At 38.4% G+C, this 72,089-nt stretch overlaps 1 long non-coding RNA gene across 1 annotated transcript; it reads right to left on the bottom strand.

The window, feature by feature from the left end:
• Positions 1-16,049: 16,049 nt before the first annotated feature.
• LOC126852308 (uncharacterized) lies at positions 16,050-63,604 on the bottom strand. The gene is made up of 2 exons (XR_007687811.1): positions 63,115-63,604; positions 16,050-17,066 (listed from the first exon to the last, which is right to left on the bottom strand). It is a non-coding gene; the product is annotated as an uncharacterized LOC126852308 (long non-coding RNA).
• Between the last annotated feature and the right edge of the window lie 8,485 nt (positions 63,605-72,089).

Raw genomic sequence — 72,089 nt, 5'->3', positions numbered from 1 at the left:
CAATACAGTTATCTCTTTCGCGACGAATTTTTTGTTAACGATAAAACCCTGGAGATCGGCAAAAATCGGTATGTCCATCGTCATCGCGAGTTGAAGTTAGAATGTTCGATTCTCTAGATTTCCTCTTTTTAAGCATTTTATTCTCCCTCCATATTTTTTTATTTATCGCTATACTAGATTATTCTACATGATTCTGCACACGACGTTAAGCGGATTATACTCTACTCGATCGTGAATAATGAGACAGTAAGCTCTGGTGTTAGAGGGAACGTTCTCCTTGCAGTCGAATTCTATACGAACGTCCACGGTGACGCTTTTGATGGATTCATTCTATCGAGAACAGTTGATGACTTCTATCGGACCGAACGTTTTAAATTTGGCTAGATTAAAGAGCGCTTCGTCTTTATCGCATTCGTAGTACGTTTTTCAAAATTTCGAGTACATATCGTACAGTACAACGATTTTATTTTTTTCAAAATTCAGATTCATATCATCGTAGGCATAAAAATCTAAATTAAGATACAGTTTGACGTTGATTAATTTACAGTTTTCGTCAGGGAAGGATCTTAAAGCAGAACGTTCTTCCTTCCACATTGCAGCGCGAAGGTAACGTATCGCGGTTTCTCGAGCTGCGTCGCCGCTTTGATCGCTCACGAGTGTTTGGTCGTGATTTGCAGAAGCGGAAACTCGTAGAGATCCCAGGAACAAAAAGCGACGCTCAGATATCTTCCGCTATCTAATGTGCGCAATAACACTAATTTATTAACATCGTTTAACACTACGTGAGGCATTCGCCATTGTCTGTTTAATAGAACGATCTTAGGTTCGTGTGATTCGCGCGATACGAGACAATTGTGATCGTTGCGCGCTCGTATCAAGATAAGTTCGTGTCGCGCGTTAATCACGACGCGCTTGTAATCCTCGCAGAAACCTAGCAACACGCTGAGAGGTACGCAAAAGTTAAAATCGTCGATCGCGTGACTCTTCGCCGCTAAGTCCCATCCGGCGTTCTGCAATATATTGCCTCTTTCGACCGTCAACGACGCGTAATTCTTGATCGTGCTCGTTATTCCGACGTTTCTGCTTCGATCGATCTCCACCCCATCGAGCTCGTAGCGAATTTCCTCGAACATAAACGCGGTGCAATTGTTCACCAGTCTCGTCGAGCTTTCGCCCTCCGCGCCCGATGGTTTCTTCGACTTGAGTCTGCTCTCGATGTAGAGGAAACTCTCGCAAGGTAACGTGTACAGATCCTGTTGTTGTATAGGAATTCGTATCTCATCGCTATTTCCAAATGTGGTATTAGCGTAAGGATTGTACGTGTGAGTTTCGATCTTCACGATGCGATCGTCGAAGATCGGTTTTCCGGCGATACTCAAGATGTCGCTCATTTTCACTTTCACGCATAAGCCGTTTTCGGAACGACGAAACCCAGGGAGCGCAGAAAAGTCGCGTTAGCCACGATTAATCTTCCGCTTCTCTTTTCCTTCCTTCTCTTCGCGTCTAGGGACGACGCTACGGTGACGATGGGCGCGCTTCTCGCGTTCGACTCGTTCACGACGAACATCGCGCGCGTCCGTCTATCTTCTTCGTCGCGCGTGCAGATGAATCGTTATCTCCTCACCTCGAAAATCGATCGACTTTCCGTTCTGGTCCACGACGCGCACGGTTATATCGGTTATTTCGCACGATGTTCGGGAGGTAAATGATCCGCCCGGGAACTTCCGACACTTTATATCCAGGCGGAACGTTGGGCGTGAACTCGTGTATGGTGTGGACGGATTTGTCATTGTGATACGCCCCTGTTGTGACGTTGCACTCTACGCGAATAACATTAACGGCCATAATATTCACCGGTTTATCGGAGGCGTACCATTTATTCGGTTGTAATATACGAGACGAGAAACCTAATAACGAACCAATGTTGTTAGGTTTAATAAAATTTACGCGATACGCGCATTTGATCTCGCTTCTCATGGTGTTATCGTTTCCGCGAAGCGTTATGACGCTCCTCTCACCATTTTCGTCGAAAAGATCATCGTCGCGGTCGTCGACATCGTATATGTAATCGTCATCCTCATCTCTCGTTTTCGGTTCTCCGCTCTCGTCTCGTCTTCGCTCTTCTTCTTTGGTCGGTCGTTTGCGACGAATCGCGGTTTTTAGATACGCGTTTATAGCATTTAACTCGTAAGATCCGACGGGAATCGCGATAACGCTCAGATATGTTCCGCTATCCAATGTACGCAATAGCGCTAATTTATTAACATCGTTTAACACTACGTGAGACATTTGCTATTGTATCTTCAATAGGATGATTTTAGATTCGTGCGATTCGCGCAATACGAGACAATTGTGATTGTTGCGCGCTCGTATTGAAATGAGTTCGTGTCGCACGTTGATTACGATGCGCTTGTAATCTTTGCAGAAACCTAACAACACGCTGAGAGGTACTCAAAAGTTAAAATTGTTGATCGAATGACTCTTTGCCGCGAAGTCCCATCCGGCGTTCTGTAATATATTGTTTCTCTCAACTGTCAGCGACGCATAATTCTTGATCGTACTCGTTATTCCTCGTTATTCTGCTTCGATCGATCTCCATCCCATCGAGCTCGTAGCGAACCTCCTCGAACATAAACGCGGTGCAATTATTCACCAATCTCGTCGAACTTTCCCTCTCCGCACCTGATTCTTCGACTCGAGTCTGCCCTCGCCGTAGAGGAAACTCTCGCACGGTAACGTGTACAGATCCTGTTGTTATATAGAAATTCGTATCTCGTCGCTCACATTTCCAAATGTGGTATTGGAGTAAGGATTGTACGTGTGAGTCTCGATCTTGACGATGCGATCATCGAAGACCGGTAAATTCAGATTTATATTATCGCAGATTCATATCATTCTCCGGCAATGCTGAAGATGTCGCTCATTTTGCTCTCACACACAAGCAGTTTTCGGAACGATGAAACCCAAAGAGTGCAGAAAAGTCGCGTTGGCGACGATTAATTTTCCGTTTCTCTTTCCCTTCCTTTTCTTCATATCTAAGAACGATGCTACGGCGACGATAGGCGCGCTTCTCGCGTTCGACTCGTTTACGACGAGCATCGCGCGCGTCTCTATTTTCTTCGTCGCGCGTGCAGACCAATCGTTATCTCCTCGCTTCGAAATTCGACTTTCTGTTCTGGTTCACGATGCGCACGATTATATCGGTGATCCGTGCGATGATCGGGAGGTAAATAATCCGTGCGGGGATTTCCGACACTTTATCCGGGCGGAACGTTTAGCGTGAACTCGTGTATGATGTGAACGAATTTGTCGTTGTGATACGCCCCTGTCATGACGTTGCATTCTATGCGAATAATGTTAACTGCCATAATATTTACCGGTTTATCGGAAGCGTACCATTTATTCGGTTGTAGTATACGAGATGAGAAACCTAATAACGAATTGATATTGTCGAATTTAGTAAAATTTATTTGATACGCGCACTTGATCTCGCTTCTCATGGTGTTATCGTTTTCGCAAAGCGCTATGGTGCGTTCGCTCTTCTCACTGTTTCCGTCATCATCGAAATGTCGCGTATATGTAATTGCCCTCGTCTCTCGTTTCCGGTTCCTCTTCGCTCTCGCCTTGGTTTCGCTCCTCTTCTTTCGTTAGCCGTTTGCAACGAATTGCGACTTTTAGATATGCGTTTATAGCGTTTAACTCGTAAGATCCGACGGGAATAGCGATAACCTCATCGTTATCGTCGAGGAAAATTTATTGTTCGCGGAATTTACATTCGGAATCGTGTTGTAGATCTCGAAATTAGTGAGACCTAACTCGTAATCGCTCAGATCCAGAAGCGAAAAATAGCTCGCTGCTTCGTGGATAGCGTGAGAGTTAGCGACATGATCGATAAGCGCGAACGAACTGCCCTCGATCAACGAACGATCCCATGTTATAGTCGAAAATTTTTTAATCGACTTCTCGGAGAAATCTCAGGCACAATTGTTCGCAGATGCTCTGATCGCTCGTTTGTTGAGAGCTACGATTGTATCGAATAGTCATATCGCGACCGAGATATCGTTTGAGTTCGCGCGGTGGACGAAGATTGCTGAAACTATCGTAGTAGATCGCGTCGTCTCTCTTCGCGTATGTCACCAAATGAGTGCCTCGACGCGTCGTCTAAATTAACAATATCGCTCTTGTTATGGTGCACTCGCGCACAAACACGCCTCTGAAGTGAGGCATGCGCGCGAGTATCGCGGCGCGATTCAACTGTTTGTCCGTCGTTACGCCGACGGATGGAAGAATCCCTAGCGTCTTGCGCGAAGTTTTTTTTAACGCTTCCTCTTTTTCTCGTCGAAGATGCACCGCTTCCACGTTTGTAAGGCGCGAGATACAAACTGCGACTTTCCATCGCGCGATTGTGACGCTAAAGCTCCTCCAGCGATTGTGACGCTACAGCTCCTCCAGCTGCCGTCGCGCCGCTTTGCTATCGTTCACCGCTTTCGCAATTCCCGCCGCTCCTCCAGCTAAGGAACCGAGAACTCCTGGTAATGGTAACAGGGGCAAGAAGCCGCCACGTTTCGCTACGGGAAGCGTTCGTTTCCTCATAGTGTTCTCCTCCTCCCGTTCTTCTTTTTCTTAATTCCCGCGGGTGCACCCATTCCGAACTTTGTCTTTGTCTTCATAGCCGCTCATACGGCCGTAGCAGCGGCTCTCTCGTCTAAGATCGGTCGCTCGCGCTCTCTCGGCGAGCGCTCGATCGGCGACGTGCCAATCGGCAAAATCGCCACTTCGTGAGTACGCGATGTCTCGCGTCTAACGGATGACGCCTCTTCGCGAGATGGATACCTGGTCCGCAGAATTGATAGCCCGGTAGGTGTAGCTCGAAGGGCAGCGTGTTTATCGCTCTGTTCAATAAACCCGCACCACCGATATCATCGATTACACCGTTCCGCTTCGAGAATTGCATTCGCCGCAATCCTTAATGAGCGATGCCGGTCCGTCGATGTGCGTTCGTTGCCAGGGACGATTGTAGTTTTCTAAGCACCGACGATAGCGCCGTACCTCCGGATCCACTCTTATATGTTCGGACAGTCTCTCTCACACTCGGTCCATGTAGCGACCGAAATGTCGCAGCAGGATCGTCTTCGGGATAAACCGCAACTGCTCGGCGGTAAGCTCAGTATCATCGTTGTAATAAGATAAATCTCGATCGATCGCGTGCGATTCGCTACTGCACAATCGACGACGATCGATTTCTATATAAATAAGAAAGTCTCGTTCCGCTTCGCGAGTGATAGCTGCGCACGCGCGTGACTATCGAGAGGGATGCACTTCGTGCGGCAGTCGATCCCGATAAAAGTGACGAATCTGGACGGTAGAGCGCGATCGTGGGATGACGCGGGAGCGCGCAGACACGGTCGTCTTCTACCGAGTGATATTGCGTCATTTGCGGTCCCTCTAATTGCATAAGACGAACGCACTAATGAGTCTGCTGGAAAGCCCGCATGTCTTACGCTTCGAGAACGTTTACGTTTACTCGAAATCGTTGCAATAACCAAAATATAGATATTTAGAAAACTTATTAGCACCGATGGAGGATATCAGTTATTTTACATTTTCCAATAACTCCGATGTTATTTCGCCTAGCGAAGCGCTTCCGAAATCGATATTCGAGTTCGATGACGTAGCGTGCGATAAACAGAACACCATCAGGGAATACTTCACTATGAGCCGACACTCGAACGTCGATTGCTTCTATCTGTGTCAAACGTACTGTGTCAAGATACCGAAACACTTAATACGAGATAACGCGAATCTGCTCTCTTTAAACAGGACGGCACCAAGTTGCGGCACGCGTATAATTGTAACGATGCGTACATCGTTACCCGGCCGTCCATCCGCCGGACGCCGCCGTCCGACGACCATCGGTCGGACCAGCGCGCGTAAAAGATCGCCGTCCCACATCCAGCCGTTACGGGACCGTAGAGCGAAGGTGCTATGCGCCCCATTGTATTTAAACCGGTGAGCGAGCATAAATATTTTGTTGATATTTTTATATGTTTACGTTTATACCACCGGGTTGGCACATCGTACCGGAACACGAGTCGCGCGCTTGGGAAACCGCTCCGACCGTTTCCGAATATTCCCGAGCCGCGAACGGGCTCAACCGAATTGTTTAACAAACAATTATCGCGCCGACGCGATACCGCCGACACCGGATATAAATAAGCGCTCCACCGGCTAAAAAGACAGAATCTTCTCCGCCGCTCTGAAGTCAGTACGACGCTCAGAGCATCCCGAAGAACCTACACGCTTAAAAAGCGAGATCGAGGTTGGGTGTACTCCGCCTCTGCTGGGCTTTCCCAGCATTCCGCAAAGCAAAGCGTTCCGACCGAACCTCCGATCGTCCGGCAATATTTCTAGCGGTGGGAATTTACCCGCCACCGACGGATATTCCCGTCTGCCGGACGCTCCTATTCCAACCGCGAACCGCTCCCGCTGTTCCCGGATCATCGCGAGGTATCTCGCGAGACGTCGCAAGCCGACCAAGACTCGCCATTATTACGGGGACAGAATCCGCACACCTAGGGCTATAAGATCGCCCTAGGCGCCGAAATTATCGGCACACGATTCGCCAAGCCGCGAGGCTCCCGCCCCTCGCGGAGACATTACCGCGCGGCATTGCGCGGTATCTAATCCGCGCGTAATCTATCCGACGGGTGACATCACCTATCGATCGCGAGCATCGATTCTCGCGCACCGCGCTCAATCCACCGTTTAAGCGCACCGTCCGCGGGTGCATTCCAGGTGTGCACCTGAGCTCATCACGCACCCGACCGCACCTTCGAGGTGCATCCGCACCCGCCGTTTATAACACGCGGAATCTCGCACGGGCACCCACTCGCACCGTTCACATACATGCTCATTCATTCGCATACATACATACACGTATCGATTCATTCACGCACGATCATACAATCTCACTGTAAACCACTATTCTGACAATTTAAATAAAGACACTATTTATTGATATACAAACACTCGCATTTCGTGCTTGCTACCCTTCCGAGCCCTGATTCGGCCGAGCTATCCCGCGACAGCGCTCGGGAAAAACCGACCGTTACATAATGATCACGTGAACACCGACGTGTCGAAGATTTTCACGCTGTGTCGCGCGCGTTGGCAACGCATATACGGGTTTCTAGTAATAGCCACAGCGCGTTTTGCAACGGCAGATTTATACGAGGATTTAACGAGTTCGTCGTACTGTAGAGCGATCAGTAATCACGGATAATTGAACAAGTACGCGTGGGCCATACCGCTCAAGAGCAAAAGCGCTAGCGAGATTACCCGAACGTTATCTTATAAGATAACGCGAAAGCGGTGTCCGAAAAATTTGCAGACCGACAAAGGAAAAGAATTCTACAATAGTGCGAAAGTGCGAAGTGCGAAAGTTCGCGGAGAAGCACGGGGTGAATCATTCGAATAATGATTCGACGTACTCGGTGACGAAGGCCTCGATCGTCGAGAGATTCAATTGCACGCTCAAGAACTCCATGTGGAAATACTTTATGCTAAACGGAACGTACAAATGGATCGATGCGCTGCCCCGTCTCGTGAAAGAGTACAACGTGCGAAAAAAATCGCACTATCGGTATGAGGTCCGTCGACGTGACCCCTGCGATTGCCGATAAACTTTTAAACACGGTGTACAGCAATGTAAAGATAGTCGCTCCCGCGAAATTTAAGCTGGATGATACGGTACGCGACAGCAAGTTTAAGACGATCTTCGAGAAACGTTTCACACCCAATTGGACCACCGGGATATTTCGAATAATCAAGGTGCAACGAACCAATTCCGTATCTATTAAAAGATTCGCGAAACGAGCCAATCGCCGGAGGATTCTACGAATACGAGTTGCTGCTCGTTTTCGATCCTGACGTGTTTCTCGTGGAGAAAGTGCTACGCCGAAGAGGCGACAAGGTTTATGTGAAATGGTTAGGAATGGAGAAGACGCACAATTCCTGGATAAATAAAACAGCTTATTACGATAAAAATGTATTTATTTTAAATACATTATTAATAAAATAATCTGTATTTTATTATATGTTATATATTTATTACATAACTTAATAACTAAGAATTCTATTGACTAAAAAAATAAAGATTTTTACATCGGTATTTTATAATGCCCCCACGGCAGAGTATTCGTCATTCCGGGTACGACGTACCGCTTGTCGTCGTACAGACTAAGCGCGATCTTCGACTCCGATACCATGTACACTTCGTGTAACTTAGATCTTAAGCATGACTGCTCGCGCGTCATCTCGATCTCTCGTCGCAAATAACGCGCGTAATCGTCGAAGGTTATCGTTCTCATCACGACGGCGCTCTTCACACCTTTGATCTTCTTCGTCTCGCTTCTACTGTCTACTCGCAGCGCGTACATTTTTGCTCTAAGTCCGACAAATTCCGTCATAATCGCGCCATTATTCTCGTTTTTTATTAAAGTCGGTACTCTCTTATTAACGAGAGGCATACCATACGCGTTGTCCGCCGCGTAATCCTTCGTGTCGGTATCGCGCTTCATATACACGTCTTTACACTTGAAGCGTTAGATAAGACTATCTGTGTCGGTGTACATTATTCCGCACTGGTCTCGATACAACGGTAACATATACTCGTAATGAAATTCGTACAAATGAATCTTTGATACATCGAGGATATACATGTCTACGTAGATCGCTTTGTGAAATTTAACTTCGAGTTTGCGCAATTCTATGGCTACTAGATCCTTCGCAAAGACGCTCTTACTATGAAAGTTGGGCTTAGCGATCATTTCGTTTCCGCGCCGTATCGCCCGTTCCATCGGGTCACTAGCCAATCATCCGAGTGATTACGCACGTTCTCCATAGTTTTACCGAATACGGCGTCATTCATTAATTTCTACAGATTTTTCTCAAACTCATTTTTCGCGCTAATTCGCAATCGTGTGTTTATTTCGACGTATCCGCACAACCACGAAGATTGCGCAAATCGTATTCTATGTATTCTCGTAACACGTAATCCATGTCTAACGCATTGTTGCAAGTTACGATAGTGTGTTACATAATGGCGTTTATCGTACATCATGGCGAGGAGTTTGTTCTGTCGTTTGTTCTGTTGTGCCAGTATTCGCGTACCTCACCGCTGTTGTCGTGACAGAGAACGCGTTGATAATCACGATCCGACGGGTGAACGAGAATTTGGCGGTACATCTTTTCGATATCCGTCACGATAGCATATCGATGCCACCGCCAGCGGAGGAGTACATCGGCGAGCGCGAGAAGGAGATTGGCACCCACGAGGAGCTGGGTATTCAAAGATCCTCCGGACCGGATACGCTGCGACCCGTTGAAGACTACGCTAAGTTTAATGGTGGCATTCGATTCGCCTAGCATTCCGTGATGCAGTAGGCAGCGTATCCTATGGTCTTCATTGTTAGCGGTTGACTCTCTACTAATTTCGCTCATATGTTGCAGATTTTCATACTCTAACATGACCACCGGATCAGATGCCAAACCGAGGATCCCGACTACTTTTTCGCTCCATTGCGGTGAGTAGCCTCTCGGCTGGCTTGCGGTTTCTCCAAGATTCCTCGGGGTAGCGGCGAACAGCAGCCGAACGATCTATCGTCCATCACTATCGCAGGTATGTGTTTGCACAAAGAAGTTCTCGCACCTTTCTTCCTCGGGTGCGAGAGCGGTGGAAGCAGAAGGTATTTCTTCTTGCTTCCAGAAACGGCAGACCACTATAATGAAGTCGTGGTCAGCAGTGCATTGAAGCGAACTAAGGTGGCTTTGCAGCGTCGCAACGCCGCAGCCTCCTGACAGAATCCATTCCAAGATAATGTTCTGCGCAATGGGAATTAGCGGAGTCCGTCCTGGAAGATTAGCGAGCAAATCTCTGCTTCGAAAAGTAACTCGACAGGGTCGGTGGCCATGTATTCCGGGTCGAAAGGACGAAGGACCATCGTTCGTTGACTGATTTTGCTTTGAACGTCCGCACACCATGTGAGTGTCGCTTTTTGCACAATGCGCACTGTGCCGCATTGGACTCGTGTTTGGTGAAGTGAGTTTTCGCGAACCGCTTGAGTCTCCGGAGATTTTGACGGTTTTCGGTTTTGCGGCGTTGAGAGTGAGCATTGGTTTTGTGATGAAATTTAATGGCGTCTCGTGGTTCGGAGGCTCGAATAAATCGCTCGTGGATGATTCCTATTCGAGCCTGATGCGCTACTCGAATTCCACGACTAAGTGGTTGAATAAGTCCATGCCGTGCGATGCAATCGGCCGATCTTACGTATTCACGGCGGTCGTTACTACGTGATAAACTCGATTGTGTTCTTCTTGTTTCGCTCTTCATTATTGCTACGGCGATAAACGTGGCAAAGTTCAATCGAATGAGTTCCTTTTTGTTCTCGAAATGCTTTTTCAAAATTGCCCACGCACGATCATAACTTTCCCCTGTCACCGCTAACCATATCAATTTTTCCGCAGGTTCTTGCAGGCACGAACGCAAATAGTGGAACCGCTCGATGGGAGACATAGCGGAATTCTCGCCGATCACGGATAGGAATAAATCGCGGAAGGATGGCCAATCTTCATACGCGTCTGAAAACGGAGATAATTTTATTTTTGGCAACGCGGCTTTTAACGAGCTATTTTACTATTTGTTAGACGGAGCGACGTTGAAGGAGCGGCTTGGTAACGTTCGGCGTATTCGACGAGCTTACCGCATTGTTGAATGTCAGTTTTTTCTATTGTATCAACAAAGTGGCGTACTCTCTCTCGTTATATTTTTCTTATAGGCAGTGCGGAGGAGTTTGTGCTGAGTCTCGAATTTGGACCACAATTGATCCAGTATTTTGATCTGGGCCTCGATGCTGTCGGGATTGATGCCAAAAATGCTGAGTTTTCGTAGATTGTCCACTGCCCTTGACATGCGACCGTGGATGTTGCGCTGAGCTTGTAGCAAAGTATTTAAGTCTGCACTCATTTTTGTAATGTTCGTCTCTCTTTCCAGATGGTTAGCACCAAGAAATATCACTCACAAACTCGTGGGTGCCAGTAATGACCTGGCTCGAAAAACCAAAAAATGTTCGGGAGCGACACGAGATTTTGTGCGAGACGAGGCACGAGGATCTTTTGGAGCGCAGCGAAGTAAAGCATGCACATATAAATCTTAATTATCTTTAATTATAAACAATACAATAAAGTCAACTCACGTAAATTACACAATTGTTCTTACACTGGCAAACACGACGAACGAAATCGATAACAAAAAGAATCGTTGAGAATATGCGATATAACAAAAAAGAAAGCGGTAATCAAGAAATAAGAGTTAATCAGAAAGAATTGCGGTTTGTCTAAAAGCGGTTTTATCAAGCGGTGTAACTATACTCTGCGCGTATAAAACGAGTGCACCCACTCCTTGAGAGCGGGCCCTTTTATAATACTTCTTTAGTCGCTCTCTGCCAATTACTTCGATCGGCCACTGGGATCGGTTTGAATTCTGGAAAGGAGCTAAATATTATTCAGCGATATTTCGGCGGGAGCTTGAAATTAGCACGAGCGATAAGCCGGTAACCTTTACATCACCGTGTATGTCACGGCCTCGCGCATGTCGGTTGCCTTATCGCGCGGCTAACAGTCGAAATTTGCACATTCGTTGTTAAACTTATCTGTGACGTTAGTGATTGGGAAACTGTGAGCGATAATAATTTTTGTCACACTGTGACTGTTTTTCAACTTTGAATTGAGATATAAGAAATAAATAATACTGAATATTAACCGATTTGAAATATAACTATATATTAAGCCCATGTCGCAAAACTTCCTTAAAATAAATGAATTTGTTATATGTTTTAGCGTGATCTCAAACACCCAGTGTTGCACAAGTTGAGTAGCATTACCAAATTTTGCGTGGTGTTTAATCATCATGGTGTTGCATCATACAAAATACGCAACGGCATCACTCTTAACGATCATTTGATGATCGGTCCCAGGCTACAACAAGATCTTGTATCGATTATTTTACGCTAGCGTCAATTTCGTTACGTCTATACGGCAGATATCGCAAAGATGTTTAGATAAATTCTAATGCATCGCGATGATGCAGATTATCGGAGAATCTTTTGGCGCCCGCCTGACAGTAATTAATCATTATCAGCTTCTTACGGTAAATGGACTCGCTCCCGCTCCATATCTTGCAATGCTAGTTCTTCACAGCAGTTAGTTTTAGACGATGGTGGCGCGTAAGAGTCCTAAACTCGCAGACAAACGTTCAAGTCAGCCTTCTCATCGCGAAGTTGAAGGTCGCACCTCTAAAGAGTATTAGCATTCCATGTCTAGAACTCAATGCAGTCATGTTACTCAGTTGAGTAATGGAATGGGTTCGTTAGACTTAAAAAATGCGCCCCTTTACGGATGGACCGACTCGGTAACTCTAGTTGTGACAACATCCGTTAAAATTGAATACTTACGTTGCCATCCGTGTTTTAGAAATACAAACTTCCGACAATTCGATGGAATCATGTAGCGTCATGAGACAATCTGTTAAAAAATCATACGTTTTGATGATTAGGACCGCCCTGGCTTTACCAACTTTCTACCTCGTAGCCAATTCGTAAAGAATTCATAGATTTTGAAGCAGATCTCCAACGAGACGTTCTCCTGGAAACTCGGAAAAACATCATCTGTCACTCTAGCCCCGAATAGGATCTGCCATATCGCTACTTCAGTTGGACTCAACTTTTGCGAATTATGGCTTAAACGATTCCTACAAAACTTAAAATTTTGATTTAATAAAATCAAATATTCGAAGCAACTGATCATAAAATTTACGCTCTCAGTCGACGAGATTCGAGCTGCGTCGGTCTTCTGGTTTCGTACTCTCCAAAACAGTCTTTTTCCCCAAGAGTATAAAGCTCTAAGAGCAAAACTCATGATAAAATCGTCGAGCTGTAAGAATATCCGAATACTTTGTCGAAGCCAAATTTAATCTTGCAACACTGATCAAAATAACCGATTGTTTTGACAGTAAGAGATTCAAAACTCGCTGAAAAACAAGGTCGAAACGATTGTTCCACGCTATTTGCAGTTCGGCTTAATCATTTATTGCTATTTGTCGTTCCAACGGAAATTTGAAATTATAAAAGGAATATACATAAACCCCCTCCAAAGGGGATCTTTGCGATCCGCGCACGGAGCCGAGACGAGCTCGGCGAATTGAGTCAACAAAAGATTTTCGAAAGAGCAAGATCTTGTAGCACAGCGAATCTCCTGTACGCAAGTAAAGTTATAATTCCAGAATCAATCATGACCTCATCTGAATTTTCCTTCCTTCGATCGTCCGAAAAGTTAAAGGAGCCAGTAATTAACTAATAGTTTTTTTCGGTTTTGGCGCGATTAATCAAGAGCGCGCAAACATATTTAAATTTAAAATTTTAAAAGAATCCTGACTGCGTGTTTCTCTATTATTAGTTCTATTATTAGAAAGAATTAGTTGTAAGATCTGTTGTTGGAACCACTCCTTCATTCGATGATGCTCGTTGTTTTGCTCACGCAATTGCGAATCAAATTCGGCTTGAATCCGGGACCGTTCTTCATGGAGCTATCGAATCTCTCAAATAGCAGACTGGAGAGTTATCGTTTCCAACAACAAATCAGATTTTGCAGTTTGAGACGTCGACGTAACTCGGATTCTCTTCCGGGAAGAAACTCCTGCCTCCTGTTGCTCCATAGCTATAGCTCACTATTTTACAATTTAGCTCGTCATATCCCGGATTTCTTTATCCCGGACGAGTCCCGAAAATGTTACGCCTGTGCGACGACTTCGACATATATCGAAACATGTAACACAATCTCACATTCGCGCCAGGAAATAATGAAACTCTTGGTTAATAAAAGAACAATAAATTTGATAACTAAGGAGGCAAATAAGCACAAACACAATAACTGGAATAACTATAATAAATATAATTGATAGAAAAACGTCCGCTCGGCACGATAGCGGGATTCCAATTCAAGATCATCATTTCACACTGATGTTTTTAAACAAATCCATGACAACGATCTTCCTTTTCAATTCCTTCGCCGACTCGATGAAAGATCGTAGACACTAACAGGAACAATGATATTCACAATGATAGATGGTAAGATAGCTCAAGCTATAACAAACACACCTTTTTTATTTTCGTGCTTTATCTACAGTTCTAAATCATCTGAGATGAATAATCTAATAGATATCAAACAAAAGTATAATAAAAAAAAACTTTTAAATTAAGGACCTTTATATGCACAAATTAAGTTTATGGAGTGCATATTGCCTACAATCTTCTGTTTAAAAAGTGAATAATTAACTTCGGAAATGCGCATTCAAAAAGAAGAAACAAAGAAAAAAATACAAGAGGAATTTTATAACAAACTTGGACTAAGAGTGGATATCATAAAACAAGATTTCGGATTTACCAATGACGAAAATACTTTTCGATGATTCTTTGCTGATCTGAAAATCACGGCAAAAATAACTAGAATTGATGAGGAATTAATTGCAAGATTTTCTATAATATTACAAGTGATCAATTGTGGAGCAGAGATAGATTCAAGTCTCACTGCATCCTAAGATGCGCCATGTTACTTAAACCCCGCCCATTTGACAAATCCCAATAATCATACAGTTAATAAAAATAATATACATTTAATTTAATTTAAAAAGTGGTACAGATAACAAGTAAAAACGATTATAAAATTTAAATACTATATTAATTCATTTCGCAAATAGCTCTCTATTCAGAAATTAATTCTTTGGCTTACTCTAAATTCTTTTAATACACTTTACTTTTTAAGTTATTAAAGGATCAGATGACACGAGTATCATATGCATGATATCTTTGTTTGTACAGAGACGGTTACATTTTCTGATTGAGTCGATATCTTTTATAATCTTTCTTTATAATTCCTCGATTCTTGAGCTTCTTTCGATAATGACCCAATAGGTAATGCGGCATTTTCTTACTGTGCAGAAGAACTTTGTGAATCATAACTAAAATATATATAAATATAAATAATCATAACTGAAATAAGAATGAAATACTAAAAATATTTTCCGACAAATATTTGCTGTTTTGTAAGCATATACGTCAAATTTTCTTAAATCTATCTCTGCTCCACAATTGAATATTGTAATTGTAATATTATAGAAAATCTTGCAATTAATTCCTCGTCAATTCTAGTTATTTTTGCCGTTATTTTCGGATCAGCAAAGAATCAACGAAAAGTATTTTCGTCATTGGTAAATCCGAAATCTTGTTTTATGATATCCATTTTTAATCCAAGTTTGTTAGTCCGTGCGCTATACTCCAAAATGAAAAATTTTTGACAAACAACTACATTCATCGAACGACCTGCGAAACTTCTATTGTTAACATCGGTAGAGTATTAGTCTTAGCAATCGTTCGAGTTAGTCTGTCTCCGATGACGATTCAAGCTGGTCGAAATTCGCTGCTTTTTCTATCATATTGTTGCGTCCGCGCAACGACTTTGAGAATCGAATCGAATCGCGCACGACACAACCGGCACTTATGCTTCGCGTTATAAATAATAACTCGCAATTATAAAAGAACGAGAACTTTAATATGTCATAGAATACAGAACAGAGAATATCGTTTCGAATAATAGCGAACACGTCCGCGCGGATTGACATCCGTCACAAGACTATGATAGCGGCTCTAAACAACAAAATGTCGGCTGTTGTTTTTCAATAAACTCCTCGGTAACGCGCTTAGAGACGATCTCTTGGAGATGGGCATAATTCAGGGATGCAACAATATCTTTATTCTCGCTTTCGTCTCGTGTTCGCGAAAATTTAAATTATTATAGAAAAATAATTATGTGATTTTGTTTTAATTTTCTTTGGCATTCTATGGCTATACTTTATCGGCAGCAATTAATTTACTTTGCTAAAATAAAAGTATATGAATAAGGTTACAAAATTTTATTTTTTCAAATAAATTAGTGCAAGATAATTTTTTTAGTTTTTAATTTGATTGTTTTCTTACAGTTCTTTTCCTCGTCCTCTTCTTCTTATGTATCATGAATAACGAGATACAGTTGATACAAGAATTTCATGAAGTGTTCTTGTTGGCGGTAAATTCTTGAAGCTTTATCTCTTGATCTTCGAGCTTTAAAATTCAGATAAAAATAAAATTAATATTTACTTAGGTATATAACAAAAGTATATTAAAATATTATGTTGCCTAATATCGTCAATATTTGATTGATCGTGAATATTTGATAATATACAACAATATTAGGCAACGATATTAGTAATATTTTAATATATTGTTATGTCCGCGCGACGACTTTGAGAATAATCGAATCGCGCACGACACAATCATCACACACGCTCCGCGTCATAAATAATAACACTGATTATAAGAAACGAAGGGAATTTAATCCAACACAAAATATAGAACACAGAACAATGCGTAACTGATAATCTCATTTGTAAAGAAAAGCGGGATCAACAGCGGAAACATCCGCTCGGAATCAAATCCGCCGCGGGACTCCAATGGCGGCTCAAAATATCAAAATGTCAGCTGTTGTTATTATAACATCTCCCTTAGCGTTAAGGAATCTTCTTTATGGAGACGGTACAGCACACTACCACAGGCGACATGCAGGGACGAACAAGCAGAAGACGGACGTAACAATGTTTTTGATATATCTAAGTAAATATTAATTTTATTTTTATCTGTATTTTATCAGTGGCAATAGGGTCAACAGGCGATGCGGCCGGTGATGGAATCGGCGGCGATGCGGCCAGTGATGGGATCAGCGGCGATGTGGCCGGCGATAGGGTTGGCTACAGAATCAGCGGCAGTGACTATAAAGCTGGCAGTGACTGGATTAACGGCCATGCGGTCGGCAATAACGGCTGCGATAGGATTAGCGGCGACGGAATCAGCGGCAATGGAAGTAGCGGCGATGACGACGGGACGGTGACGAGGCCGGCGGTAGCAGGATTATCAACTGTAAAACTGGCAGAATAGTTCTCTTTATTCTTGTTTCTCAATTTCAATGAGAATTTGACCACAAAAATCATTATCTATTAGCATCTAAAATTTTAAATAAGAATATTATTATAACAAATTGTCTGTCTTTTTTCCCACAATGTTGCTTCGAATATCGATTGAACCATTGATCGATAATTTATATAGATCAGTTTCATAAACAGTGAGAAAGCATTGTTTCTCATTGGCTGCATTATTTGTATATTGATAACATTTATTGTGTATCTTAAAGCGATGTAGAAATTACAAAAATGAGGAAATTCATTGGAGTATCTGCGGTTTCATTTATCGAATCTAGTAAATTAGTTCACTTTGTAATTTTTATTTCGTTTCACAGATACATAATCGACTCCTAGAGCATTATTATGTTGCGCAATATTTATATAGTAATATTTATATAGTAATTTATATTTATATAGTATTATTTATTCTTCGTTTAAGCTCATTCTATGATACGTTGTATCAAGGTTTTATAATTATATCAATTATATAGATTAGTTATAATCGTAATCTGTGTTCACAACAGATACGATTAATACGACTAATCGACAACTATTCTGAGGTATAATAATATTTATCGAACGACGCTATTTTATCTTATAGCCATCATTGTTATAGATGTAAAAGTACTATAAAAATACAATTGGATATAGATAAAGCTTTATGGTACCAGTAAAGAAAAAGTATGTGTGCGTGTGTATTTGTGTCTGTTTATGTATCTTTATATATATTTGTATGTATTTGTACGTGTTCGGGTGTATTCGGATGAGTTCATATGCGGATGCATATGTGTGTGTGTGTGTGTGTGTGTGTGTGTGTGTGTGTGTGTGTGTGTGTGTGTGTGTGTATGTATGTATGTATGTATGTTGTGCATGTATGAGTACGTGTGTGGGTGCGTGGATGAGTGTGGGGGTATAAAATTAAAAAAAAAGAAAAACAAAAAAAAACACATAGTAGCCATAAATTCCCCGAAAAATTAGTAAAATTTTGATACCAATTTCGAAAAAATCGGTCCATAAATGTGGAAATAGTTGTGTGAGCGCGTGGGTGAGTGAGTGATAGTGATAGTGTAAAATTTATAAAATTATATAGTAGCAATCCCCGAAAAATTAGCAAAATGTTTTAAGTAAAAATTAAAAAATTAGCAAAACGTACGCTTTAGACATGATAGCGGCGGGTTTAGTGTTGCACGGCAACGAAAAGTTTAACCTCGCGACGAAAGGGATACGCGTGAGACCAAACACTTTTCGTTGCCGTGCGACACTATGAACCTTGCCGCTGGCACGCCTAGAGCATACGTCCCATGGTCTAGCCGTGCGAAACGCATGCTCATTCATCAATACTTTTTAATTAATATTTCAATAATTATTGCAAAAATTGCAAAATGGTAAAGGACTTTTCTGTTCTGTTTACTGTCGTCTACTCGCTCACGATCGTTGGCACAATCTTTGCAGGACACCCTGTAGATGTTTTTTGCAGTTTTTCATACAATTCACATTTTTTAAATTGTGAAATATATTTTTCCTCATTTTCTTTCTGTAATCGATTACAGAAATATCCTATCTTTTTGCATTCATTATGCTCGCAAAAAACGTGACTTATTACATTGTCTAAATCCATTTTTAGAAATGCAATCTTGTGTTACAGCTGTTCTAATTTGAAGTACACGATTATCAATAATATTTCTTAATTTGCCAAAATATCCTTGTTTTCGCTATTTTTTTTATTTTTGATGCCAAATTGCGTAATAAATAATTTTGACATTCAATTTTTTCTATGAATACATTAGAATATAGATTTGCTTGTATTATTTTTTTTTATATACGCTGCTTCGTCCGCTATATAAGTAGAATAAATTAGTCCCCGTTTTTCTATGATTGTTTTAAATTCTTCTACAATTGCGTCTGCTTCCATAATCGTTGAATTGCAATCTCTATCACAATTTTTATAACATTTATGATTTGCAGGTTTTTTTTCAAGCTTTTCTGCTTTTATAAACTGCACAATATTTATTTCTTACAGACATGTGTAGCACTTTGCCCGTTCGCACACCACATGTTGTGTCTACATCTGATAAAAAATCATATCTTTTTGTTCTATATGCTTTTCATCCAGCTTCTGTTATTTATTACTGTTACATATGGTATTCCATTTATTACCTCATTGCGTTATAATGCCAACTCATGTTCTTCATTTGCAATTACTTTCATGTTTTCTTCAGCAACTTTTGCGAATGCCTCAGCAGCAGTTTCATGTGCTTTTTCATACGTTTCTTTTTGCGATACACTTAATATTCAAAATAGCGCAACATTTTTGTAATTGTGTATATCTTGCACCTGTTAATATTGTGCCAGCCATTGCTCTTATATTTACATTTAAACTTTCCTCGGAGGACGGTTCCCTCCAAACAAAACTTTCAAAATTGCACATTCGGAATTTGAAAAAGAATTTATTTTTTAGTTCGTGCGCATGGGCACCGATAAATATTAAGTCGCGAAAACTGCATTCTATTTCGTGGCAATAGTTGCCAAATTTTCATGTAATTGTTCAAAAAGATAGATAAAATCTATGATACATTTTCCTGGCTTACTGGCACTCTTTACACAGCATACATCTATGTATATTGCTATCTATTATTAAAGTATTTTCTTCGAAAATAACGAGATAATTATGTAAAATATTTTTAATTATATCTTTTCAATGTGCATCTGCTTTCAGTCAAATCTTATTTTTTCATAAAGTGATTTACCTTGGAAATGATTGTCTAGATCGTGCTGGTATATGGTCAGGATATATTTCTCGATATATTCGTACCGCAGCTGTACGATTAAAATTAGCATTTATCAAAATTCTTCGCATTCTTCTAAATTTATCTTCCGCATCCATTGTAACAGATCGTTGAAATGATAAAAAATTAATGATTATTTTCAGTTGTTATTTTAATTGCTCAGTTGTTTTTATTTTGTTATTATTTAAATAATAAATGAATAATAAAATAATAAATTTTGTGTAATTTATTAAAAAAATAACTTTGTTTAATTTGGTATAAAAAATCAAAATTATGAAATAAAAATAAATAATATTAATAAATTTAATAATTTAATTAAATTATTAAATTTATCATTAGAAAATATTCTAAAGTCGTACACATTCTTTAAAAATTATTGGTTTTATAATTTTTCAAAGTTTATGTTTGATAAACCAGTTGTATAAATAACACAATAATGTATAAATAATAATTTAATTATCAATAATAATTAACATTTTAATTAAATTATTGCCATTAGAAAGTATTCTACAATTTCTAAAAATTACATCTTATTATTTATTAAAGTTTACATTTGGCAGCCAGTAATTATAAGTAACACATAAATAATAAAGTAAGCAAACCGCATCACAGGTAATATTATTTGCGATATTTATGTCATAAAATGTTGCGTCACTTTATTGATTCATAGACTTTCTATTTATATTTATTGTATACTGAATATTATGATCAAATGACAACATGACACACTCTCTCTCTCAATCTTTGACGCATGAGTCAGAAGTTGGCCATAGCACAGGACCGAAAGTGAAAAGGTAAACGTCACCCGCGATATTTCAAGGCGATAAAACTCGTATAATATATAAAATATTTACATTAAATCATATATCGTATTGTCAATCATATTGTATTTGTTTCAATCAACTCTATAACTTTTATTACATCGAAATATCCACATTATTATTCAAAAATGCATACCTCTTCGTTCATTAACACAGATAGCTTTTATAAGTAACCACTATGCTCACAAAAAGAGTTCACGTTGAGCCATTAAATTGATATATATTTGTTATGGTCTATCTCTTTCAGTTCAAAAGATAAAAGGGGGTGACCACTTTTTGTGGGACATCTTGTGTATATAAACAGGGTGTCTCAAAACTACCGGATTTTCTCTTAATGGCAGATTCCTTAGAACATTTTAAGACGAAAATTCTAATACAAAAATGTCGAGGCTATAATAGTTTTTAAACGGGAAGCGATTATATTTTACCGAATGAGAGAGCTGAGATTTCGCGTGCTCAGGCACGGCGAAATAACAAGTGAAAAAATTGCTCTTTAAATGAGGTGTTTTTTTTTTATGATATTATGATTATCGTATAAATTTACAATAACATTGTCAACATATGTTTTGCCGCTTCTCTACACATTTAGTATATTCTCTTTACGAATAATGAATGCGAGAACTAAAGGCATCTAAAAAATGATTCAAGTAAAAATTTGCGACATGTTTCAACTTCAGCTATCAAAGTGGTCGATCAATAAATTACCATGAAGGTGTCTATGATATGCTATGATATGCTATGCGAAACAAATAAATTGTAACAGATTCAGGTTTAACATTTATTTATTTTGCATTTTGCAATATTTTAATATATGTTTGCAATGAAATACAATCATACAAAATAAATAATTAAAATAATTAAAAAATAAATAAAAATCTAACATATTTATCAAATTTTAATTTAACAAATTTCAACATATTTAACAAAATTAAATTGCAAAATCAATTAAATTATAACAAATGTTCAAAATGACCACCATTGCATTGAATACATATTTGTGTCTTAATAAATTATTTGTTGCATTGGTGACCATTTCTGGCGTTATAGTAGTTATTATTTCAATTATTTTCTCTTCTAATTCTTCTCGATTAATAATTCACTCCTTGTACACATGTTCCTTTATGTGATCCCATAAAAAATAATTGAGGAGTTAGATCGGGTGACCATGCTGGCCAACTTATAGGACCACCGCCACCATAATCCATCTATCCGGAAATTTTTCATTTAATGACCGACGCACATAGCGTGCATTATGTGGTGATGCACCGTCTTATTGAAAAACAAGTCGTCATCTTACATCTAATGGAACATCCAGTTTTGGTAAATCGTTATTTAAAAAATTATTATAAAGGTTGAGTCTTGCATTTCAAATGGACCAATCTGTAATTTTGTTCCAATTTAACATTGGAAATATTATATCATTTGTTACATAAGCTATAGTACATATAATAAACAAATCAGATATATCCATAAAAATTTAAAAAAACATGTACAATAAAAAATAACTTACTATTAAATTATTCTGTATACCGGTCCACAGATTTATACTAAAATGATGTTGATAATTTTGAATGTGATATTCATGTGAATTATCATTGCTCCAAATATGAGAATTGTGCGTATTGAATGAACCTTCATGCATAAAGCAGAATTCATCCGTAAATAAAATTGTTTGAATAAAAGCCGGTTTTTGCCAATAACTATGTATAAAAATTAACTCTGCGTGCATAATCTTGCGTAATAAATTGTGAACTTTTGTTAAATGATTAGCATGCATTTTATTATCTCTTAAGATGCGTTGTACTGAGCTCTTAGAGATTATTAATCTTTGACTCATTTTACATATACTTGTAGAATGTAGATGAATCTTCTTCATACATTAACAAAACTGATGCTTCATTCGTTCGAACATATCGTTCACGCCCGACATTAATGTTTCTGCATGTGAATAGTATAGATCCTGTTTATCGTACTCAATTTATTCACCGCAAAATTACGTTATTAGTTGGAGCTTTACTCTCTGGAAAACGTATTGCGTATTCTTGCGCGGCATTAGTCGCATTTTCACCGCAGTCACCATAAATTATTAACATATTACAATATTCGTTAGAAGTATACTCCATCATTTTAATCATTTAAAGAAATATTAATTCCTAGGTTAAAGAAAAATATAACGTTTTTTAATTATTATTGTTCGGAGCGACGTGAGATGTAGAGCGCGACGACACACGAAACACGTGCAAGTGAGACAGCACACGAAAAAAAGGTCACGCACGTATATTTACAAGAAACACTTTAATCACAATAAATAATTAATACAATCAATTACGGAGTTCCGTTAATTGAGCAATTCGTAATCCGATAAGAAAGAAGCGGTTGCGTTATAAGAAAGTGAACTAATAGAAAAGCGGTCGTCGAAGCAGTTTTAGAAATAGAGAATAGCGGTCGTATAATGCGGTGTGTCAATTGCGGTGTAACTCTGCGGTATAATTGCGGTGAAAAACGAGTGCGCCTCCTCCTCGAGAATGGGCCTTTTTATAATCAATCTTTTCCAGCTCGTTGCCATTAATTTCAATTTATTTAAATTTAGAAAAGGCGCCGAACTTTATTGGCTGCCACGCGAAGTGCTGGCGCGAGGTGAAAATTAGCGCGCCCAATAGGCCAGTGGACCATACGTCATTACATACATCACGGCATCGCGCGTGCCTTTTTCCTTATCGTGCGAATAACCGTCGATATTGTTTGCGCGGTTTGTTATCAAACTTGTTTGCGACATGGGCTTTGTTCGCGGCAGAAAAAGTTGAGATTTAATAATATTGGTTATAATTTGCCTATTTTTCGACTTTGAGAGGATAAATAATATATGTTAACCGAAATAAAATTGTAATTATTTCAAGCTCATGTCGCAAATTCCCCTTAAAATTAGATAAATCGTTTAATGCAGGTTTTAAGCGTGATATCGAATAATTATTAACAAGAGAAAGTAAAAAAGAATAACTAAAAGAAGTCAGTTTCAATTAAAAAATCCAATAGCTTTTTTTTATTAATATTTTTCTTTTTTTAATTTTAATTTGCTTTGCAAATGCGTTGAAAATGCGATTGTTGCCGCGCAAGAGCACATAATATATTTTCTAGTATAACTCATCTTAAAAGATAACAAAATACATGCTTATCATTTTACAAAAATTCACAATTTATCACACACAAGACCACAAGATTATTCAGAATTAATTTTTGTACATTATTGATACAAGAAAAATGTACAAAAATTAATTCTAATTTTTATTCAAACATCTGATTTGTTTATTGTATTTATTATAGCTTATGTAACGAATGAAGTAATATCTTCAACAATACAGATTGGTTTGTTTGAAATGCCTGTAAGACTTAATGGCAACATTTTTAATAACTTTTTGAATAATAATTTAAAATTATTTTTTCTTGCGATTTTCTTCAAAACATGACAAAAACGAACAAATCTCTAAAGAACTCCTTAGAGTTGACGCCCCTAGATTATTTTTTTACGAAGTCATTTAAAAGAATATATTTACAAGCGGTAAATTAATAATCGCAAAAAATTAAAAAATTAAAATTAAAAAAAAATTATTTAAGCAATTGCTATAATAACGCCAGAAATGATCAGCAACAAACAATTTATTACAATTGTGCAATTATAGTCATTCTGAATATTGTTTGAGAATGCAATGATCAGCATTCTTAAACTCGGCTTGCAGTTGCCGCGCGACATGTCATTGCGCGCCTATCGCATCGCTGCGAGCCATCGTCACTGGCGTCCAATCAGTGGCGGCATTTTCGCGATCGAGCGAGAAGGCACAATCCAAACGCTGTCACCTTTCTCAAAGGATCCAAGATTGAAATCGCGACAAACAAGTCGGATAAAAACTGGCGGCGGAAGTACGCAAAATTCGGGAATATTCTAGATCCTTCGAGAAGGAAGCGACTTATAAAAGAGCTTGGAGCAGTCCGCACAAAGCAATCGACGCGTGTACCGTGTTTGCGTATTTGCGATATTTCGACAATTCGCCGTATGAAACTGATTTGTATCAGTACCGTTGCGTGATTACCGGATATAATCCGAGATAGACGATTTTTCTCTGTTTATCCGCCACGTTTGGAGTCCGATTTCGTTCTCATCGTTTTTTGTATATACCGGTGTACTGTGTTCGTCCGAGAATTAAGTGCGTTACGATAATCGCGCTCTCGTCGATCCGTCCCGGTTCATTACATGCCCGAACTTTTTGCAGCACGCTCGCTCGCACGACCACTTTAAACTCGTGCACAAATATTTATTGTAATTAGTTGATTTAATTTACAATTAAAATTTGTTAAATGTTTAATTTTTAATTACTTATTTAATTATTTTCTATTAAAACGGTTACAATTTGTATTTCATTATAAATATTCCAAAATATTGCAAAATGCAAAATGAATAAATGTCGAATCTAATTCTATTACAATTTATTTGTTTTGCATAGTATATCATAGTAGATACCTTCATGGTAATATTGATCGATCACTTTGATAGCTGAAGTTGAAACATATCGCAAATTTTTACTTGAATCATTTTTGACACTTTAGTTCTTGCATTCATTATTCGTAAAGAGAATGTACTAATGCAATGCGTAGAGAAGCGGCAAAACATATAATGACAATGCTATTGTAAATCTATACGATAATCATAATATCATAAAAAGGCACCCCATTTATAGAGTACTTTTTTTCACTTGTTATTTCGCCGTGCCTGAGCACGCGAAATCTCAGCTCTCTCATTCGGTAAAATATAATCGCTTCCCGTTTAAAAACTATTATAGCCTCGACATTTTTGTATTAGAATTTTCGTCTTAAAATGTTCTAAGGAATCTGCCATTAAGAGAAAATCCGGTAGTTTTGGGACACCCTGTATATGTTTAATAAATAACACGAATGAATTATAGGAGATCGGAAATAGAAAGAGAACGGAAGCAGAAAGAAGATGAGAAAGAAGAAATGAGCATTGAAGCTTCTTCAAGCGAAGATGAGACAGAAGAACGAAACAAAAGAGGAGGAAAAAGATTAAAGGAAAGGAACAAAAAAATATGTGACATTTCTTATTCTAATAAATTCTAAAGTTTTAAATTTTTTAAATATTTTATAAATTAATTTATAAATTAATTTATAAATTATTAATTAATTTATAAATTAATTATTTATTGTTTTAATTGTTGTGTTATCTATGTAGCTACTATCATCAATAGTGCGAAAAGAAAAAGAATGGAGAGAAAGGAGAGAGAGAGAGAGAGAGAGAGAGAGAGAGAGAGAGAGAGAGAGAGAGAGAGAGAGAGAGAGAGAGAGAGAAAGCTTTATTTATAAAGCGCTCTGGGACGAAATCCCCTCAAGCGCCATAAATACTAATACATAAATACTAATACTATATATACCAATACAAATACATAAGTAAGAATACATTTAAAATTACAATGTGTGCGCAATATTCTTAAACATGTAACGAAAGTGTCTATGCATAATGTGTTTTATAATCAACAATCTTAAGGCATGCCAGAGAGAGATGCAATAGTATACTAAGCATTCAAGAAACATTCCCCAATTTATATCCCACTCATGAAGAGGCACAGACGAGCAACCACGAATACAACTTTTGTTTAAAATCCACCAGTATAGCCGCACTCCTAATAGACTGAGGGAGATCATTCCAAAACCTAGCCGACGTAAGTCTAAAAGACCGTTTGAATAGTTCAGTTCTACATAGTGGCAGGAAAAGCCTATCCCTCGGAGCCCTAGTAGCACGGTCGGATGTTGCAATCCTACAGTTGAAATTGGAGTGCAGGAGACTAGGTTGTTTAGTTTCCAATATCTTATACAACAGGCATCCCACAAAGTAAGCTCTTCTGGCATCAACCTTGAGCCACCGTAGCCTTACATAATAAGGTGTAATGTGCTCATCAGTCCTTACGTTGAAGATGAATCTGACGCAGGCATTCACCGCTCTATGAAGTCTCAGACTCTGCTCGGTTGTCATGTCTGTGTATGCCGCACAGCAATAATCAACATGTGGGTAGATAAGTGAAATGACAAGCTTAGATTTGAGAGCTTCCGGTAATAGGTGCCTGCAAAGTTTTAATTGATATAGAGCAGAATGGATTCTGTTTGTCATATTAGTAACCTGCTTCTCCCAAGATAAGGTATTCATGATCGTGACACCAAGATATTTAACAGATGTAGAATATTGAATCAAGGACCCGTCAACTCTTATCGCAGGAAGTGTACTCGTATCAATAGCTTTGACAAATCTCGCTGTTCCCATAATTATAGCCTGAGTCTTATCTGAGTTTAAGATGAGTCTGTTTATACTAGACCATCCAAGAATAGCCTCAATGTCTTCATTGACCTTCCAGATGGTGTGAGATAAATCTCTAGGTTCACAATGGATGTAGGCTTGGAGATCGTCAGCATAAAAATTGTATTTGCAGTGTTTGACCACATGTCTAAAGTCAGCCAGGTACAGAGTGAAAAGCAAGGGTCCCAATACAGATCCCTGCGGCACCCCAACCCTGACGGGAGACGGAGATGAGATTGTACCCTCTGTGCGATCCTTGACCGCCTGAGTCCGCCCAGTCAAATAAGAGTGTATCCAACGCAAGAAACTCTCAGAAAAGTTTAAGTTCTTCAATTTCTTGATTAGAAAAAAATGATCCACCCTATCAAAAGCCTTCGAAAAATCAAAGAAAACAGACACAGTGACCATCCTTCGGTCAGCCGCATGTCTTACCTCGTCCAGCATCCTAATCAGACAAGTTTGTGTAGAGTGGTTGTTCCGATAAGCAGACTGACACGGATCGCACAAGCCCGAGTCCTCCAGATAGACACGAATCTGCGCGCAAACCAATCGCTCCAACGCCTTCGACAAGGTAGGAAGTATAGATATTGGTCGATAATGTTGCACCAATGTAGGATTCCTGACTTTAGGTATCGGACAGATAAGAGCCGATTTCCACCTCACAGGGAAAATACCATTCATCAAGGAGAAATTGAATAGATGCTCCAAAATAGGCAGTGTACAGTGGATTGTCAGTTTCAACAATCTCAAGGAGATGCCATCTCCCACCGCATTTGATTTTGCCCTGGAAATCACTCTCGCGATGTCTTGCGGCACCACATAATTCCAGTGGAGGCTCCTGTCATCAAAATCCCGCTCAATAATATCCCTCAAAGAGCCATCCTCCACACAATCAGCATGCTCCGCACTATGCCCAAAAAATGCATTAAGCTCTTCAACTGAGTGCGAAAGACGCCCTCCGGTATTCCTGGCCTTAATAAGACCCAGATGTCTCAGCCTGCCCCAGACCTCAGATGTCTTGCCTTCCCGATTGAAGATGTTGACATAATATTCGCGCTTTGCAGAACGCACAAGATTTTGCGCTCTGTTGCGCAGCACCTTGTATCGATCATAATATACGTCATTTTTATGCCTGCGCCACGTTCTCCTGGCCAGATCTCTATCGCGCATCACCCCATGGATCGCATCAGTCAACCATGGGGCAGGCAAATTCCTGAAGAGTCGTCGTTTCAGAGGCACATGCTCATCGAATACATTGAGTAATTTAGTACAAAAGATATCAATCTTTTCATCCATGTTATCCGAGACCGACACGTCAGTCCAATCGATATTACTAACATCACACTGAAAGGATTCCGCATCAAAGCCACTCCAATCCCTGCAAACTACAAGCTTCCCATGGCGACGCTGAAGCTTAATCCCATACCTTATAAAAATAAGATCGTGTGCTGACAGAAATGCTACTCCACACTGACCAAATTCTTTGAGCTTATCACTGTCATCGATAATGCACAAGTCTAACAGTGTGCTGGAGTCCCTCAGATGATGAGTGGACCTGAACGGCACCAGATATAAACTCGACTCAAATATAAAGGAGCCAATTTGCTGACTATTAAAGGTGTCCTGATTCATATCAGCATTAAAGTCCCCCAGGATGATCGAGTGTCTATAGCCTACCTGGAAATCCAGAGAGAGAGAGAGAGAGAGAGAGAGAGAGAGAGAGAGAGAAAGCGTATATTTATTCAAGAGCTCTGGGACAAAGTTCCCTCAAGCGCACCAAAATTAGAAAATACAGTCCAAATAAGTACATATATATACAACGTATCGATTTTATCTAATTAAGTATATAATATATAAGTAAGTATATAAGTAGATTAATGCGTGCACGCGTGCTCGTGAAATATGCGCGTATGAGTGAATGCAAGAGTGGGTGTTATTGTACATTACAGAATTTATATAAATATAAAGTGTGTCTGGTCATAGAAGCATCTCATCGTATTAGTCACAGAAGCGTTGCGCTTAACAGATGTTAGTATAGTTTGCATTTAAAGTCGATCTTGCAGCGGATTTCCGGCGGTAGATCGTTCCAAAACCTAGAAGCACTGAATTTAAAAGAACGCCTAAAGATCTCAGTTCTGCACAAAGGCAGAAGGAGAAGATCGTCAGACGCCCTAGTGACTCTCGACGCCATAGCCGACCTAAAAATGAAACCACTGTGTATAAGTCTCGGCTGCTGAGTGCGTATGATGTTAAAGAGCAGACATCCCACGAAGTATTTTCTTTTGGCGTCGATTTTAAGCCAATGTAGCTTGCGATAGAATGGCGTTAAGTGCTCATCCCGTCTGTCATTGAATGCAAATCTGATGCAGGTGTTTAATGCTTTGTATAGTTGTATGTTGAGTTGATCCGTAATATCCGTGAAAGTTACACAGCAGTAGTCCAAATGCGGAAAGATTAACGAAACAATTAACTGTATTTTTAATTCGTTAGGTAGCAGATGTTTTAATAGTTTTAACCGGTATAATTTAGTGCGCATATTTTTGATGACGTTTTCGATGTGTAAGTTCCAATGACAGTGTGTTTGAAATCGTGACACCAAGGTACTTGACATTTAAAGAGAGCTGTATTGTTGATCCATTAATGTTTATTTCTGGTAGTCGATCGGACTCAATTGCATTGATGTATCTGGCCGTGCCGAATATGATGGCTTGTGTCTTAGCAAGGTTCAGCACTAGTCCGTTGCAATCAGCCCAGCAGGCGATTGATTTGATGTTTTCGTTCACCTCACATATACTCTGTTGCAGATTAGACGGCTTGCAATGAAGATATATTGGTAGATCGTCTGCATAAAAATTGTATTTGCAGTATTGTAGAACATTACAAATGTCTGATACATATAAAGTGAATAACGGACCCAGTACGGAACCCTGAGCTTCAGCCTTGATGTGAGCCACAGAAGAAGTTGTATCCTCGAAGCTGTCACGCACAGCGTTCGTTCCTTAGATAGAAAGCCATCCAAAAGCGCAGCACTCGAGAGTTCTTTTTGTTGTAATTTCACAATGAGGGCACCATGATGAACCGTGTCTAAAGACTTTGAGAAGTCTTTAGACACAGTTCGTGTCGAAGAAGATGGAAATTGTTACTTCCCTGCAGTCGGCAGCTTGTCGCACGTCATCTAACATTCTGATAATGCAAGTTTGGAAGAATTGCGCTTGTATACAAATTGACATGGATCTAACTGGTCGTTATCCATCAAGTATTCAAGTAACTGATCAGATGGTATCCTCTCCAGAACTTTAGACAAAAATGGTAATATGGAGATAGGTCTGTAGTGCTGCACCAAGGTAGAATGATTGATTTTAGGTATTGGCGTGATGATCGCCGATTTCCAAATTGCAGGTTCTACTCCGTGCGTGAGCAAGAAGTTAAACAAATGCTCGATGATTGGCATAATGTAAGGCAAAGCCTTCTTGATAAACATTGATGAAATTCCATCAATACCTGTAGCGCACGACTTTATCTTTACAAGAGACTTATGTATGATCTGAGGTGTAAAATATTTGAAAAAGAATTTCTTGTCTTCAAACTCCCCATGCATACAGAGTGCATCCAGCACTTCCGGTGGCGTAATAGTCTGTCGCAAGCCAGCATCGGCAAAAAATGTATTGAGTTCCTCAACACAGTGTGTGAGTTTTCTACTGGAATCTTTGACCTTTATCAGACTCAGATGTTTCAATTTACTCCATGTATTTGCAGGTTTGTCTTTTTGACTGAAAACTGTTACATAGTAGTTTCTTTTGGCGGCGCGGATTAAGTTCTGTATGTGAATTTGCATAGCCTTGAATTTATCATAGTTGGCGACATTTCTGTTTCTACGCCAGATTCTTCTTAGATTGTTTCTTTCATACATCGCACCGCGAATTTCAATTGTGAGCCATGGAGCAGGAAGATTTCTAAAGCGTATTTGTTTCAATGAAGCGTGGTTGTTTAAACATTTTAGGAGTCGACGTTGAAGATCTGCACCTTATCCTCTAAGCAATCCGAAATTATCAAGTCGGACCAGTCGCACTCGCTGATTTCGAAGAGGAAGTCTTGTTCTCTGAAATCGTTGAAATTCCTACATGTAACCAACCTCTCGGAGCGCCGCTCGATGTTGATGTTATATGTAACATTAATTAGATCATGCGCAGATAAAAACGAGACCGCTGATTTTCCGTAGTTTATAAGTTTATCAGCATCATCGATAATGCAAAGATCGAGGAAGGTACTAAAGCTCCTCATATGATGCGTGAATCCGTATGGCACCAGATATATTCCGGCTGATGCAATGAAATTCTGTAGCTGTGTGCTATCATATGTGTTGACTTTCATATCCGCATTGAAGTCTCCAAAGATCATTGAATGTTGATATTTAATCTGCAGATCTAAGAAAATACTTATAAATTCACTTAAATAACCACAATTAGGCGGTCGGTAGAGGACAGCTAAGAGCAGATTGCATGCGTTTGTAACGATACCGTTACCAGCTTCGCGGGCAGACCATCCGCCCGCAATATGAGGCATGGCACCTATGGCGCCCCTAAACGCTCGCACCTATGGCGCAAACCCCACCAGAAGAAGCGCCCTATCATGCGCCGAATCGCGTGAGTGAGACAGCCGCGCCGGGTATATAAGGCAGTCCGGCGAGCGTATCGTTACCAGTTCCTAATCCTGAGTCCTGTCCGAACCAAGATCCGAAACCAAGCTCAGCACCAGGCAACGGGTTACTCGTTGTTAGGCCGGGGTTCCCGATTTCTGGTAGACGCTCATCGAATACTTTCGCTACACCAGGCCACGGGCTACTCGTGGTTAGGGCGGGCTTCCCGGTTGCTGAGATGGCGGTTCCCGTCACTCCGTTACACCAGGCCACGGGCTTTTCGTGGTTAGGTTAGGTTAGGTTAGGCCGGGCTTCCCGGTTGCTGAGATGGCGGAGACACCCTACCCACGCTAAACCAGCTCACGGGTTTCTCGTGGTTATGCCGGCTTTCCCGGGGATGGCGTTAGATTAAGAGAACGCGTTACTGACCGAACCGATATACCGGTGATTTCATTCTACTGGACCGACTGATTCATATACCGGGTACTCCGTTAAACTGACCGACCGACCGATTAGTTAAACCGAGGAGTTATACCCCACCAGATTGACCGATTAATATACCGTTTTGTTATATCCAATAGTCCGCCGAAAACTGACAGTTTTGTACATACCGCGATCGGGGATAATTTAGTACGTCGATCGCAGGCGACCCGAACAAAAGATCGCGCTTGCTCGTGACGGCGGAATACGTCATTGGCGCCTAAAGTCCTTCTAAGGATAAGCCGCCGAGCACCGGCCTTGCCAGTCCTTTTCAAAATACATCGCCGCACAGTGCACATTCTTGCAATAACAACCGTCACATCCGAGTCCGCCTTTCCCCGTCTACAGATACGGATTCCGCTTTTACGTACGGGCTCAAGCCGCCCGATTTTGTATATACTGCGTTAGCCTAGTTATTCTGTAAGACTCGAACTAGCAAAGCCTTCATGCATGCTCAAGCAGACTAGCTTGTACCGCATTGCTCACGCTGCCCGCACTTATTGCTTTGATTGTATTATTTTCTTGTTAGCGTACATCGCATTTTTCACGCTGTCCGCGTTTATTGCTTTGACAGTATTATTTCTTTTATAAACTAAATAAACTGTTTTGTCAAAATGATCGGAAGAGTAAATTGGAGTTTCCTCCTTCTCCCAAATCCTGGAAACCGGCGAACCTGATGTGGCGTACGGGAAAGATGATTCGTTACACGTTGTTGAATAATTTCTGCTATTAGAAATTCAGGCTTGCAGTTATTAATATTGTGAATCAGTAGATGATTGTGTCTGAACGACGATTCTAATCGAGTTTTGTACGTAAAAAGTGACTCCACCTCCCTGTCGACCGACTCTGTCATTTCTTACCAGGTGATATCCAGGAACCTTGATCATGCCGTCCGAGATTTCTGGTTTAAGCCAAGTTTCCGATAGACAAATAATATGATACCTTAAGTCAGTAAAATAATGGCAGAATTCATCGAAATGCCCTATTAGACTGGCAATTAACATGACAGATTTTCAGTTTATTATGCCTAGAAGTTGTATTATCCATAATTCACGTGCGTAATTCTGTCCTTGATTTTGTCGCAGAGTACATCTCTTAGTCCGAGGCCGAATGCGCTCTGTCACTTACCGATCCTCTTGAAAACCGAGTGCAGTTGCAGCATTACGGTGTCTGCTTTCTAGTATTATAGTCTTTCATTTCGTACGATTCCGAACAGTGATCACATACTGCCATCGATTTGTAGTCTTTAGCAATATGTCCAAAAGTCATACACTTGTAGCATTGCAGCACTCTGATATGATCGGCGAAATTGCATGCAGAGTATGTGAGGTAAATTCGTCCAGCAATCGTTTGCGCATTTCCGGTGTTACCTCAATGACACAACTGGTAAATTTCTTGTCATTCTTAGTTTGGTAAATATATATAATTTTTAGATCATCACTATTTACTCCATTTAGATTTTGCACGATTAGTTCCTTTCTTATTTCCTCGGTTGACATATCGGAGGGCACTCCAGGGACGATCAGTCTCGGATTCACCTTTGCATTCTCAATTGCCTTGAAGCCTGCACGTGTAAGTTCAGGATGTGAACTTATTCTTTTAATGCCCGGTGAAATAGCCTCAATTTTTATTATTACGTGCATTTGTGATTTTTTTCACTTTTAGAGCGCATTCCGAAGGACGCAATAATTTGCATACAGTTTCTCTGGTGGTTTGCGATGACATGCATTTTGTAGTGCTGTTATTGTCTGGTACTATCACAAAAGACGTAGTTGTGGACACTTCAAAGGAAGAATCTCGCGAAATATGGACTTTTGACACGTCTCTCGCAGCCACCGATGCATATGACTTGGATGGATTAATCAGAGCATTCGCTTGTGAAGATAATGGTTTACGCACATCAATGTCGCTCAGTACATCTCGCAGAGCATTTTTCATGATCTCAGTTTTATCCACCGATCCTTTCTCTAGCAAGTGAGGATCGTGGCTACTTCGAGAAAAGCCTCTTTGCAATGACGGAAAGCAGATTTGATCTGGTTTCTCTTTTCAGCCGTTTCTTTACATGTGAGTAATATCCTAACAATTGTATCATGATGCTCATTTATGGAAGCTAGATAGCTTAGATGCATTTATTTTGGTGGATATTACTTTTTGATAAGCTCCTGTCAGTGCCTAATAAGGATGACAGAGAAGGCCGTTTGTTTATTGTTTTACCGTCCGCGCTGTCAATAGACGAAACATAGTCTTGTCGCTTGGTGTTGTTTTGTTTCGACATGCCGGGCACGCACACAATGTCACTGCCGCAAAGATCAACCGTTGACAGCTCCAGAAGACTCCAAGTATAAAAATTGTCGAATTTAGAACTCTCACCGATCTCTGAGAAAAACCCGCCGCCGGCAATGCAGAGAGCAGGAGAAATAGCCTTACTCAAGTACTTCTATAAAACAAAAGCCCCGCAGGGCAGAAAACAGCAGAAAAAGAATGTCAAATATAGAGCGCATAGAAACACGTTCACTCACATTCACTCTCACAGAGAGAGAGGAGGAAGGAGGAGAGGAGGAAGGAGAGGAAGGTGGAGAGGAGAATCGAGAGGAGAGTGGAAAGAAGGATGGACACAAGGACGGCAAAGATGAAAAAAACGAAGACACCAATCCGGCATCAATGCCGGATGGAATATGGCAAAGCCAGGAGGATGTACTGACCCTGTATTTATTTTTAATTATTCATAAATAAAAATAAATTAATATAAAATGTTTATTCTTTTGTTTACTTTATATATATATATATATACATATTTGCTCATTCGTTTTTTTGTTATAATTTTATATACAGGGTATTCGGCGTCAATCGTATCACCCGTCATGTGCAGATAGAGCAGGTAAAACAGAGGGGAAAAGTCCTCTACGATTTTTTTGTAATATAACGCTTAATAAAGAAGTTAATATTGAGGGTATAAAGTCTGGCCAGTCATCGCCGATTTTTAGCTGGAGCTTCTAGCATTATACAAGTGAACCGCGCCTGGTAATAGTGCGCTACTGTAACAACTGAGCGCTCTCGCATACTATCAGATGTACAGCTCACCGACGTGCGCCCGGCTAAAGATCAGCGATGATAGATCAGACTTCACTCAATAATAAATCTTTTATTAAGCGTTATAGAAAAAAATGGTGCAGGACCGTTCTCTTCAGTTTTACCTGCTCTATCAGCATACCATGGGTGCTGCGATTGATGCCGGGCACCCTGTATACCTGTATACCACTCTGTAGCAACCATTCAAGGTCAAATTAATGACACCATCTTATGTCCCCCTCGAAACCATACAACTTTTGTCTATAACATTTTGTCTGAAATATTTATATATATATATATATATATATATATATATATATATATATATATTGTTGCCGTCCCGCGCGCGTCTACCGGATCTCTTCCCGATCGCTAAGCGTGAAATACGCGTCCGCGCCAATCGAAATTCGCGAGGGCCGTACCAAAATCTCTAGAGGGGCGTTATGTGTCGGATTTATTTCGTTATTTTTAATTGCAATTATTGTTCTATTATTTTGATACGATATGGGAATCTTATCGGAGGAGCGGGAAAACAGCCGGGAAAACGACTACCAAAACAGATCGGAACACGAGGGGCGATTTTCGGGTGGACATGAGACGGAAGGGAATCATCAACAGCCGAATTCTGAAGCGTGAGGTGAGAGGACGAAGGGATCTTCGAGCCTTGACGCAGGACCGTGCGAAGACGTGTCCCTAAAGGACTCCTAAGCTCCACCGCCGCGAGGCGCGGCGGGAGGAAAAGAGGTCGTCGAAAGTCACCAGTGCATTCTTCGATCCCGAGATCCAGGCAAGACCCGCCGATGCCCCCTCAGAAAGGCCTGGCGAAAGTTATTGATCGCAATATCGGGGATATGCGCGTCCCCGGTCATGAGCGTGCCGTCCGGCGGCTGTCTCGCATGTTATCACGCGGTTGGTCGTGATAACACGCACCTCGATTGTCCCCGGCTGGCCCGGCGTTACCGATTCTAGATCGCGACGATCCCGGGTCAGACTGACACGGACGTGAGCGTGATATAGACATGTGAGTAGCGAGAACGTTTTCGAGTGTCAGACAAGTGTGAGCGAATGCGGAGAGATCTTGGACGAGAGCGAGGAGAGCGAGAGAGTTTGCGGCCGGATCCCGACAGATCTCAAGGACGAGGCCAGACATGGAGAAGCCGCTAGAGTCCCGGACTGCCCGGAGGAGAGCATTGTTGCAACATCTAATTTATTTAATGAAGCGATATCTTCATAATCAGCATCCAAAGTCTCAACAATAACATCGTTTCTCGTATCATCGCCAAGTATATCGGCCTATTCTCATTTCTCGCGTCCTTTGACATATACAATTGAGGAATCTTCCTCTTCCGTGGCACTCATCACAGCCATCGTAATTAAACGTTCAGCCATACTATATGGAACATTTCCATCTTCCCATTGAAGTCCAGGATGATGTCCAATTAGCCATGAAGCTTGAGATCTCTCAGATTTCGTAAGCACACGCCATGGTATGGGACTTGTAAAAATGTAGAGTGAGAGAACATATTCATTTCTTAGTATCGCTACTTCTTTCACGATAAAGTTTCTTCCGATAATAAATCCTTGCAGATCCACAAACGTCGGCGCGACCATGATGAAAATATTACTGTACGATTGCAAGAATGATGTACGACTGCTATCGATTGTCAAGAATCTCAATCTATATATATTTTAACTGTGAAGGGGATATTTGCTGATCTAGGTAATTTTACGGACCACGTTGGTTAATGGTATTATAATATTCAACAACGCGATCGTGCAGGATGAGACAATAGGCGGTAGTATTTGGTGGTGTATCTTCCTTGCATTCAAACTCTATTCTCACGTCCACGATTGAATTTTTAAGAGACTCGTTTTGTCGCAAGCAATCAATAACCGCGAGAGGATAATGTAGGAATTTTGTGGCGGGTAATAACACATCAACAATATCGCATTCATAATGAGATTTGCGAAAACGCGAGTACATATCGAATAAGAGGGCGAATCTTTTATCAAAATCCAAATTTAAATCATCGTAGGAATAAAATTCCGAGTTTAGATAAAGTTTAACGATGGTTAATTTGCAATCGTCTGTAACGACCTGTGTCGTTACGAGAGCCTCGCGGACCGTCCACCCGTCCGCAGAAGAGGCCGGCGCTTAGCGCCCCACAAATTTTCATATAGCCGCGCCGTTGCGAGGCGGCGAGCCCATCGTATGAGCCGCCGCTGGGCCATGCGATCCCCCACTAGGGCGGCGCGAGCCTAAGTAAGGGAAGCCGGCTCGACACGGCTCTCGGCACCAGTCCTGGTCCCGATCCTCGGGACACTCGAAGCCTCAGAGCGCTCTCTGAGACTCCAGTTGACCGATCCTTATCCCGTTCCTTCGACCTGGTCCAGGAGACGAGTGCTCTCGTCTTCGGCCGAGTGCTCTCGGCGTCCAGTCCTGTCGGTGCGAGGGAGTGCTCTCCCTCACACCAACTACCTCCGGTCCGGGGGACGAGTGCTCTCGTACCCTGTCGAGTGCTCTCGACGACCGGCGTTGTCCGCGACGAAGAGTGCTCTCTTCGTCGCCTCCTCGCGATACCGACGTCTTCGCGCACCGTGCAACGACCACCGGTGGTCCGCGACCAGGAGCCTTAAGCTCCGTCCGATTGACTCCGCGCCCGCGTCTCTTGTATATACCACGCGTAGTCCCTAAGCCGTCTATATTAAGTAGAGAGCCGGTGCCCGCTCGTGACGCCAGGAACAGCATCTCCGGCGCTCAGTCCTTTTCAGGATAAGTCGCCTAGCGCGCCGGTGGGTCCCTAGTCCTTTTCAGGATAGACCGCCGAGCAGTGCAACTCCTCGGATCCGGACGTCACGTCCTGGCACGGGTTCGCCGTTAAGAGTACGGATTCGACGCGGCCGCCCCGATTTTTGTAGCCGATCCCATTCTCTTATTTCATGTGACGATTCCTCTTATATTAATTTTACCGTTTCTGTTAGTATAGGCCGATCTCGGTTGTTTACTCCCTCAGTTAAGTCCGCCATATTCTAGCATTAGAAACCCGGGCTGCGTGCCCAAATTGTATTCGCGCGTCCTAAGCGTAACGGCCAATTCCATTGTACCATATGTTTGCACGAATAAATCTTTATTATTTGTTGGCCAAATCGAGTGTGTAATTTGCGAGCCCGAGTCTGTTCCTGCTCCCGAATCCTGGAACCGGCGAGCCGATCCGTGGCGTCGGGAAAGGTAGATCGTTACACGTCAAATGTGGCGATATCTTTTGACAGCATTTTTTTCTGCCATCTGCAGCGCAAAGATTACGTATCGCGGTTTCTCCAGCTGTGAGGCGTCTTTTAAAGTCCACGAATGCTTGGTTGTGTTATGCAGCAAAGGAAATTCGTATAGATCCCATGAGCGAAAACTCATCTTCAAGTATCGGCCGCTTTCCAACGCTCGTAACAAGGACAATTTATTGATCTCGTATAATATTACATGGGGCATACGCCATTGTATTTTGAATAATTCAATCTCAGCTTCCGTTGAAGCAGGTCCAAATATGCAATTATTATCGTTGCGCGTATCAGAATTAATTCGTGACGTGCATTAATCACAATTTGCTTATAATCTTTGCAAAATCCCAATAGTATGTTTAGTGGCATACAAAAATTAAAGTTAGCTCTGACAGCATTATGTGACAAATTCCACGCTGCATTTTCCAAAATTTTACCTCTCGGTTAGAGGTTAGAGAGACATAGTTTTTAATCATGGAAGTTATTCCAACGTTTCTGTTGCGGTCAATCTCTATACCGTCCAGTTCATATCGAAGTTCATCAAACATAAAGGCGACACAATTGTTTTCCATTATTACCCTTGCCCCTTCATTTTACGTATGGTTAACTTTCCCTCAACATATAGAAAACTTTCACATGTACAACTGTAACGTATATAAATCTTGATGTTGTATCGGTATCCATATCTCATTGCTATATCTAAGCGTTGCGTTGGCGCATGGATTGTACATATGAGTTTCAATCTTGACGATGCGATCGTCAAAGATCGATTCGCTTCCGATAATCAATATGTCAATCATTTTGTTATTAAGTATTTCGTACAACAAATCCCAATGATTTTAAAAATTCGCGATTCAACGCGCTGAGCTTCTTTTTAGCGCATATCAGATTATTGTCACCTGATATCTCAGTACTCGCCTTTTCGCAAAAATATTGTCCCTCGTAAAAGATATTGTCCCTCGCCTGCTCCGTGCTTTCGTTCAACACGACCATTTCATTTATCGCGCTATTATTTTTGTCGTCGCCGTATATACAATCTTACGGTAATTCCCTCTCCTCGAAAATCGAGTAATCGTCCTTCTTGATCAACAATACGTGTCATTAAATCAGTAATGCTCCGTGCGACGATCGGTAGATAAATCTGTATTGGCGATTCCGATATCTTATATTCTGGTGGCACGCTCGGTGAAAATTCAAGTATCGCGTTTGTTGTTGCTGTATGCGCCCGCGGTCACGTTACACTCTATGCGAATAATGTTTACATTGATGATATTAATCGATACGTCCGATTGGTGCCACTGTCTCGGCTGCAGTATACGATTAGAGAATCCCAGAAGCGATCCAATGTTGTTGGATTTGTTAAAGTTTATTCTACAGATACATTTGATTTCGCTCTTTAGCGTATTATGATTAGCGCGAAGCATGATTGAATATTCACCATGTACTTTGACATCATCTTTATTCTGCAAAATATCTGCGTCATTAATAATATTGTTAGAACCAACTATGTCGATATTATAAAGTTTCACGTAAGAGAGATTCATTTATAGCGTGTAATTCGTACAATCCTTCGGGAATCGTAATTTCTTTGTCATCATTATCAAAGTAAAATTTATTATTCCAAGAATTCACGTTCGGAATCGTATGATAAGTTTCAAAGTTTGTTAAACCAAGCTCATAATCATCATAGTTTAAATCTATAGCCGGAAAATAGCTTACAGTAAGAACACTACTCTTACCAGTCAATGTAAGTATCAGTGATATGTCGGATGAATACTGAGTCGCGGCGGTGAATTGCCAGGCTTTAAATTCAAATCTATTGTTTGAAGAAATCGTAGACACAATTGTCCACAAATACTTTGATTATAATTTTGATGAGACATATGATTGTATTCTATATTCACCATATTCTGTCCAAAATATCGCACTAATTTTATGGGCGGTCGAAGATTTCCAAAACTATCGAAATATATAGCGCGATTCCCCTTTTTTGCGTATGCCATCAAATAAATACTGGGATCATCGATGCCATCCAAATTGACTATACCGCTCTCGTTTCGTCGTACATCGGTTTTGTCGTATCAGTAAATTATTGCGTATGAAAACGCCTCTAAAGAACGATATACGCATACATCTTGCAAGTTGCTGCAATTGCACATTGGTTGTTACACCGGCGGACATTTTCACATTATTTTTGAAGTTTTTTTTTAACCGTTGTTAAGAACCCTCGTCCATGCTTGTATGAAGCGAGACAAAGTCCGTGACCTTCCTCAATTATGACGTTGCATTTCTTCGAGCTAACTTTGTGCCACCTTGCTATTATTTACCGCCTTTGCGATTCCCGCTGCTCCGCCAGCCAAAGAACCGAAAACTCCCAATAATGGTAAAATAGATACCACCGTGCTTTGCTACAGGAAGTATTCATTTTTTCACAGTCTTTTTCTTCATGATTTTTTTGTTTTCATTCCCATACCGAATTTTGTCTTTGCTTTCATAACCGCCCAAACAGCCGTAGCGGCTGCTCTTTCGCCAAAAGTCGAGTCTCTCGCGGTAATACGCGTTCGCACTTTCTCAGCAAGTATATTATCCGCAACGTGTTGTTCGCCGAGATCGTTGCTTCGAGAATAAGTTATATCGTGATCGCGACACGCGGCATCCAATGGATTGATACCTCGATCGCCTCTAGCCAATCGTGTTTCTAAATGAGTTCCCGGTCCACAAAACTGATAGCCGGGAATATGTAATTCGGTAGAAAGTGCGTTTATCGCACGATTTAACAGGCCGCTACCTCTTATAGTTTTCGTTGGCATTCGCCATAATCTTTTATTTGAATGATGCTGGACTGTCGATATACGTTGATTTGCTACCACGATTGATTATAATGTCTCATGCATCTACGATATCGTCGAAACTCTGAACCTTCATATGTTCGGGAAGCTTATTCCACAATTGTTCCACGTAGCTACCAAAGTCTCGTAATAAAACAATCTTGGAAATAAATTGTAAATGCTCGGCGGTAAAGTCAAGAATATCGCTATTAATCGGCAAGTAAAGAAACATTTTCGATATTGAGTGGTTTCGACGCGATATACTTCTATAAATAGGATTCTACTTCCCTCATAGGATTTTTATTTTCCAGAATTTGTACTTTGCGAGAGTAAACATGCGGTTTGTGCGACAAGCGACGATAATCAAAGTGACAAATTTTGACGATAAAACATGACTAATGTTCGAGAAAGAAATACGCAAGCATGAAAATATGCTATCGATTACTATACGCGGTATCATTTGCAGTCTTTCGAACTGCGATAAGACTAACGTGTTGTTAAGTTGATAGAGACTCCGCGGTGTACGTTTCAAAAACGTGTACTCAAAATCGCATCAACAACCGAAATATTGATACTTGGAAGATTTGCTATCATCGATCGATGAAATTTTATTTTGCTATTTTACATTCTCTAATAATAGCGATGTTATTCCGCTGAACGAGATGCCACCAAATTCCATTTTTATCTTTGATGACGTGGCGTGCGACAATCAAGATACGATAAGGGAGTAATTTGCAATGGGTCGACATTCGAGCGTCGACTGTTTCTATCTTTGTCAAACGTATGCCAAGATACCCAAGCATCTTATACGCGACAATGCAAATTTATTAATTTTATTTAAACAAGATGGTACAAACTTGAAGCATGTATATAACGATCACGTAAATATTGACATATCTTACGATGATTTTCGCGCTTTCTATCACAAGGCAACACAAGTATGGATTCGTAGTGATTGACAAAGACAGTTTACAGACTAATGGACAATATAGAAGAGGATTTAACGATTTTGCAATACCGTAAAGCGGTTAGTCGCTAGTGACACATCGATCGAGTAACTTCTAAAAATTTTCGTCCGAACATGACAAGTGACGATCGCGAAAAGATTGCAAGAGAGATTGCGAAAACGAGCGAATCAATCCGCAAAAAATATCATTCTTTGAAAACTGGTAAAATGGAGGAAGACGTCGTATTGGAGAGATACTTTAAACCAATTACCGAACCTCTAAAACAGCTTGTCGAAAATACAATCAATGGAATTTAATAAAGCGAAAATTGAGCCAATGAGTATGTCCGAAGAAAAGTATGAGAAAAAAGAGTCAAAGTATGGAACAAAGCGAACACGATCAAATATATCATTGAATGATTCGTTAATAACTTGTACTCCGACTCAATCGAAGCATAAGTGAATGAAACAATTATCGAATGTTACGTCTACTCCGATAAAAGAAGTAGTCCAACCAAGTCAAATATTGCACGAAAGACCGTTTTCATCTGCGGATGAAATTTTTGAATTGACGCACCTTGAATTGACCACATCTGAAACGCTTGTGACATTGGTTCAACATTTATTATAAACGTCCCAGGGTCAAATTACATTGCGCGATCACTTTGGTCCACTTGGGCAAAAATATGTAAGAGCTGTTTTGAGTCAAGATAAAAATATCAAAATGGATTATGTATACGGTGTTAAATTTTGCAACGAAGAAATGATGATTGGTAATAAATTTTTCGATGTGGATAAAGATAACAATATAATTATTGGCGGAATAAAATATGCGGGAACACCAGGTCTCTAGTTGATTTTTATGAGAATGCCCGATGATGCCATATATACTGAAGCTGATATGTGTAAATACAAAAGTATATTATTGGCGACAAATGCGCATAAACGCGATGGTGATAAGTATATGCCAGTATTAAATAACAAGGGATACAAGAATAAATTTATAATTGCGCCATTAATCTCTGGGAAAAAAGCTAGAAGAGGTATAAATATACCGAGCATTATGACGCTAAACGATAATAAAATCGATTACGTGCATTGGAATGATCCCAACGTATTAATAGATCGTCTGCGATTGCTGTAAGCTTCACGTCAAGCGGGCAACAATGCTCACGACAATGAAATATTGGCAATTATCGAAGAACTTCGCGAAGCTATCTTAGTATAAATTAAACAATGTATCTGTGAAACGAGTCAGTCTGTCGATATAGTTGATATCGAAATGTTGATTAATAAATTTGGATTATCAATGGGAACACCGAACATTTCATAGTATCAATGGAACGGATTACTAAAAAATTACGTGCGCGATAACGCTCTGTGTCAGATAACATCCAGGCTTGACGCAAAGTCGCGCAAGATACGACGCGTAGCGCAACCGGAAGATGATACTGATGCCACAAACAAACAATACGTGGAAATGAGTATCAAGTTTTTGGAAGATCGCCTGGAAGAATTTGAGAAAAACATAATCATGCTCGAGACGAATATGCAGACGCGAATATGCAGACTACAAGTAGTGGTGGATGAGATACAGAAAATGCTTCGATATGCAGCACGTGCACAGATTACATCTGATTCGACGAAAGATACATAAATAACTATACGTAGTGAAATTAGTATTATTACGAATTATGCCTTGATTAAATATGTCATGGAAGACCTCTGAAAAACAGCTATTCGTGGAAGAATTGCATGCTCCTACGAGAAAAAATTTTCCACGAAGACGTGTCATAGTACGCGAATACGACGATTTATGGCAGGCCGACGTGATCCATATGCACGATTCAACAAAGGCTACAATTATATACTCAAAGTTATCGATGTGTTGAGCAAGTATGTGTGGGCTGTACCGTTCAAGAGTAAGAGTGGAAACGAAATGTCGGAAACGATCGCAAAGATAATTCGAGATGATGGAAGATGTCCAAAAAATTTTCAAGGGAGTGGAAATCCCGTAGCCAGAAGATCTTACAAATATGAGCTACATCTCATCTACAGCTAATCCCGACATACATCTCGTAGAAAAAGTGATACGCAAAAAGGGATGAGGTTTATGTGAAATGGTTAGGATTTGATGCAACACACAACTCTTGATAGATAAAAATAATATATTTTAAAAATGTAAACAATAATATTAAAGATATTTTATACAAATACTATTAGGTAAAAATATTCTACTTTTAAATATAAATGTATACTTAACAAAAAAAAAAATAAATTTTATTTACAATAAATATAATTTTATTTAAAATAAATATAATTTTATTTACAATAAATATACATGATTTTTATTTACAACGGTATTTTGTAATGTCCTCATGGTAGCGTATCAGAGGTTTCGGGTACGATATACTGCTTGTCATTGTACTTAGAGCAATTTTTGTCTCGCGAATAGTGTATACTTCGTGTAATTTAGATCTTATACAAGACTGCTGACGTGTTATTTCAATCTCTTCGTTCAAACACCGCGTGTAATCGTCAAATGTTATCGTTCTCGCGACGACTCTTGTCGCTGAGTCTTTTACCTTTTTCATGTCCTTCTTGCCATCTACTCGCAACGCGTATATTTTTGCCCTAAGAGCGACAAATTCGGTTATGATAGCTCCTCATTATTTTCATTCTTCATTAAACCGATACCTTTTTATTCACAAGCGGTATATGCATTGTCCACTGCATAATCGCTCGTATCGAATTTGTCAATGTTGCGCTTTATATTCTCATATACATCTTCACACTCTATGTGATATAGGAGACTATCGGTGTCGGTACATGACTTTACATTTCCCTCGATATAATGGTAATCGTGGTGAAACTCGTACAAACATGTCTTGGATATATCGAGGATGCACATGCCGACGTAGATTGGTTTATTGAATTTCACTTCGAGATTGCGCAATTCAACGGCCAAATTTTCCGAAAACGCTTCTACTGTGAAAATTACGTTTTGCGATCATTGTCTCCGCGCCATATCTTCCCAATGTGTCACGAGCTTAATATTAACATGATTGCGCACTTTCCATCGTTTTGCCAAATACCGCGTTATTCATTAATTTGTATAAATTTTTTTCAAAATAATTTTTCGCGAGTGTTCGGAATTGTGTATTAAGTTCGATATAATTGCGAAGTCATGCAGATTGTGAAAACTAATATTCGATGTATTTTTGTAACGTGAAGTCCGTGTCGCGTGCATTGCTGCAAGTTGCGATAGTGTATTATGTAACGCTTCTTATCGTATAAAGTAACGAGCAGCTTATCCTGCCGCTTACCAGGTGGTTTGTCGCGTGTCAGGCAAAACGGTAGGTCAGTGTGCGCATCGTGAACATGTTGCGATACTTGATCAACTCGATCAACTCGAGATCAATTTCGAGGATATAGCCTATAGGCGAATCGAGCGCGATTGAATATATCAAGATTGGATATGTTGTCAATCCATCGAAAATCTGCATAGGGCAAAGGTTGACACATTGCCCATCCGTATAAATTATTTACATCAAAGTACATTAGATACGATGAAGGTTTCGATGGATCGTGCGACTGCATGTACTTGTTATTAGCATGCGCGTATCTGCCGGAACATTGACTCAAACCGCCGCGTATTCCCCGTTCGATAAATAAAACCATGTCGATATCTGTAAGTAATTCGAATGTAATATTTGTATGTTTCAACATGGCTTCCCACGTGTATCCGGGAAGAGTATAGTAATACGCGGGATCGAGCTCATAACTTTCGATACAACTTCCACGGAAATTTTCAAAAATATCTGCTAATAACAAGACATTCGTTTTTAAATACAGATCGCTGTATTCGCCCAGCATTTGAATGGAGAACAGCCTCTATACATTCTCGGCATGCGCGTAATCGCTCTTGGATACTGTGTCACCGATCAAGGAACTGTAAAATGAATCGCAATCGTGGTGGTAAACACGTATCTTCCAACCTCCTACGAGATATTTCCATGTATTTCCTAACCTGTTGGTGCAGTCAATATATTCAAGTCAATATAGTCCTTCCGTGTTAATAAATTGAAATCATGATCGGATAATGCCAAAAATTTTGAGTTTGTCTTTATTCAAAAAAGATGCCAATTTGTCGAGACTGGTTGTAAGAAATTTATATGAATCGATAAAATACAATTTAATATGATTTTTCTCTTCTGCATGTTTAACATTTTTCGTAAATGATATATATTTTTCTTTTGTTATCGGAAGTATTTCAATTTCACTTTCGAACGCTGTAGCTATTTCCTTGATAATTAAATGTGAGTCGTAACCAGATAAATTATTGGAATAAAAATAAAACTATTGAACCATAAGAACTATACCATATTATACCATAAAAACCAATTATACCATAAAAACTACTGAAATGCAAAAAGAGTTCTTATAATTTAAATTGCAATTTGAATGCGCGGGATCTCGATACCGCCCTGACAGATAGCAATGATCGCGTACGCGTGTATCGTCTTGCACGAATAGTTTTCCGCATATGTGGCAATGAGTCGCACTATTCAATTTTCCCATTCTTCACGCGTTAAATTTACTATGGGGACATTAATGGTTAGAATAGTCTTTACACGCAATGCTAAATTTTTAAGTTCTTCGACGAACCACGCGATGCAATCAGTTCTGCGACGAGAATGATACGCGGATAACGCATCGTCATATGCACAATGTACATAATAAGCGATACTAAATACTAATGATGTTGGTAATTTTTTTCTTCTTCCATCTTCTCCAAAACGCATTCTAAGTCGGCGTACACGACAAAAGGAAGCCTCTCTTTCCTATTGTAATTAAACGTGAGCCACTTGTCCTTATCGCTCGATAATCGGATAGCGCAGTCGTTCATCTCTTGACAGTCCACCGTATGTGATTGCAATTTATCCTCCGATCCAAAGTAATGCAAACATCTGTAAAGGAAATAATTAATTTTTCTTTCTTTATATTTAATAAAAAACGATATATAAAATATACGTACCGATCGCAAATATGTTTTCTGTGATTTTTCTTGCTCAATTGCGAGCTCACGAGTCTGGATAGATTTTTAATCCATGCGAAATATCCAATGTTGTTGTTGTCTTGCACGTACAGCAAGTTGATGTGTTTATCTCTCTTTAGGTCATTGAGACGTAGCGGGACAATGTTTTTTTCCTCGATACTATATACATTTATGGAGATATCGTTAGCAAGCTGGAATTTTTTAATTTGATTCATAGTCACTGGAAACTCAATGTTCTGGAGATTCAGTACTGTCGTATAATGTGGATACGACGATTCTCGATCCACTTTCAATTTAGCTGGATGTAGAGCGGCGATCACTGACCACGCGAAACATACATGTCTTTAGATTGCACGTTGATCACCGCTCTCTTTATCATTATCTCCCGCGATAATTTTATGTGGCAACCCGCGGGCATAGGATTATATTTATTTATATTTACAGTCAAATCGAGTATTCGCGATAATGTCCACCCGCTGTCGCGTTCCTGAAATTCTTCGAGCGATGATAGAGTGGACTCGACAACACTCCGCTCGTACCACTCATGGAAATCGGACATGCGAAAGAGTTCATACTTTCTCGTATTGATACTCTTATTTGCGCGCTTATCACCTGCCACAAATTCACCATTGAATACAGTATTTACTTTTACACTAAAATGTTTTTTCATCACATTTTGCACATGTTCGACCACAATGTCTTTAGCATCCTCGAAAAATTGACGAGGTTCGATGTGATTATGATTTATAATCGCGCCAGTCAATATGCGACTCTCGAATGCCGTTTCGATCTCCTGCCAAATCATTCCATGTTGTCGCGTACTGCATCCCGCACCCGAGTGTACAAAACATCTGCGTAACGAGTTCTTCAATCCCTCGAGTCGTGCGATTCGGGCAATCAGTGATTGTCGAAACCTGATCGATAATCGTGGACGCTTGATGCGACTTTGCTCTTCCAATAATTCGATATATGCGTCGCATCGTTGCTCCCACGCAATGTACTCCTCTATGGAATTCATCCATGCATATTGCTCATGCAGATTTTATTCCACACTGTTTTCCGTCATATTTCCAAATTTATGTTAAAAATGTTTGCTAATAAGATGCGCTTATTACGGTTGTTGTCTCGGAACTTGTAGCAAAAGTACTGACAGGGTGTACCTCTTTACCATGATTTTATATTCTTCAGGTACGTTTTTGACTATTGTTGATTACATTTTTAACCTTGACGAGTATTCTTATGTTTCATGATTTGTCTCGTACATTTTGACGAATATTGCATTTTCTAGAGATGATGTCAGATCTCAAGTGCATGCAGCTATCCTATCATATTATCCTTTTACTAAATAATTTCGCGGTTTGTCACGTACATTTTGGATATCTATGAACGATCATTATGAAGCAGCAGCACATCGGTGCTTGAAAGATATATATTCAGCTAAATCTCACGCGTGGGAAGTGATGTCATCCCTGGTGAAAAAATTACTTGTATGTTAACACGATTTAACCTTGATGATTGTTCTTATGTTTCACGATTTTGACACAATCGTGCAAGATCTGGGGTGATATCATAGCGAAGCAGACGCACATCGGCATCTGAAAATTTTATATTACATTGCATTTTTTTGTGCATTTGGCTAAATCTCACACCTGAAGGGTGATGTCATAGCGAATAGCAGTCGTACATCGGCGCTTATAAATTGAAAAAAATATCGCGTTGGCAATAATCCCCACCACATTGCAATTTTGCAACGCTAATACATATTTTAAATATGTTCAATACGTTCAGTATTGCATCGATAGCTTGTGTGAAAAGTTTATAATGTATCCCGCTGGAGGAAACAGCATGAACTATTATATTCCGATTCAAGATGATGAAACTCCACCGTATAAGAAGAAGAAATGTAACGAGTAAGTTTTGATTAGTTTAAAACATTTCATATTTTTTCCTTAAATAAATATTTATTAAAATGTTTTTTTATAGCGTTTCATCCGAGCCTCGTCGCGCAGTTCGTATACTTCGCAGAAGATACGCCAACATCATATTTGGAAATTGGAATAAACGTTGGGGCCATGTCTTGCGCGCAATTGGTTCTTGGTGATAACCGAGGCAATAAAATAGTATTGCTTTTTAAAACATGGAAATCGTTGATGCAGAAACGTGTGGACATCGAACTATTTGTACAATCACCTCCGTTGCGGATTCGAGATTTAATAATCGAAGCGATTAAAATATCTGATTCGAATATTATAAAAATGATAATGTATAATAATTCTTTATACATAAAAATACAAACTGTATTATATTTATTTGATTTTGAAAAATGTATTAATCATATGTATTACTGGCTGTGTAAAAATACACATATAGTTAACGAAAAATTTAAACAATTTATTAACATTACGTTTTACAATATAATAATGTTACTAATGTGTGTAATGCGGCAAAAGCAATACTTGAAAATGATATATTTGATAACAAATCACTTATTGATTGTGAATTATTAGCATGCACTGTAAATGACATTCTTTGTGATGCTTGTAATAAATAAGTTATTTTATTATTTATCTACCTGATTTTAATTATTTCTTCCATCCTTTGTAACATAAAGTCGACAAAACTTAAATCTTTTCCTCAACACGCTTTGCTAAAGATGTAGAAGAATAATGATGTAGATGAGACGTGATATTTTAGTTAGGAGGAGACAAAGATATAGAATTAAAATATATAATCGAGAGGAATGTGCAACATTATGCAGTCAATCCTCTTACGACGTTCTTGTCAAATCGAGTACGTTTTTTTATAACGATTTTGCGCGCTATAGATAACCATGAAGTTATTGTGATTGATGATGATAACGACGAAGAAGTGATGTTCAATGAAGAAAATAATTTGGACAATAACGATGCAGATGGAGACGATCAATTAATGGATATTAATAATTTTTTGGATGAAGACCGCATACTATCTGAAGATTCAAACTATGATAATGATGGTAGTGACATCGCAGGCATTAAAGAACGAATTATAAACAGAGTGGAAATAAAGTTTAGGTGGAACTAAAATGTGTTGTATATATTTATATTATACAGAAGAACATGTTAAATTTTGCACGTCATGTTATTTAAACATTTTGGACTTGTTTTCCACATTCATGTTGTGCGAGAACATCAAAGCACACTTTACGAATTGATACTGGACGAATATTGCAGACAGTTGCAGTGCGGGAGGCCGTTGCATCAAATATTGCCGTGCAACATGTGCCCCATTTGCACAAATTAAATTAATTGTATGTATTTTTCCAAATTTATAATACATTAATATTATCATTATTTAACTAATAAAATCTGTTGTTATCTGTTTCAGATGGCGCTTATTATTTATATATTATTTTTATTCTCTATTCTCTTTCCATCATTCTCTATCTTCCCTCTCATCTCTCACATCTGATCATCTCCTCTACTCTCACGTCACGCAAACGCTATCCCTCTCTTCCCCGCGGACCCCTCGCCTACTGATCGCGCCGTGAATTATCCTGCGTGACGTCATACCCCGCGTGACGTCATACACTCCACGTGACGTCATAGCCCCGCGGTTTCCCCTCATCCCCCTCAGAGGATCTGCGTTAGAACCCGCATAGTATCACTACTGAACGCGATCGGATCAAAAATAAATAAAATGGACACTGCAATGAGAAAAGCTATTACTGTTACAGAAAGATTAGTTATAATGTTACGTTTTTTAGCAACGGGAGACTCATACACAAGTGTGCAGTATCTGTTTAAAGTTTCAAAGCAATTAATATCCATAATTGTTCCTGAAGTTTGTCAAGCGCTTATTTAGGTCTTAAAAGAAAACATAAAGGTAAAAATATTAACAGATATTTATTTATTCATACAATTTAAGAATGTGTACGCACAAACGTGAAGAGCAAACATTATATTTGTCAAAATTATGAATAATTACAAGTTTTGAAGTCAATTTAAAAATACATAAAGAGATAAAGACAAAAGATCAACAATAGATCAACAAATACAATTACAATAACAACAAGAACAATTATATTTGTAAAATTATTAATAAATATAAATTTTGAAGATCTTGATGCATATTATAATTTGGCATAGATATAGGGCAGTTGGGAATTGAATTAGTAGTGCTTGAATTTGAAAATGTTGAAGACGAATGTGGACTGAGTATTGTATGATTAGCCAAAAAGTGTATGGAAAGATAATGAGTATTTTCCCATATCAGCTTCAAACAAAATGTTATTTATAGCATGCTTCATTTGTGCTCGTTTTATTGCTATAGCTTCTCAATTTGTTGGTTACATGTTGCAAATATATAGCACAACTATCAGGTGGTATTTCTTTTCTTGAAGCCGATTCTTTAAGAATTTGGAATGCTTCTTCCATTTTCGTGTCGTTTTTCATATCACTTATTTTTTATTTTTTTTTATTTTGGAGGTACTGGAGCCGTAATCAGTTTATTTTCAACTACTGTTGCTTCATTTTAAGATTAATTTTGATTTTCTATAATATTTAATGTATCTGCTCAGAATCTACATTTGATCAAAAAGGATCAATTTCTTGCTCTTCATTATTCTCTTGAAAATAATAATAATAATAATTTTAAAATATAATAATAATTTTTAAATATTTTATTATTTCTAGATGCCATCAACCCAAGAAGAATGGTTGATAATTTCGCAGGATTTTGAAAAATTGTGAAACTTTCCACATTGCTTAGGAGCAATGGATGGAAAGCATGTAGTGTCGCAAGCACCTAAATACAGTGGAAGTGATTTTTTTAAATTATAAATCAGCTTTCAGTATTATTCTCTTTGCTGTACTTGATACTTATTATAATTTTACATACACCGACATTGGATGTCAAGACAGAATTTCTGACAGAGGAGTTTTAAAAAATTGCAAATTATGGAATAAATTAGTTACCAATAATTTAGGTTTCAACAGAATTGAATTTGCCAGAAAGAAGCAAGAAAATACCATATGTATTTCTTAGTAACGAGGCATTTGCTTTGGGCGAAAATTTGATGAAGCTATTCTCAGGTACACATCGTAAAGTATCAGCTGAAAAGACTTTTAACTATCGACTCAGCAGAGTAGTCGAAGGGTAGTTGAAAATGTATTTGGAATTTGTTCAGCGGTGTTTCGAGTATTATGAAAACCAATGTTATTAGAACCAGAGAAAGCGGAGTTAATTGTAATGACGATGATTTGTCTTCATAATTTTTAAAAAAGAAGCAATACTTCTCAATCCATATATACCCCTTCTACAAACTTAGATTCAGAACAACATGGAGTGTTAATAAGAAGTAACTGGAGATAGAGACCAACAAATGACTTCATTAATTTCATTAATTTGAAATGTCTCGCGAAAATCAACATTAAACGCCAAAGAAATTCGAGACAAATTTAAAGAATATTTCACTACGAATGGACGCTTGGATGAAAATGTTAAAAATTATCTTATTGTACTCTACTTAGGTTCTCTGTATCTATTGTAGTTCAGGGTTCATCCTTATCTAATAAATAATACATTCTTTCAAAAGCAAACCATTTTGAAATATATATCTTTACGAGCTGAAAAAAAATTAATTTATGATTTTATTCTCATCAAATATTTAACTAGAACATTATTATTTAACTAACAATTAACTATAAATTATAAAAAAATAAATACCTTTTCCTGTTCCAATATTTTTTTTACCCTTTGCCATTTCTCTACGAAAAAATCCCAATAAACTAATCATTTTTTGTTTTGCTATAACCGTATCAATTTTCAAATTATTTTTTATTATCTCACAAGCATCGAGCTTCTTATTTTTTGAAAAATGTAACTCGTGTTTAGCATCCCATAATAGAGGAAACTTTTCATATTCGTCTATTAATTGAAAAGCCATTTCATTCGTCAACTCCATAACTTTTTTTGCGCTCACGACGATTTAGTTCCGCATATACATCCAAATTGAGCATCATTTTGCACATAAATTTTTTGATAAACCGACAACGATGGATCGCGTTCGTGCGTGCTCAGAGTGTGCGTTGAAACAAAAACGTCCACTAGAGCATTCGTGCGCGCAAAAATGCTTAAGTCAGTACGCACCTTTACATACATACACATACACGTTCTCACACACACACACACACACACACACACACACACACACACACACACACACACACACGCACGCACGCACGCGCGCACGCCGCACGCATTTCGTCGAAACGCCGGGCGTCAACCAAATTTTGCGCCAGCAACAAAGCGTATACATATCGCAAACCACACCGCGGATGTGGTATCACCTCTTCACGTGAACCTATAACGCGATCCACAAAAATGCGAAGCGATTAGGGCTCTGCACTTCTATACACAGCCGCACAGGCCCGCTCGAAAGAAGAGCAAAAATGATGGGCCACCCAAAGGGTCACTACCGCAAGTCCGACATATAAATAGCGAGGAGTTACTCAATACCTCCAAACAGCGGACACAATAAGACACCATGTTTCTGAAAATTTTTGAACTCAAAGAAAAAAAATTTAACTCTTCTTAAGCCGATGAAGAGTGGACGAGAAGACTGAACGAAAACGCGACGACCCGTCGGAAAGCGCACACGAGATCCATCCCGGAGAGGCGCGACTAACACCGACAACAATGACACCACTGCGAAATATAATATAAAAAATAGAATATTACAAGATACTCGTCAGCTGGAATCCAGCCAACAATCCAAGGGTCTCACGGAGTCTGATGAAATAGATTCATCGTGCGAAATTCAAGAATTCCAACATAATCCGGGCCTATACTTTGAAAAAATCGGAGAATTATATTTTATTAAAGAAATAAATTTTATTATGGAAGTTAGTAATTAAATTGGACCACATTAAACAATAGATATGAACAAATATCAAACTATTTACAAGAGACCGAAAAAATGTGCAACACCATGAGATTACAAAATCACTACTATCCGGATGCATGTATTACGCTCGATATAATAGCAAAAAGGGAAGCCAGATATCTTAAAAATGTAATGACACAAATTCAAACAATCTATAAACCACTGACTAACCGATGTAGATGACTTGTAGACGGAAGGCTCGTTAGCGAAATCATTATTCCAAACGATGGACGCGAATGACGAAAAACGTATTAATGAGCAATTAAATCTATTAGAAAATAGGAAACAAATAATACAACACGTAGTTAAAAACCAAATAAAAATATTAAATAGTATTATAGCGTACATTGAAAAGGTAGAAAATATAATAGATCGGAAACTTCTGCAACAACGGGTAACGGTATATACGGAACGCGCCGAAATAAACGAACATTTCATAATAGTTACCGTAGTCATTACAGAACTCATACGCGACGCGGAAAATATAATCGAATATCTAACTTACACACCAAAAGGAAGAATGCATCCGAAATTAATGTCAATAGAAGCAATTATTACAAATCTAAAGGAAGCAACAATTGTAACAGGGACTGTACTTCCCCTTTAAAATACACGCCGAAGATTGGCTAGCAATAGAGGAACATACCACAATAAGCGCGTTTTATGATAAAAGAAATGTTTACACTATATTACAATTTCCGTTACACATCCAAGTTATGACGTTATAAAAGTAATTACACTTTCCTATACATAATAATACATTTATTGTAACACAAATAAATAACATAATTGCCATAGATAAGAAGAAACTAACCTATCTTAGAGTAACGGAAAATGACTTAAGAAATTGTATAAAAGGAGACACTAAGTATACATGTGAAAATGCGATACCGATTTATCGCACGAGTCGGAACGCGTCGAGATACAACTGTATATACAGTCACAACACAATTGCAAAACAAAAACAATAAACTCAATAAATGCGATTTGGACTAAACTACAATAGCCATATAGTTGGCTATACGCAATTAACGCAGACCAGCAAATAAATATACATTGCGATAAGCAAACCGAACGCAAAAGAATTATTAAAAATACAGGAAAAATTTTATTAAGAGGAAAATGTAAGTTGACAACGCCAGACATGATGATTCAATCGACAAAAACCGCATACAAAGTAAATATAGAAACCTATTTACCGGAGTTAAATATTACTCCTACAAAACGAAAAAAAGACATATGACAACGATACTTTAAAAGACGTGACAGTGCATCGAGCGAAGTTAATAAAATTAAAAACTGAATTAGAAAAATTAAACAATAATGTACAAGATAACGAACAAAAATTATTTGCTCAAAAACAATTTGTTTATCCAATGGCAACGAGCAGACTAATAACAATAATTATAAAAGCGATTGTAACATACACAATTATAAAAAACAAAAAGAAGAAAATAAGACAACCATCGGTAAGGATATACGAGGAAAAACCACATATATCTTATGGACTTCCAAGACCGATATTAAAACGTAGTCTAAGCACGCGATTTTAGATAATAAGAAACGATTATATCAAACATTGTAAACGGAAAATGATTGTAATCATTAGAATAAGAAAGGGTATAACTAATTGTAAGAAAAACGTTGTATCCCCGTCTTTTTTTCAACGGGGAGGGGATGTTATAGCTCAACTAGCTATAACAGAATTATTATTAATATTAAATAGTTTAAAGAAATATTTTTTAACACAATTTAGCGAGATATCGCGAAAGGCGTATAATGTTACCAGCGCTGTATGAAACGCTGACGAAGCGAGCCACGCGCCAAGGCTAAGCGATTGCGAAAAGGATCGAACCACTGGAAATGCAAGGAATTTCGATCGAACGATTTTAGCTTGCATTTCGGCCTAACGATACGAAATGAGTGATATAACCATATATGGTCATGTTGCTAAGGGATTCCCTCCAAAAAATCAACCAAACAGGAGGCAATAAAAGATACCATCGCGAATACGCGGCGGACAGTCATTAATGATTGATCATTATTAACGATTGATATCGGACAGTTACCGCGATCAACTCGAGGAATCGCTAGTCTAGCCGCGACACGAATTGTTATTCGAACGAAGTCATAGTTGATCTCGCAACCGTGATCATGATATCAGGCTCGCGCCGACGTAACTATACTGTGATACGCACAGCTGTGACTGACAGGCAAAAGGAAGCGACTCAATATTGAGGAATAAAAATAGTTTATTCAAAAAAACATATCGTTTCCCAATTAGACGGCTCCCAATACGATTTTCGGCTTCCAAGCCTTAGTGGTGAATCCCAAAAAATCCAATGCCTCCCCGCGAGGCACAAGTCAATTAATAAAAAATGTCGCAAAAATATTTTAAATTCGCAAATTCCGCACAACATCCTCAATCAAATGAATTGTTAGAAAGATCACATCATGAATATTTAAAACAATATGCAAATGATCAAAAACAATGGGATAGATGGCTTAGTCTAGCAATGTTCAGTTATAATACTAGTACATGAAGTAGCAAGACATACACCGTACAAATTAGTTGGAAGAATAACAAGAATTCGTTCGAATGAGCTTTTAGCTCCAGAAGATAAAATGGCAAAATATGATGATTATTTAATAAGTCTTGTAACTCAACTTCATACTAGGAAATGCTCATAAAAAATGTAGTATATATAAAATTTAAGTCAAAAAAATATTACGATAAGAGAATCAACTCCTAAATTTTCAAACGTAAGAGATCATGTGTTTTAAATAAAAGGTCCAAAACCAAGAAAGTTTGGAGATCATTATACAAGACGTCATGAAATGTTGGAAATAATAAATAAAAACAATGTAAAAATTAAAATAAAGAAAAATAGTTGAATCATACACTCTAATCCACTGCGAATTTTTCACATTAGAACAAATAATAACTAACCAACAACAACAAAATTGGAAATTAACAAAAACTATAAAATATATATATATATGTATATATATATATATATATATATATATATATATATATAAATAACATCCCTAATCAAAAATTTCAGATGGATCGAGAAACCAGAAGAATAGTTATAGTAGTCTTACTGTTGGGCTTACCATGGGCATACTGAATAATAGGATACGATTGCGGTTTAGCATCCGCTAATCTTACTATCTCATCATTATTAAATATAGAAGAATATTCCTCAACAAAATATGAATGCCACCAGAACTTACATACAACTACTGCAAATTAACGAATTCAAATCTGTAAAAGTTACACAATGCAAGGTCGAAATCGATTGATTAATTCGAAAATGTGGAATGTTTTCTCACAGCATGGATGTATTTAACGGAAAATATGCATATGTGCAAAAAAATATCCCGTGAACCATGCCGATGCATGCATACATACGGAACTTTTCAATTAGCTGGAACTTTTATAACCGGACTTAAATCAAACCAATCCACAACTCGTCCCGTAATACTTGCCGGTCACGAAAATAGGAACGTGATCCGGAGGAACATATTTCGATCCTTATGGAACATGGGCTGACGCCGTTGTAATTAGCAGCATTAAAATCATATTGCAGGATTATATACCGATGTGCGAATAAACACTAATAATCGCGTACAACTTAGATCCGGGGTGGCCTCAGTACCACTTATTGTTCAGACATTGAAGGAGGGGATACCTTCTGGGATCCTATATCCGCAGATACCTGCAAATTTTCTAATTATGGGATACTTTATGAGAGCTATGCTGATAAAATTATTGATAATATAAATCAACAAGTTCAGGTTGTTCATTCCTTGACCATGCAAAATACTATATTTGCGTTAACCAGCAGAAAAAAATATCTAGCCTGTGGATATACTTTTACACGTACAGAGCACCCAAAATTAATAATTTTTAAGATTTTACCTTGTACTGCTATCTTTAACAAACAAACTCGTGTAGTCAATCTCGACTTTTTCACTTATATGAATTCTAAATTCGTATATGTTAAAAAACATTCGTATGCAAATAAATTAATTATATAGAATCATTTTATTATAACAATGCAATCAGGAGCAACAAATATTGCAATATACATTAGCTATAGCCACTCAGTCGCCAGATATTTTTGCATATTACTTAATGAAAGGACTAGAATATATGGTATTACGAGCGGGGGAAGTAGTTTATATAGTAAAATGCGTACCAGTTGAAGTGATACTCTTGTATAGAGAAATGCTACGACCAATTACCGGTACTGAGAGAAAACAAAACAAACTTTTTAATTCCTCAGACCCATATTCTATTACGTCAAGGAAGACAGACCGCATGCAATGCATTTGCTCCTTCAATGTATTTTTTAGACGACTCTTGGTATAAGTTTATGCCAAAAACAATAGATACTTTATCACCAATAATCATAAAACTTTTAACAAAGCTCACATGGAAATATGTTAGCTCTGGATCACTGGCTACTAGCGGGACATACAGAAACTGATTTGGAACAACTGAGGGATCATATAATGTTCCCCGCTGAGAGACCCACCGCTGCTACTAAATACAGTAGCAAGAGGTAATGGGAAGATCTGTAACTTTACAAGAGGGGTCAATTTCCAATCTTTTAGATAAAAACACAATAGAAAAGATAGCCGTATCTACATGGCAGAAACTCTGGAATAAATTCCTTTATTCGGATATTCGGAAATGTCAGCGCCGGAATAATATATTTGAGCATAAGAGTCTTTAAATTAATACTGGACACAATAGTGCATGGTTACCCTCTACATACAGTATATAAATGATCCATATACTTGGTGGGAGCCAGATGGGATTCTCTTACTCAATTATTATTGCATTTAAGACAGAGGCGCCCGCCGCCAACTCGAGAACCTAGCTCTGATTTCTAGCTGTCAGAATCAAGCGATTTTAGCAGAAATCAAGAAAGAATCAGTCATGCTTATCCTTTTCTTCCCATTAAGGAAGCTATCACTTATACATTTCAACTCATAGAATAAAAAGAGTTGAGAAAAGGAAGAATGAAGAAAAAAAATCATACTCTTTTGCTCCATTCTTCTTTACCTCCTTCACCTTTCTGCCCCCTTTTGAAAAAAAAGGGAAAATATTTATTTATTGTAACCGTTTTTCAAATTAAGGCGATAGAAATTATTTCTTTATTCTGCGGGCGGTTCTTCGGCGCTCGCACTTTCGAATATCGATTCTGTGATCTTGCGATCCCAATATCTTTCTCTGTACTTAACACCCAAATCAATTATTGGGCGCCAGGTATGGCAAGCCACACCGCACAAACAAAATACAAACACGAAAAGATTACGGGATCAATTATTTAACGTGACGGAAGCGCTATTCAGCCTAAACAATGTGATAGAGAAGGTAGTTCGGGGAGACGGAAAAATGGAAAAATCGAGAGAATATGGAAGTTATAATAAAAGAGTCAATTGACAGTAACAATGGTATATTAAAAAAAATTAATAAATAATATTTAATAAATAAAAGAAAGTGTGCAGATAATCGTCGGTTTTACTGCGAGGCGTTTTTGTGTTATGGATAACAACAACAATGTAGGAGGTCGATGCGACCGAGCACAAAATATCGGATTACCGCGTGCGTGATCCGATAAAATTATGCTCGGTTTTCTTATCGCGAGGATATTTTGCCTGGCGCAACGTAATCAGGCCGCGATAACTAATGAAATTCCTCAAATAACGGTAATCTCTCTGCACAGAATCGTGACGATTATTCCGAAAAATATAGTCTGCTCGAATTTATACAATATTCTCGCGAAAATCTATCTTAATGCGAGATTTTGATAATTTGGAAGATGTTCTTTCGTCGCTCTGAGTGCAGTATATTAAGGGCGAGATTTCCCATAATTATCTTGAACCGTTCTATATCCGGATTTTCTAGCAAACGTCACATATAATTCTTGACAAATTATTACTATAACATCGAATATTATTAACTTCGAAAAGATAAAATGCGAATGTGGTATATGAACCGCGGCGCAATACGCGATATCGATCCGAATGATCAACCGGACGACAAATTTCCGATAACTAATATTCTCCCGACAATTATTGAATAAATTTCACAAAATAACAAACTAATCTAATTGACTGTCGGTGGCGGCGAGATATATGAGAGAGAGCGCAAATTTTATGATTCGAATGAGCGGTGTAAGCCCATCGGCTTGCGACATACTTTTCACCAAATTCATCAAAAACTAGAATATTAAATGCGTGGCACGACATTTCGGACAACTATTTCGGACGCTGCTCGTTCGAATCATTTATCTACAAATTTTTCGACAATTACTCGGATCGACTGGATGTGTTGGTCCTTCTTAAAAATTGTTCGCTCGTCCTTAGGAAGCCTGCGCCCTCGCCGGTATCACGCCGAAGTGCTGAGCGATCTCCCCTGCGGGAGACACGCTAGCGCGATAAATCACGAATAGGCCACCTGTGGCGCTTCCGTGTTCCACAAGGCCGTCCTTTAAGCCTCGTTGTACTTTCGTCGCTGTTCGGGTGGATGTATCGTCTGTAATTTACCAGGTTTTAATTCGACCGGGAGATGCGGGAATTTCGACAGCATCCGGGTGGCTCTCTTCTCTATCGGGCTGGATGGTTCCTAGAATTGAGCTCCCTTGACGCCCTGTCGCAGAGGCAGGAGAGACTCACTTGCGCACAATACAATTGGACACGTTGCAATTGCGCACTGTGATATTAGACACATAAAGTTGCGCATCGTTCGATTGGACATATTTCAATTGTGCACAATTTGTTTGGACACATTTCATTTGCGCACCGTTCAATTGGACACGTTGTTTTTGGACACAACAGATGTTTTTGTATAATTTAAAATACATGTATACGCATGTATGCATGTATAATTTTGAAATTTTTTGACATTTATTATTAACTTCATTTGGTAAATAAATGTTTGTTACAGTTCGTTTACACAGTTCTTTTGCGCACATTCCTTTCGAGCACATTTCTTTAGCGCATATATCTTTTGCGCACATTTCTTTTGCGCACATTTCTATTGCGCACAAAAGTATTACGATAAAAGTATTACGATACAATTATCGAACACTAAATAATTTTCGAGGAATTTTATATTTTATACTAAAATATGTTAGATTAAGATACAAAATAACTCAAAAAATTTTTAATGAATAATATTTTATTATAGCGTTTTTAAAAGCTTCCGAGATAAGCTACAATAATATGCAATAAAAAGTAGTCGGTTCTATTTAAAAAATTAAAAGAGACCTTCACGGGATCTTCAAGCAACTATTCAAGGTCAAATTAATGACATCATCTGATGTCACCCTCGAAAACATACAACTTTTGTTCGGATCATTTTCCGTGAAAGTGCGTACTTCTGATGATCAGAGGGGAAGGGGGGGTGATCAATTTCTAATTTTTTTCGAATACCCTATATACATATATATAATATATTTTATATATGTATAAAATATTATATATATATATATATATATATATATATATATATATATATATATATATATATATATATATATATATATATATATATATATATATATATATATATATATACATACAGGGTGTCCCAGAATTGGCGGAAAAGTTTTCAATGACAGATTCTTCATGAAATTCTAAGTCAAAAAGCTCTTTACAAAAAAGTGATCCGATGAATAAAATTTGAATGGTGAGGCATTGAAGTTGACGTATGGAGCGCATGAAATTCGCGCGGTCAGGATCAATCAGCACGACCAAGTTTAAGTTCCCCCACCCCGAGGGGGACGTTAAACGCGTGTACCATTACACGGCGGGTATAAAAAGCCCGACATCGATCATCTGTATCAGACCTGATTCTGCTCGAGCAGTACGCACGAGAAATTATCAGACACCGTTCCAAAATCGTCAAAAGACAGGAGACAGGAGGTTGATGTGTTCGTCGAGAATTCTCGACCATCTGCTCCAGAGACGAATCCTTCCGAAAATTTCTGTAAAGAAAGAAAGCGAATTAATGAGGTAACATCTGGCGTACCGCAAGGGTCTGTATTGGGCCCATTACTCTGGAATATAGTCTTTGATGGAATGCTACAAGATGGAGTCGAAAGAGGCTATCGGATTGTCTGCTATGCAGATGACACTTTGATTATGGTCTCTGTAGATACAGTTAGTACTGCAGTCATTAGAGCCAATCTGCAGGTAGCCTTGGTGCTCAATAGAATACAACGTTTAGGACTACATATCTTCCCCCGGCTAAGACAGAAGATTATTCTATTGGCGAAATAAACCACAGGATGGAATATATGTACAAGTGATGAAAGGGTGATGAAAGGGTCCCTGTTGGACGAACACTCAAATATTTCGGTGTGATGCTCGACAGCCGACTAACCTTTAAGCCACACTTTGAATACGTTGAACAGAAAATTGCGAAGATCCATAGAGCCCTAGTAGACTTCTGCCGAATTTGCGCGGCCCAGGAGAGAATAAAAGACGGCTGTACACGAACGTTATATTATCTATATTTCTGTATGTAGCTCCAATTTGGAACGAAGCTTTTATGCATCTAAAAGTTCCCAAAGAATTATTAATAGGACTATACGTTCGATGGCGATACGTGTTATTTCTGGATACCGCACTATATCTTTAGATGCTGCGCTCTTATTGGCTAGAGTTCCACCCACTTATTTGTTAGCTAATATGCGCCGTAGAATATACGACAGAGTGAAAGATTTGCTTAATAACGGAAGATGGTCTCTAAAAGAAGAGAAAAGTGTTACATTAGACGAGGAGTTACTAATGAGTCAATGGGAGTTCTACCTGCAAAATTCCAATTTGTCCGGCGTACGTATCAGAGATGCGCTGACTCCCCATCTAAATCCTTGGTTAAATAGAAAACATGGCAGTTTGTCGTTCCAAATCACCCAGCTCTTGACAGGACACTGGTGCTTTGGAACATATCTACACAGAATCGATAAAGTCCCAATGCCGGATTGTGAACTACGGAGAGGACATAAAAGATTCCGCCGAACATAAGAACCTAAGAACATAAGAACATAAGAACCTTCAAGAATATTCAGTCTGGGTAGCAGAACGGGAAACTCTTGGTATAGCTCTAAACATCGATAATAATAATAATAATAATAATAATAATATAGCGTTACATACAATAATACCTGAGATTCTTGACTCTTCGGAAGCATGGGGTGCTTTTGCGCGCTTTGCTGGTGTCATAATGCATGCCAAAGAAATGGCAGAAAGAGTTAGGCAAGAGTACGAACTCTTAGATAACGATAGTAGTAGTAGCGGCTTGTCGGCCGTTTCTTGACATTAATATATATTAGAGTAGGATCTATGTATAGATTTGTATTGCTGAGTGTAGTATTTACATACAGATTAAATTAAGTGTGGGTTAAGTGTGTATATATATGTACATATGATTATTATTACTCTTAAGTTAATATGTAAGTATAGGTATTAGTAAGACGGCTTATGGTGTGTGCGAGCAGATGCTTAAGTGCATGTGCACATGTTACGGGTATATGCGTCATTCTATTTAGTTATTAAGTCGCTATCCTTAAGTTAGTTAGTACGTACTACTATAAATTGATGGCTGGTTAATATACTTGGTTGTATTTGACTAGCGTAATGAAAAAAATGGGACAGACCCACACTAATTGGCTGCATGGAATATCTCCCAGTGTATATATGTACATAGTAGTATATCTTTGATTATGATAGGTTAAGATAATTTAAGATGAATATGGTAAATACGATACAGTGGACTCGGTTGTTAGAAGAGGCTGCACTCGGTATCATTTAAGGATGTGCTGTCTATAAGGACAGTATAGTCTTTGACTAGTAGTATACATGTGTAAAGGGATAGATTAGGATTAGATTATATTACGCGTATGCATAATAAGTAGGTTAATAAGTTGTTTGATGTATCGATCACGCGACTGTTGATCGATGGATCAACTGCTAATATAAATAAATTAATGGCAGACTGATAATTGTCATCTGCAAAAGTAGAGTAGGATACTCCAAACTTGGAGAACCCAATGGCGATTATTCTCGAGATGGGAGCCTGCTCCGGCGCAATGCTTCTGATTGGCGGTTGCAATGTGCGAAACGATTCTTGCCAATCAGATATATAGCAGTGATAGAGGGCACTGCTAGGGGGGTGGGTTTCTAGTGTTCCCCCAAGTTTGTTCACTGGAGGTGAATCTCACACACGCCCCAGGATACGATGCATAAATGCATTTTCCCATCCCGTCGAGCGAAACAAAAAAAAAAAGAAAAGAAAAGAAAGGGAGCGAACGAGTTTGCCATTCTTCTCAAGCATACTTGAGCCTTATCGTCCTAACATTTGACCATCCAAATTCCGCACACAAACGCATCCCGAATCTCTGGGAAAACGCGCCGCGTTATCTCTAACGACGCTTTGCACCGACTGCAGTTCGCGCCGATCACCCAGCCAGACACATCACACCGCAAGATATTGTGTGTGATCTTGCGTTTTATAATCAACGCTCGCGAAATATTATTGTAACGACTACGCTGCGAGCACTATCGCGCGCTCCGCGCCTATAAGCACGCGTTGTCAACACGCACCCGCCTCACTGAACGCGCCCCGCGTTGACAAGCTCGACGCACCGAGACTACGCGTCCGCGTCACCGAGTCGGGACCTTTAACTAGACATGCAAAACACCGTCTAGACTCGTGTCATAACACTACGACTATTATATCATTTTTGTATCAGCTGACCATTGCCGAATAGAGGCAAAAAAAGGCGTTCCTTAAACCTTTCGTCTCTTCGATTGTGTCTCATCCCTTCACAAACTCTGATCCCGGTTGAGTTATCCGCGCACGTGAACTGCTCGTGAAGCGGCCCGTTATAAAATTTTACTATATAAAATTATGTAAGATGATATAAAATATACAATCACATATACACTTTCTAATAACCATATATATTCTACAAAGTTTAATAACAAAAAGATAATATATTATATAAAACAAAATTAAGAATTTAAACAGTAATCAAAAAATAAAAATTTATAAAAAAATTAGAAATTAAAAACTTATGCAAAAATTAAAAATTTAAGAATACAAAAATACAAAATCAAAAAATTAAAAAAGTTTTAGTTAAAAATCTTACAATAAACAATTAAAATGAAATCTTAAACTACATAATTAACAATAAACGCTCGATGGGTTTGCAAAAGTAATAATATCAACAAATCGCACCAATACGAATGGATATTTATGCAAAATTAAAAATTTATTACTTTCTTATTATGTTCTTTGATATTAAAATGCCACAGCCAAAAAAATAACAAAATATTTTATCGGAATAAATAACAGAGATAATTTTAATTAGAAAATATTTTAATACAAAGAAATATTTTATTAAAAAATAACCTTCTATAAATTCCATTATTGGATACATATCGGTCCTGATTATTCACGACAATGTTTATTATTTAAAAATATTTTGTGCTGTTAACGACGATGTTTTTTATGAAAATTAAAATGAAAATTAATTTGAATTTTGTATTGCAATATCTCCGCTCCGCTAGGACACGTATAAACAAGAAATAATAACACTTTTATTATTGTAAATTGACTCCAAGCTATCCATTGAGTCCACTTGATCAGTACAGCAGTTGAGAATCGATAATCTGAGTTATCTGAGGGCCTCTGAACTCGTCAATTTAAAAATACACAACGCGTGCTTTTTTTCTTGCTGTACTTGTGCTTATACTTGGTACGAGACACTACCGTGTATCTTGTTGGGGTTTACAATTTTAAGTCGAATCCGAACGGCTGAATAGAAGAATGAATCTTGAAGATTCGGTGATTTGCCTTCCGAAAGGTAGTAAATCGCATAAAAACCAACGTTGGATTTGAACTCGAATCTTCGATTCCTTAAAGTAGCACACATATCTGCACTACGATCTTATAATATCTATACATTTGCACATATATTATAGTGTTGATAACAATATAGTTATTCTCTACCTGCAATACATATACATTATAACAAATAGTATAAATTTTATATGGGAAAAAAATTTTCTATCATTTCAATAAAATAAAACGGAATATAAAATAACTACCATTTTCAAAGAAAATAAATAGTTAAAATTAAAAAATAGTGTATGTTCAAAATTAAACGATTAAAAGGATTAAATTTAACCGATTATTTTCAACGGCGAACGTCGCCGATAAATTTGAGCTATAATCCTCGAAATCAAAACACGAACGAGAGCAAACAGCATCGTGGTCACCCGCTCCGTGCGTGATCACGTGATTTCCCTATTATGAAAAAGTGTGACAAACATCTGGATTCTAGAACATTCGATGCCGAAAAACTTCTTTTATGGAAATTGGCAGATCGCGAGTCTTCGCGGTCGTTAGTCAGTCGGCCCTTGACGACGAACTGAGCTGGTCGATCCTTTTAAGTATCATTTCGCGCTGCTGTTCGCAATGTCGCTCGTGTCTTATACGCGTTCTTTCGAGTTTCTTACAATCTCGAAAAGTTAATTCGCTCGTGTCGTATAAGCCATCGTCATTCTTGTTGTGTATCGCTCAACTGACATTCTCGCGTGCGAACGAGTGTAAAACTTTATTGTGAGAGACGCCTCAATTCGTACTCATTATTACTCGCTGTGTACTTGTGATTGTGACCAGTGGAGTCCGAAAACCGCTCGTTATCCGCATCGCGAATATCCTCTGCCTCGCGTTACAATCCATACGACGGCCGCGTGCAAAATTTCCGCTCTCGCGGGGATTTCTAACAAGAAATCTTTCAAGATTTCCGAATCGCAGATAAAGGCAGACAAAAAAAAGGAGATTATCAAGATATCGGAGTCGCAGAATTCATGTCGTCGCTCGCTCCTAGTATTAAAAAATAAAATAACTCTTAAAACCACGTTATGCTAGCAATCATTTCAAACTTTTTATCCTCCAGCGAATCTGCGAATTCGCGTTACACGTCGCTTCTCGCTCATCTCTGCGTTCACATCTAAAAGATTGGGGCGATCGCGTCGCGGTTGACTCCCGAACAGTGTGACATAAAAAGTTTTAATTAGTTTTTAAGAATTATCTTTATATTATTTTTATATATTTATATATATTTTTTTATTTTTTATATATTACATTTTTATTATATTTTATTAATAATTTTATATTTTTTATTATATATTTTTATTATATTTTTTATATTATATTTTTTATGTTATATTTCTTTGTTATATATTTATATGTATATTTGTATGTTTACATGTTATATATTTTTATCTGTTTTATATTTTTATGAATATTATAATTATCATATATGCCTTTGTCACATGCATGTTTTTAATTGTACGCAATTTTCCGCCCATACTGCTGTATTTCTACAAAAAGCTGTAAAAAGTAAGTACAATGTTTCGTACAATGCCACTTAGGACATATGTCTCATTATTAATTTCAATTTTCTCAGGAATGTTGCTTAACAATGTTCCACCTCAGTATCTAGTTTTATTTTGTTGAAAAAAGAATTCAGTATCTATGAATTTGGCTTCCTTATAATTTCTACAGTCGATTGGCAAGTTTTACATGGCACAATTTGTGTTTCAAAAAATTGTGAAATGAAAGTAAGAAAATCTTGTTTAAAATCTAAAGTTACATCTGTACTAAAATCTATTATAAACAACTTTCTCGACTTTATCTCACATTGTTGTCACTGTATTATTAGTGCAAATTTTATGAGCAATGGATATCTTATTGGCTTTGAAAGCCAAGCTTGTAGCATTTAAAGAGCCATAGAATAATCGCAATTAACTTCCATATTGGAGCTCGATATCTTAAGATTTCTCTTAACCAATATGTAATTAAATTCGTGTAATTTTTTTCGGTAATCATTTGAAATAGTGGTTGGATACTATTTTCGTTCCTTTAATAATAATTTGATACAAAAATTAGTTTTTTTTCACCATTAAGTTTATCTATTGCTTTCATCAATTTTCCTGTTGCATCAATTTAAATTTTTCTGACTTTTTTAATTAAATATTTATATAAATCCATTTGCAATGGAGACCAGTAAAAACAGTAAAAATTATCTTTTGCAATTTCTTTTATATATCCTGTATACTGTTCTCAATATTTTAATTCAGTCAATAAATTAATAGCATCAACATTTATGTTGATACTTAATTCGCATACGATAGCTTCTTCTTTTATTTTTTTTTCTTAAAGTACATTGTCGTGCAATAAGATCGTGCACATAAGGTTGTTTAAAATCTCCATAGGATAAATCTTTTACAGCGTCATTTCACTATTTTCTCGGTTTTTTATTTAAAAGTTCTTCGCCGTCCAATCGCAGTTCGAGTATTTCCTTTTATTGCTCGTTTTTTCTCATATACCAGAAGTATCAACTGTATCAACTCTTAAAACAATACTAGTGTCGGTTCATATAAACAGTGAGCTCTAAATTCTGCTCCGCATTCTTTACAAAATCCATATATTCGTAAATATTTGTGCATCAGAGGAATCAAATATTTTACTATATTTAAAACTATAAGCACATGGGAGTTTATTTTTAATAAAACAAGCTTCGGAAATAACATCAGTCCAGCCGGTATTAAGAACTTTATAAGTTTTTCCAATTTTTTCTTTCTCTTTATATAATTTCGATATAGGATAAATAGATTTCCATTGCTCATCAGATAAAATCAGATCAAAATATAATTTCGGCAGTTTATTATTAAATAATATTAATATCAAATAGTTGGAATTCTTTAGAGACATCGCTTTCATTGCTGACATTATAATACTATCTATTACTTCTTCGAATGGAATATTGAAATGCTTTTTTAAATTTATTTCCAAATCCCGATTATTTCTAACATAAAAATTTAAAGTATCGTGTAACAATTTGTCAGGCATTAGTGCACATGCATCTTTCCACTTTATCTGAACGACACTTTAATATGTGATTTTTATCAAAAATTTCAAATTTTTATATCTCCAGAATAATCGTGGAACTTATTAATGCTTTTTTAATCATTTTTATCGTTTTTTAACGATTACGAGCTGCAATAATAGTGCAATGATAATATTGAAGTGAGTTAGCACTTCAGAAATTAAGTCCAAATTGGATTTAAAACGGAATCAAGAAGTTGTAGTACTATTCAAACTATTATCGAATGCAAGGCAACAGTGAGGATCCGGCCAGGCGCCGCTAAGACTTTGTCTCGAAACCGAGCATTAATGAGACGTCGGCGAGAGAGAAACGTTAAGCAAGAGATACGAGATACGTTCCGTATAACAGAAAGCTTGAAGACGCGCTAGAGATCATAATCTGAAAAAATGATGAGTATCACAATCGTCGTGGGCTCGAGAAAAAAGACGTAGAGAGCTTCGAAGATTCCGGCACCTCACTCATATTTAAGCGGGGAGCACACACTTTTGCATAAGCGCATAACAATAAACATAAGGAAATTGATTGGTTCATTTTCTTACGCATACATTTGTGGACCAATCAATTTCTTTATGTTTATGGTTATGCGCTTATGCAAAAGTGTGTGTTCCCCGCTTTACTCAGCCATGCGAACTCGCATGCGAGTAGCACTGCATAGCGGCTTCCGCGTGAAGCTTGGGCAATCGTACAGCGAGGCAGGCACATTTTTATTTTACTGAAATGGTAGAAAAATATTTTCCATTTTAAATGTTCATAACTAAATTGTTTATAAAATTTTATGGTGTGTTATTATGACATGTGTATTACAGATAAAAAATCAGAACACTCTTACCATAATATAAATGCAAAATTTATATTTATTATAAGATAAACCGTTTTACATCGCCCCAATCTTTTAGATGTGAACGCTCAGAGATGAGCGAGAAGCGACGTGTAACGCGAATTCGCAGATTCGCTGGAGGATAAAAAGTTTGAAATGATTGCTAGCATAACGTGGTTTTAAGAGTATTTTATTTTTTAATAATAGGAGCGAGCGACGACATGAATTCTGCGACTCCGATATTTTGATAATCTCCTTTTTTTTGTCTGCCTTTATCTGCGATTCGGAAATCTTGAAAGATTTCTTGTTAGAAATCCCCGCGAGAGCGGAAATTTTGCACGCGGCCCTCGGATGGATTGTATCGCGAGGCAGAGGACATTCGCGTTGCGGATAACGAGCGTCGGTTCTCGAACTCCACTGGTCACAATCATAAATACACAGCGAGTAATAATGAGTACGAATTAAGGCGTCTCTCACAATAAAGTTTTACACTCGTTCGCATGCGAGAATGTCAGTTGAGCGATGCACAACAAGAATGATAATGGCTTATACGACACGAGCGAATTAACTTTTCGAGATTGTAAGAAACTCGAAAGAACGCGTACAGGACACGAGCGACATTGCGAACAGCAGCGCGAAATGATACTTAAAAGGATCGACCAGCTCGGTTCGTCGTCAAGGGCAACTGACTAACGACTTCGAAGACTCGCGATCTCCAATTTCCATAAAGGCAGTTTTTCGGCATCGAATGTTCTAGAATCCAGGTGTTTGTCACACTTTTTCATAATAGGGAAATCACGCGATCATGCACGGAGCGGGTGACCGCGATGCTGTTTGCTCTCGTTCGTGTTTTGATTTCGAGGATTATAGCTCGAATTTATCGGCGACGTTCGCCGTTGAAAATAATCGGTTAAATTTAATCCTTTTAATCGTTTAATTTTGAACATACACTATTTTTTTAATTTTAACTATTTATTTTCTTTGAAAATGGTAATTATTTTGTATTCCGTTTTATTTTATTGAAATGATAGAAAATCTTTTTCCCATATAAAATTTATACTATTTGTTATTATGTATGTGTATTGCAGGTAGAGAATAAATATATTGTTATCAACACTATAATATATGTGCAAATGTATAGATATTATAAGATCGTAGTGCAGATATGTGTGCTACTCTAAGGAATCGAAAATCCGAGTTCAAATCCAACGTTGGTTTTTATTGGATTATTACCTCTCGGAAGGCAAATCACCGAGTCTTCAAGACATTCTTCTATACAGCCGGATACAGTTCGGATTCGGCTTAAAATTGTAAACCCCAACAAGAGACACGGTAGTGTCTCGTGCCAAGTATAAGCATAAGCACAGCAAGAAAAAAAGCACGCGTTGTGTATTTTTAAGTTGACGAGTTCAGAAACCTCAGATTATCGATTCTCAACTGCTGTACTGATCAAGTGGGCTCAATGGATAGCTTGGGGTCAACTTACAATAATAAAAGTGTTATTATTTCTTGTCTATACGTGTCCTACGAACGGAGATATTGCGATACAAAGTTCAAATTAATTTTCATTTTAATTTTCATAAAAAACATCGTCGTTAACAGCATGAAATATTCTTAAATAATAAACACTGTCGTGAATAATCAGGACGATAATTAGGACCGATATCCAGTAATGAAATTAGAGAAGGCCATTTTTTAATAAAATATTTCTTTGTATTAAAATATTGTCTGATTAAAATTATCTTTCTTATTTCTTCCGATAAAATATTTTGTTTGATCTTTTTGGCTGTAGCATTTTAATATCAAAGAACATAATAACAAAATAATAAATTTTTAATTTTGCATAAATATCCATTCGTATACTTGGTGCGATTTATTGATATTACTACTTTTGCAAATCCGAGCGAGAAATAAATAAATAAATAAATATATATATATATATATATATATATAATTTATTTATTTATTTATTTATTTATATAGGGTGTCTGATAATAATCACGTCA

The sequence above is a fragment of the Cataglyphis hispanica genome, chromosome 10 (assembly GCF_021464435.1).
Source record: "Cataglyphis hispanica isolate Lineage 1 chromosome 10, ULB_Chis1_1.0, whole genome shotgun sequence".
Classification (NCBI taxonomy): Eukaryota; Metazoa; Arthropoda; class Insecta; order Hymenoptera; family Formicidae; genus Cataglyphis; species Cataglyphis hispanica.
Note: the sequence above shows the minus strand (reverse complement) of the source record. Positions and strands in the feature narration are given on the sequence as shown.